The sequence below is a fragment of the Bubalus kerabau genome, chromosome 4 (assembly GCF_029407905.1).
Source record: "Bubalus kerabau isolate K-KA32 ecotype Philippines breed swamp buffalo chromosome 4, PCC_UOA_SB_1v2, whole genome shotgun sequence".
Classification (NCBI taxonomy): Eukaryota; Metazoa; Chordata; class Mammalia; order Artiodactyla; family Bovidae; genus Bubalus; species Bubalus kerabau.
This window is the reverse complement of record NC_073627.1, coordinates 24,834,321-24,891,874: the sequence shown is the minus strand read 5'-3', so window position 1 is coordinate 24,891,874 and position 57,554 is coordinate 24,834,321. Positions and strand designations below refer to the sequence as shown.

Genomic DNA, 57,554 nt, shown 5'->3' with positions numbered 1-57,554 from the left:
GTTTTTTTCCTTGTTTACTGACAGTTAAATAACTTGTCCAAGGCCACTTTGTGGCAGACCAAAGGTGTAAGCCCATGTTCCATTTGACTCCAAAGCCTAGAAACCTTTATACTCAACTCTTGGAAAACCCTTAAATATTCTTTGTTTCAGGTAGAAATTTGGCCATGTATCCATAAGTAATATCCTTACACAGTAGTGTTTCTTAATCTTGGCTACTTGTTAGTCACCTAGGGTACTTCCAAAACACAGGTATTTTGATCCCTGATTTATTTGGCCTTTTACAGGGGCCTGACACCTGTTTTTCCCAAAACTTCCCCAAATGATTCCAGCTTGCAACCTGTTGCAGATCCCCTAATAAGCAAGTAGTTCCTAAAACTCTAGCTTCCATTATAATCATCAGGAGGGCTTGATAAAGCAGTTTCTAGTCCCAAGCTGCAGAGGACCCTGAGGATTTATAAGTTCCTAGGTGTGGTCCTGGACCACACTCTTGAGAACCACTAGATTATAAGCTAAAAGTCTAGGTGGAGAACTGGAGGCATGTAGAAGTGACTTGTTAAAAGTCAACATAGCTAGTCAAGGGAGAGCTGGGACAGATGTGTGGCTTCCACCAAGTGCTGGCTCTATGCACTGGGGAAGCGTGGGCAGTTTGTCCATTCCTCTGAGAGGGCAAGGGTGAGGGTAAAGGTGGTCGACAGGTGGACCCTCCAGGGCCTGTGCCCCTGCAGATGTACATGCTAAGTTGCTTCAGTCATGTCTGACTCTGTGACCCTATGGACTGTAGCCCGCCTGGAAGCTCTGTCCATGGGATTCTCCAGGCAAGGATACTGAAGTGGTTGCCATTGCCACCTCAGGGGATCTTCCAAACCCACCTACTGAATCCATGTCTCTTAAGCACCACCTTAGTCACTGCTTATTAACAGCATTTGAAAATGAGTGACCAAAGGTCCTGACTTACTCAAACTCAAGCCCAGATTTAGCCCAAGCAGTCCCTGAAACTGAGACCAAAACCTTCTAATTAGGAAAAAGATAAAAGGATTATTTCCAAAGGACTCACATATAACAGGTGTGTACACAAAGCTTTTTTGAGTTTTATTTTTTTCCCCGGGTTGGAGATTCATCTTCTAACATGCATGCATCTTAAAACAGTAACAGGGTCTCGAATTGTTCCGAGCAGACATTAGACAAGCACAGGGGTTTGAAAATTCCTATTTAAAAAAATGGAAATTGCAGTGGGAAATTGAGAAGTCACACACGTGGTAGGGTGGTAGTTTATCCTGCTCCCCCAAAAGCTGAATCTAAACTTCACATTTTTTTTACTACAATGACCTGACCTGATGCTTGGGTGTGCTGAGTGGCACCAGGCCCTACCCCCAAAGGCTATTGGTTCCCACTTCCTCCCAAAATGGCTCTGAGCAAGGAGAAGGGACTCCTCTGGAAGTTTCCTCCCCCAGCCTCCAAAGGATTGCCAGGGACAGCCAGGTCTCCTCTTCCCTTTGGAGACACTTTTTGTAAGTGTCACATTTCAGAAGGCCAGGGCTAGATTTGGGGGCAGTTTGAATGTTTTCCCTTTGATTCCTGTGCTCAGGTTGGAGCCCCCTCCCCACATTTCTGCCAGAAAGATGTGGGGTCCCTGGAACTGGGGGAGCCACAGGTCTAAGGCCAGAGCCTTTTAAGGGTGGTTTTAAACACACCGTCCCTTCTGGCCCCTAACATTTGAGTAGCTCAAATGCTGGGTATTGCTGAAATTTTCTCTTCAACTTGATAAAAAGACAATTAGAGGAGGGTGGGATTGGCTACTGAGAAAAGTCCTGGGTCTTTGGTCCACCTCTCTGGGCAGACCCTGGCAGACTGTGAAGAGGGGAAAGTAGGGCAGGAGCATGTAGTCCCAAGCCCTGAGCACTACCAGGGAACCTGTGTGAGGCCTAAACAGGCAAGAGGAACGCAAGGAGGAAGAGGGAGCAGGGAGGATAAGCTGCCTGTAGTGGGGACCTACGGAGTGCCACTCAGCCACAGGGGCGACTTGTAGCACGTGCCACAGACCAGTAACCCCTGAGCTAAATAAGGAGACATCGAGCGCTGCCTTGGGCTGTGCCCCTGGAACTGCTGGCTTCCTAGCCTGCCCCGTAGCCCCCACGCTGGAAGGCACAGGGAAGGAGCTCGTACTGGGGGATGAAGACTCAGTGGTTCATTAACAGGAACAAGGGCCAGAGGCCGCCTTCTAGTGGTTGAGGTGGAGTTTTCAGGGGAACTCTCGCTTTGGTGGGGAGACCTGGGAGATGAGAGTTTTCTCAGCACAGACTTTCAGAAGAAGAGGGGCAGGATGGGAAGAGCTGTGACTGGTTAAGTGGTAGAGGGAGAGAATGGAGAAGAATCCTCCCTTATCCCCAACCAGGCCCCATCCAGGCAGCCGCGTCCTATTCTTATGCCTTTGTTCTTACGAGACCCCAAATTATTCTGGGATGCCATAAAACCATTCAGCTTTTCTTCTTAGCTTCAGAGTGATGGTGAGGGTAGTCACTTGCCCCTGGACACCTTCTACTGCCCAGACAAGGCATGGTAGGACTGGGAAAAAAGCAGGGACAGACAAAAATTTGGGGATCACTTCACTTTCTCTACATTCAAACTGCAAACCAAATTTAACATCTTCATCCTTAACAAAAAGAAGAGAAAAACCTTGTATAAACCAAGATAAATAGCTTTCAGATATTTGAATGCCAAAGGAATTAAAGGACCAAACCCAAGGTTTTGAAGATAGCACAGAGAATGAACTTTAAAAAAAATTTAAAATCCACCAAACCACAGCTTAAATGTTTTGACCCAGTCAACAATACTGTCAGAAAAACAAAAAGAGCATTTAAAACAGAATGCTACCTCTCAAAATGTAAACAATATACAAAAAAAAAAAAAACACACCCCACAAAAACTCAATGTTAAAGAAGTTAGATATCTGGTAGCTCACCTTTAACTGGGAACAATTGGTTACACTTTTCATACACATTATGAGGGACATGATCACCAGACCAAATGGCAGGAAGCTGGAGAGAGCCCAGGGCTGTGGAGGCCCCGAGAGGTCAGCCTGCCAAGCTCGGGAGTTGCTGGGCCCGACCAGGAGCAGATTCAAATTTTCATTCTTGATTAGAAGATGGGGAAATCAAGTCCAGACATTATTCCTACTAACCCCTCCCTAAGTGAAATCTGTTTTCTCCATGAGCCACTTGGTACAAGTTCCCCAAGTCACTTCGTGGTCTTGCTGCTGACGTCCAGAGATACCTACAGCCCCTTTCGGGGGCCAGGGCAGTTGTCTGGCCCATTTGCCTCTCCAAAAGGGTTCCGACAGCCCAGTAGAGTCCAAGAACATAGTTTCCATTCCTCCCTGACCTAAATGCTGTGCATGGGGCACAGAGATGTTGCTGGTTCCTGCTTCAGAAGCTGAGCTTGGCCAGGTTGAAGAAAGCCAAAGAAGCCAATCCATTCATTCAAAATGGTTCCACAAACTTCCCTTCCATTTGCAGAGTTATCTACAAGTTTCACCACATCTCATCCCAAGTCCCCAGTTCCTGGTAAGGAGGTGAGAAGACGCAGGAATGTACCTCCCCCAGCACAGAGTTGTTTTCTCTCCTGACAAGGCCAGACTGCTCTGATGGCCTCACAAAAGGACGCAGTTCTGAGGCCTCAGTAGCAGGCTCAGAAGGTGGTAGAGATCCTGAAGGAAGCAGCCAGATGCCACTCCTGAGGAGGCCTGTGGTGGCAGGTATGCAAAAAGTCTATGCATCAAGGAAACACAGCTCCAAGGCTAGGCCAGGTTGAACTGCACATCAGGCCTCCAAACTGTATTTCCCAGGTCAGATCCTCAAGTGACTTAGAAGCAACCTCAGGCTTGGGTGGCACACTCCAAAGGGGAGGGTGGGGTACATCATTCCTGCTGGCCACAACCATCCAGGCAACACATTACTGCATGGAAGCCTTGGGGCTTGAAGAGGTATCTCTGTAAGGAGCGCCCCAGGCCCCAGCTAAAAGCTCACCTACAAACGAGAATGCCTGGGAGATCTGAAGGAAGCAAATGGATGGAGGGCACAAGACCTCATTTGATACTCATCAGCTTTTCTAGAGTTTTCTCAAGGGGAAATAACTATGTAAGCATGAGGGTCCTGTTATATCCAGAGGTGCTTTCTAGTTCCTCTTGACTCAGTGGGAGACAGGCTTCATTCACAGAGATGATGTCTGCACTCCAGGGGCCGCAAAGAGCCCGGGGCTTGGGTGATGATCATGGGGTTCTCTGAGAACCAGCGGTCCCCCACCCCTGACCATCCCGTGAGGATGAACTCATTCCCCTCTGAGCTCTTTGATTCTGCTCCAAGATGCCTGATGCTGACCTGGAGCACGCCTTTGGGAGGGACAGCGTTTAGATGGAGGAACTATGTAACATTTCACCTGGAGCCGAGGCCAGACAGGTAGAGGAAGCTGTGCACAATACTCCATGAAACTAAAAGTCAACCAGACAAGATCAAACGCAGCAGGGCCGAGGTGTCTAACCTCTTCTCCTCTGGCACCAGAGCATTTTGCTCTGAGAGGACCCTTCGCTGGGTCTGTGGGTGCTTCTTTAATTGAGGGAACGGAGAGCAGGGCAGGGACGGGGATGGTGGATAGGGTGATGACATAAATCATAAATAGCAAATCTGGAGCAATGAAATTTCAGAAACAAAACCCAAATAAACCCAGAAAATCATCTCTAGCCCCAAGGTATCTTACGATGTTACAAGGCAACAAAAAGGAAACACCTTTTTAACCTAGGTCAAGGGGGGAATCAAGGGTAAGCAGATGAGGCTACATCCTGTGAGCACACACACGCATGGCACATCCTCTCCCCTCCTGCTGGAGTCTCTCTCAGTGTCACAGGCTGCAGTCACCTTGCTAAAGCCCTCCCCGACCCCCACTCTGCTCCCCGCCCTCCCATCTAGCCCAGATAACACCTTCTCTCTCTTCCATTCCCCGACCCCACATTCAGCACGCTGGCTCTGGCTGAAGGTAGAAGATAACTACGTCAGGATGTTGGACATGAACTCGTTGAAGCGCTTGGAGTACTGCTCAGGGTTCACAGTCGAGATCTCGGCCCCCGCCTGTAATACACAGAGGCCCGTATCAGGAGGTGGCTCTGCCCCGCCCCCAGCTGGGCGGGCCACCTGGAGAAATCGTTCCGTGTCTCAGAAGTGCCTTGGCCCTGCTTTGCTGATTCACAATCCCAGGGCTGCACCCACTGAAGCAAGAACAAGGCAGTGGGGAGGCGGCAGAGAGGCTCCAGAGCTCTGTGGGGGCCCATTTGGAGAACAGTAGCTTGAAGCCCATGGGGAAACAGGCCTCTGGGGAGCAGCATGGCATGTAAACAAAGCTATTACTGGCAGTCAACAAGATGCACGACATGCCCAGCAGCATGAGGGAAAGGAGCCAGAGAACTTGGGGAAAAACAAGTTGGGCATTTCAGCCAGCTGCAGCGTGGGGACGGGGTGTAGATGGCAAAGAGAGAACACAAGGCACCCAGGCAGGGCCAAGGGGCAGGAGAGTCTCCTTTGAGCAGGAGCCCCCTGGGGGCCTGAGGGCCTGCCACCCGGGCCTAGACGGAGACGGGGAGAACTCACCCCGTGTTTCACTGTTTTGGCAGCGTGCGCAGCTTTCTTCTTAGCATCATATGGCGTGAGGATATCAATGATGGCCATGAAATACACCTCCTTCTTGGGGGCACCTTAAGGGGGAGAAGAAGCAGGAAAGGAGGAAGAGGCAGGGACAAGGGCAGAAAGCAGCTGTGTCCTTAACCTTTCAAATACGACATCCAGATTCATCCCTGTCATTTTGAATCTGAGAAAAGAAATGACCCATGGAGTCCTTCTTAGAAGCTTTCATAGCTCTCATCTTATCTGATCTTCACAGCTACCCTGTGGGGTTGACATGACACTGTTTAGGAGGCTCTGTCCCTCCCATGAACCTGAGCCAACCAGGCCTCAGCTATCCAGGACATGCACAGAGGTGAAGAAAGGCCTGAGAGAAGGACCCCAGGGCCCCAGAAGACAGAGTTACTGGTGGTGACCCTGGATGGCAGCCGGAGGCAAAAAGAGGCCAGAGTCAGCAGTTAATAAGGTGGAGGCTCAGGCACCCACAGGGCATCTGAACAACAGGCCTGAAGCAGGGGGTGGAAGGAGGGCTGGAGGGGCCTGGCAGGCACAGGCTCCTACTTACTTTCATGGCTCTTCATGGCATAGACGTCAACAGAGGGGTCAAATTCCCCAGGTCCAAAGAACCGGGGAAAGCTGAGGAGGTTGCCCGGGCTGTCTGGAGGCGTGCCGTAGGAGCAGAGCAGGCTGCCACCCATGCCGTCGTTCTCACACTCTTCATCCTCGGCCCGCTCCTCCACCTCCATCTCCTCCTGCTCTGCCCGGTCCACGTCGTGGATGCCCACCAGCAGGCTGTAGTCCATGATCTTCAGCTGGGCCAGGAACTAGGGAGGTGGGGGAAGGAAAGGCGGAAGGCAGAGGTTAACATGGGACATCTGGCGTGGCAGATTTGCATCTGGAAAGGGGAGAAAAGGCACTCCTTCAACTTAATTCTCCCACTCTGAAACACAGCAGAGAACAAGACATCAGAGTCTCTGCCCTGGACAAGTTCGATGTCTACTGGTAAAGACAGTCACTCCACCAGGGCAAGGAGCTGTGTGAGTCCAGCAGTGGGAAGAGGGCCTCCCTGAGGAAAGGAGTCGAGGCTGATCCTAGTGAATGAAGACAAGTCAGGCAGGTACAGCCTGCAGGAGTAAAAGCAGAGGGAGCCCTGCACGAAGAGGGAAGAGGCAATTCCATCTGGGACTGAGAGGCCACGGTGAGCTGGAGGAAAGAATGGAATGCTGCACTGCGCATTCCTCATCCATACAAGCATTGGGAGCAGCACTCTACTTGAGTCTCCTGAGCTAGGACTCCATAACCTGGAGAAGAACAAAGAGCATGGAATGACAACCACAATAGGGGGTGGCTAAGATAAAGGTTGCTAACAAAGAGAAGTTTGTAAAACCCACGTTCACAGCAGCATTATTCACAACGATGAGTGAAGATTAATTTTATGTGTCAACTTGACTACACTACTGGGTGCCCAAAAATGTGGTCAAATGTTATCCTGGATGTGTCTGGGGTGGTGCTCATGGATGAGATTAACATCTGAATCGATAAACTGATAAAGCAGATTGCTCTCCCTAAGGTAGGTGGGCCTCATTCAGTCAGTTGAAGGGTGAAAAGAATAAAAAGGCTGACTCTCCTATGAGTAAAAGGGAACTCCTCCTGCCTAACTGCCTCTGAGCTGGGCCATCAGTCTTCTTCCTGCCTTCAGACACAGACTGAAAAAACATCAGTTCTTCCTGCATCTCAAGCCTGCTGGCCTCTGGACTAAAACTACACCATCAGCTCTCTTGGGTCTCCAGCTGGCCAACTGCAGACAGATCTTGGGACTTTTGTCAGCCTCCATAATCCTGTGAGCCAATTCCTTATAGTAAATATCTATCTATCTACATCCTCCTCTGCTTCTCTGGAGACGTCTAACTAGATTAACTACTTAATCTTAACTAGAGACCAAGTGTCCATCAATGGATGAATGGGTAAACAAAATGTGGTACATGCATTCAACAGAATATTATTCAGCCTCAGAAAAAAGGAAGGACATTCTGACAAAAAGCACAAAATGGATGGATGATCTTTGAAGACATTCGGTTCAGTTCAGTTCAGTTGCTCAGCCGTGTCTGACTCTTTGCGACCCCATGAATCGCAGCACGCCAGGCCTCCCTGTCCATCACCAACTCCCGGAGTTCACTGAGACTCACGTCCATCGAGTCAGTCATGCCATCCAGCCATCTCATCCTCTGTCGTCCCCTTCTCCTCCTGCCCCCAATCCCTCCCAGCATCAGAGTCTTTTCCAATAAGTCAACTCTTCACATGAGGTGGCCAAAGTACTGGAGTTTCAGCTTCAGCATCAGTCCTTCCAAAGAACAAGTGAAGTAAGCCAGACACAAAGGACAAACACAGTATGACCCACTCATAAGAGATCCCTAGAGCAGTCGACTTCGTAAACACAAAGTAGGATGGGGCTACCGGGGGCAAGGAAGAGGAGGCAACGGGTACAGACTTTTCACCTGGGAAGATGAAAGGTTCTGGAGATGGATGGTGCGGTGGCTGCACAACCATGTGAATGTGCTGAACGCCACTCGGAACCAGTCTCAGAGGGCCAATTTTATGTTACGCATATTTTACCACAATAAAAAAAAACATTTTCTAAAGTTTATACAGTTTGGTTGTAATGAACAGGCTCCCGATTTATTAAAATAGGAGGCACCAAGTTATCAAGTGGTACAGATATCACACTCATTATTTAGCACGTGTCCTCTCCAAAGAACTTCTCCACAGGAAGTCCCCTGCCAACCAGAAAGTTGCAAGGCAAGTGGAGAATCTGAGCCAGAGAAAGGCACGGTTGGTGGGTCTTAATAGTTGGTTTCCTGTCACTCTGACACCTGGATGCCTCCTCCACTATGGGGATAACACCAGAAAGGAAGCTTGCAGAGGAGTTTCAAAAGGAGGTTATAACAGACAAGAGAAGAAATGAGGGAAAGCACTTCAAACTGAGGTGCACAGGTTCGGCCAGCGCAGACTGTGTCCTCCCAAATGGAATGTGTACTTGCACTAGCTTTAGACGCAGTAACTACCCACACAGCTCAAGTCACCACCTTCCTCTTGTCCACACTCCTGGAAGTGGTGAATTCAATTTTCCTTAAGGTTAAGGAGGCTTCTGTTCTGGGGACAAGAGCTCAACCAAAGTAAAATCATGGGTAAGTACATACCTCTACGTCCCGTTTCAGTTTTTCCAGGAAGTTCTTTTTACTCTCTTCTCCTACGTGCAGCTTCTGCCCTTCGTTGAGGAAGTCATTGTCTTTGAAGGTTGGCAAGTCCTTGGCCTGAGAGAGCGATAGCAGTGTTAGGCTGGTGGCCTGCTTTGTTCACCTGCAAGGCTGTGGGTAATGATACAGGAGAGGAAAGGGTCCTTGGCACAAAGACGGCCAACCTGCTGATCAACAGCTCTGTCCAGGAGTCTCCAGTCCCAGCTTCGGACAGGCAGAATGCCAAGTATGTGGCAGGAGTCAGACAATGAGGGCTGATCAAAGGACTTCCTTCTGGGCCTGGACCACCAGGCTTGAGCTACCTCGAGCTCAGGGCTCAAGAGCCACTCACTGATTCAGGCTGGGCTGAGATGGAAGCTGCCAGCCCTTTAGGACTATGAAGAACCCAGCAAGGGCAAAGGTGAAAGGCTGGTGACCAAGGCCTAGGCCAAGGATGAGGACAGGCAGGAGCTTAGAGACACAGTACTTCACACCCACAGACTGCATGTCTAGGAACTAGGCTGGACGGCAGCGGAGGAAGGGACCGCAGGGGTGGGAGGTGTTTCTGATTCCAAGTGACCCATTCCACAAGTGATGAGCACAGACCCCACATACCTTCTCCTTGTCACTCGCTTCTCTGGCAACAGTAGAACCCTGAAAGGATAAGAGCTGTCAGGAGAAGTCCAAGCTGAGGCAGATTCCGCTGAGCGAAAAAAACATGGACCAGTCTTTAGGGCGAGGCAGCAGGTGAACTCAGGTAGACTGGTTAGACTCCTAGGGGCCAGGAGGCAGCAACTTGTTCACTTCCTCTGTCACAGACTGTGTACAGAGCTCTGACTAGAACCAGACCCGTGCTCAGGAAATAGGGCTGAACAGAGATTCAGTCCTTGCCCTTAAGGAGCTCTCCTTCTAACAGGGGAGACAGACAGTAAGCAGGAGTTACACAGTTAATTAATCCATTAATTAAAATAGTGCAAAGTGGTACAGGTGAGAAGGCAGGACGCTCTCACCTGTACAGCATGCAGTACAGGCCCGGGGTCTAGACTAGATAGGGGTTTGGCCAAAGCCTGCTTCCTGGAATTAGTGATATTTGAGCTGAGCTTGAAAGGCTAAGTAGGAAGTGATTAGGTGGAGGAAGGTGGACATGGAGAAGAGGGCAGGGAGGGAAACAATGGCAGGCAGCCTCTGTGAGATGCTGGGGGTGTGGAGAGCATGGGCACCGTGGAGCAGAAAGGAGGCCAGTGCAGCCGTGGCAGACAGAGGGAGAGGGGTCTGAGGGACCCGGGTCAGGAAGCCAGGTTCGGGAACAGCGGAGCACTGCGGTTCACAGGCACAAGTGTGTTTCTCACTGTGTCTAGAAATGTGCCTGTGCACCATCCACGAGGCCTGGACAGCCGCCAGGGTGTGTGTGCCATGGCCTGTCCCCGCCCTGCTGCCCTCGGTGTGCACATCCCCCTGACAGGAAATGAAGAACATTCACTGCACATAAATAGGGGACGTTTGGGGCTTGAATAACCTCCTGTCACTGTCACCCGGACATGAGACAGCCTTTGGCTCAAGTGGGTTAGGAGTACCAACTCTAGAGCCACTTATCCACACCAAAACCTATGCCCCGGCTTTCCCAACACGTGGAAGTTGCAGCTGCAGCCCCTCCAGGCCTCAGGGAGAGAGGGCCACAGAGCTGGGAAACACAGAGCTCTTACCTTGAGGTCGTACTTGCGATGTACAGTGAGCCGATGGCTGAAAACGTTCCTGGTGACCACCATGTAGGTTTCCACACCATCCACGGTCAGGCGGTACATGCCCAGGAACTGTGGCAAAAGGGTATTGCCGTGACACTCCACTATGAACTAGAAAGGAAGGGAGGAAAGGGACAGGTGAAGGTGCCGGGACAGACAGGGCTCTTCCCAGGCTCACATGCCCCCTGGGATTCCAGCCTCTAGACTGGTGCTGGTTTAGTAGCTAAGTCGTGTCCAAGTCTTGCGACCCCACGGACTGTAGCCTGCCAGACTCCGCCGTCCAGACTCTTGCGACCCCATGGACTGTAGCCTGCCAGGCTCCTCCGTCCATGGGATCCTCCAGGCAAGAATACTGGAGTAGGTTGCCATTTCCTTCTCCAGGGAATCTTCCCAACCCAGGAATCAAACCCAGGTCTCCTGCATCGCAGGCAGATTCTTTACTGACTGAGCTACAAGGGAAGTCCAGCCTCTAGACTGCTGCTGCTGCTAAGTCACTTCAGTTGTGTCCAACTCTGTGCAACCCCATGGACTGTAGCCTACCAGGCTCCTCTGTCCATGGGTTTTCCAGGCAAGAGTACTGGAGTAGGGTGCCATTGCCTTCTCCAGCCTCTAGACTAGTGGCTTCCAAACCAGATTCTATGAAGTCATGGGGTTCCTCAGACCTGCAAAAGGCAAGGCCACCCCTGCCCCCAATTAGAAGGCAGACTGAGAGGCTGAGCAGGCCGTGCAGAGCCCCTTTGGTTTCATACGGTTGGGATTCTGCAGGAAAATCACTGATCCCGGCCTTGCATCCTCTCTGCCAGCCCGATATGGGAAGCCAGAGGGGAGAGAGGGGGTGCAGAGGCAGGGCTGTGAGGCAGCCGTCTGGGGAAACAGAATGGATTCGCACTCACCACTCTTGCTCGTGCCAGACCCCAGAGTTTTCTGCTCTAACTCCCCAAATGCCAGAGGGCCCCTGCACCACCTCTCAGGTGCCCACAGAGAAGCCAGTTTTCCCTGAAGACCCAGGCAGGCTTCAGACAGGCACCCCCTGCTTTTCCCACAGACAGGTTCCAGAAGAGAGGCGAGAGGGAATGGGAAAAGCCGCAGCCCTGCTGAGCCGACAGGACCTCTCTCAGAAGAAATGAGGCAGGTGCCAGAGGGTGAAAACTCCCCAACTCTGAGGAGAAACAGCTGGTCAACTGGGACTGCGCCCATAACACACCATCATTTCTTTCTTCTTTTTCTCAAGGAGGCATTTCACCCCACAGAAACACAGCCCCAAGGGAGGGCAAGTGCCTGGTTATCAGGAAGCACCCGCCATTACCAGAGAGGACCCAGCCCTCCCCAGGAAGCTCTACCGGAGGCTCCTCTCCCTCTTCCAACCCATCCTCTGCTGTTGAGGTTCACGACTCACCATACCTGGTGGTATTTCTTTAAGATGTTGTGCATTTCAGCCACATCCTCACTTGAGACAGTCTTGATCACAAAGCGCCGGTCATAGGTAGTGAGGAATCGTGTGCCACACCGGCCCTGGCTGTCACTGTTGATGGGGGCGCTGCGTGTCACTGAATTCTGATGGACCAAGACAAAAGCTGGTCTTGGGAGGGGAAACAAGGACTCTGACTTTTACTCTGAGTATTCTCTTATGGGCCAGACTGCTCTGAAGCCAATAGCACTGAGGCAGATGAGACCTTACCTGCCCCCTTTCTCTTGGGAAATTCACGTCTCTCCCAAGTCTTCCTTAAGAGAGACATGAGTTGTTCCTCACCACCTGCTCCTAATCCTTGACTGTAATGAGAAGAGGACCGACTGTGAAATACTTCTTTTCATTCTGATCTTAGAGAGCTGCTCTAGAACCTAAAACTCAGCCTCGGATGTTAGGGGCCTGGGCTCTAATCCTGACGCTCACAGGTACGGTGACCGTGGGAGAACCACTGCACTTCTCTACTCCTGAGTTTCCTCACCTGGAACACAAGGGAGCAGACCGAGATGATGTCCCAGTCTCTTGGGGGTGATGAAGACAAAGCTTAGGAAATACTCAAGAAGTCAAGCATAAAGAAGGAGTGGATAGAGTTGTCTTTATTTTCTGTTATGTACCCTCATGCTAGAAATCTCTTCCTAAGGCAGGAAGCTGGTCCTCACTGCTCTGCCCAACACCTCTCCCCTCACCTCAAACTCCTGCCTGTCTGCGCAGAGCTGGGAGGCAGATCTGGGGAGCTTTTCTGGCTTTGTCCCTGCTCCTCCCAGGGCCCCACTCCTATCAGAATCTGAAGCAGGAGAACCCTCAAGCAGGGAGGGAGTAGGGGAAGGTGTGAGTCAACCAAAAGAATGTGTTCACCAACCAGATGCCTGGAAAAGACCTCTGGTAGATCAGAAGACAGAGGATGGACAAGAGCAGTTCCACCCCTGCCTCATTTCCAGGAGATGCCTCTCTCAGTCACTGGTAGTCTCAGAGCAGAGTCCCCTCCCTGAACACCATCCTCCCTGCCCCTCTTCCAGTCTTGAGCACAATTATTTGCCCACAAGACTATTAGAGAAATAAACAAGATGTGGTTAGATGGCCAAAGGGAAGGGAAAGAGCCACCGTGGAAGGAGATACCCCAACAACCTAGGGTTGCACTAATGGCAAGAAGTTTTCAGAAAACCTCGTGCTCTGATCAGGGCATGACAGTTCAGGGTTTGGTCCCAACGGGAGGGGCTGGAGGGCGGCCCACCACCTCTTGGACATGACCGTTCCTGATTGCTCAAGGCCCTGGCATCCCTTCTGCCTCTCACGTCCCCATCCCTCCTCCTCAGGAGGCCCCCTGGAGCTGGTGGAGAGGGGAGGAGACTCTGCTTCTTGTGGTCTACTCTGTGAAAGACTTTCCAGGAGCGGGGTGGGAGGAATGACAGTATTATCCAAGATGCGGGCATCCATTTTATATTTCACTAGGCTGTACATTCCTCTTTCCCCCAACAGACAACTGAAAATCAGCTATATTTTTTACTGCTACACAAGTGAAGTGGAAAATTCTCCCACCTTCATCACCAGGCTGTCTGCCAGGGGAAGAAGTCCAAGGAAGGTGCTAGGTGGAGAAGTAACAGAAGCCACAGATGGTGAGTCACACTAGAATGTCCCTGATTGGGACTGATTGGGACTGATTCCTCCCAATAGGTCAAAGGCCTCTGTGACACGATCACCCCCTAAAAGGGGCAGCTTCCTGCACTGCATGCCTAGCCCCCTTCCAAAGTCAGGACAGAGGACAAGTTTAGGAGGTGGCACTCATATCTGGCAAGAAGTTACACTACCCTTGAAGTCTTCCTTTTCTAATCTGTCTTATCTGCTTTAAGAGGCCTCATCTCCTGCTAGCAACAATTCTCTCTCTTTTAAGTCAAACTATGGAGGAGAAGGGTTCTTCAGCCTAGACTGGGAATGTCAGACTAAAATGAAGCAGCTTCCACAGACCCCTCTCCCTCCACCTGCGCTCCCTCTGAGGGAGGGGAGCCTGAACCTAGGAGGCACCATCAGAAGTACTTCTAAGGCCCTCATTCCCCCAAGAGCCCACCAGCACTGGACAAAGACTGCCTGGGTGGAGTGAGACCTGATAGGAAGACACAGCACAAGAACAGTAGCACATTTTTTTCCTCCACTTGTCCTGTGGCTTCCTGACCAGCCCCCTACCGCCCCCTGCCTCCCACTCCCTAACCCTCCTGATTTTGCAAAGACATTCCATACCTGGTAATCCTGATCGTCAATCCCAAACCTCTCCCGGAGATTTCGGAACACCATGGGGCAGTACTCCTTAAACTTGAAGCGGCTGGGGAGGTTCTCTCTGGGGAAAAGCAGAGACATGTTTCTGTGAACTCCTTGCTCCTCTAATTCATACATCAGGGCTTCTCAAGCTGTGGTCCACACGTCACCTGGATCGGAACAATCTGCAGTGCTTAAAATGTAGCCCCCAACATTCTGGAGGTAAGTCTGGAAAGTTGCATTTTTAACACACACTCCAGGTGATTCTGAGCATGTTAAGGTTAAAAACTTCACATTCCTTGTGCACATTCCTTAATTCCTTGTAAAAAATTACTCTAGCTGTATATTTATGACTTGTGTACTTTTGCTGAGTATATGCTATCTTTCCATAAAACTTACACTGAAGTGGAAAAAAAACCTTCGTGGAAAAAAAACCTTCCCTGCAGAGAAGTGAGACTGCGTGTGCGCCCTCCTTCATAAGTGCTGAACTTGCTACAGAAAGGTGGCTGCATGTGAACAGCTGCTGTGAGGTAAATGTCAGTTTGATTGCTAAAGGGAAAGCCTTTTCTCATCAAAGGACCCCTCTCCTCTGCGGAGGCTCTTATCAACACATCCTGAAAATGGTTACACCCAGGACGTCCTGCCCTTGGCTTCCACTGGGATGGAAGGGGTGGGTGCTTTCCTAAGTCTACTGACCGGGATCCTATCTTTTTACGAAGCCTTGTTTGCTGGCTGCTGGCACCAATCTACGTCCTCCCCACTCCTCAGTCAATGCATAGACGTCCAGGAGGGAAGAGAATTACCTGAAGGGATGCCTCCTCCAAACCCTCCATCTTGACAAGAGCCACCTGCTTGGGAACTCCCTTTCAGAAATGCGTCCCTCTATTCTCATCACAAGGAAAAAATTTTTTTCTTTTTTTTAATTCTATATCTATATGAGATGATGGATATTCACTAAATTTACTGTGACAATCACTTCATGAATTATATAAGTCAAATTATCATGCTGGACACCTCAAACTTAAGACAGTGCTGTATATCAAATATATCTCAATAAAACTGAGGTGGGAAAAAAAAAGAAATATGTCCCTCTGATTACTCCAGGATGAGAGACTTCAAGGAAATAAAAAGTAGAGGCTTCTCATGAAGGCAGGTCCTTGTCTCATAGTAAACAGCACTGCAGTCTAATAACTAGCACATAAACAGTTGTTGAAAAGACAAAAGGAATCAGTGAAAAGAAAGAAAAAAAAGAAAAAAACAAAGATATTGGAAGTTCACTTTAGGCCAAAATGTCAATGCGGTGGTGGACACCACGGACCCCTGGTACAATGTGGTACACAGTCGACTCCTGAGCCCTGACCTCTGGCACAGAACCCCTTTTCCTGTCCCAGAGGTTAGGGCTGCCTCTCCTTCCTTAAGTGGTGTGATATTGAACGTAATAACAAATACATATTTAGTCTTTGTCCCTGTTTCTCGCACAGAGTCCCTAAAATCTTTGGAATTTGCTAAGTGGTAAGCAATAAAGGTGTATTTTGTTCTTTGTAACAAACCCCCTTCAATCACACCTGAATTTATGTTGATGAGGTGACTTCTGTTACACCTCTAAGGATGGGTGCTCATGGCCAGGGGAACCAACCAGGACTAGAGGGCTGGAACTTCCAGTCCCAGGCCCCTGACTTCTAGGAAGGGGAGAGGCGCTGCAGTCAGAACCAACTGCCAATGGCCAATGACTTCCTCAATCATGCTGTTATAAAAGTCTCCACAAAAATCCAAAAGGACAGCGTTGGGGAGCTTCCAGGTTGGTGAACACATCGAGGTCTGGGGCAGGTGGTGCACCTGGAGAGGGCCTGGAAGCTCCCTGCCCCTTCCCACATACCTTGCCCCATGCCTCTCTTCCCCCGACTGTTCCAGAGTTGCATCCTTTTATGACACGCCAGTAACCTAGCATGTAAACTGTTTTCTCGAGTTCTGTGAGCCACTCAAGCAAAGTAATCCAACCCAATGGGGAGGGTCGTGGGAACTTCCAACCTATACAGCAAATAGGTCAGAGCACAAGTGACAACCTGGACTCGAGACTGGCATCTGAAGGGGGTCGGGGGGTAGTTTGCAGGACTCAGTCCTTAATCTTTGAGACCTGATGCTAACTTCAGGTTGCTAAGAGTCAGAACTGAACTGAATTGCAGGACACCTTGTTAGTGTCCTACAGAATTGCTTGATGTGGGGGGGAACCCACATATCTGGTGTTAGAAATAAGCAGTTGTGTGAGAATAGAGGAGAAACAGTTTTTTCTTCTATACAGGTGGCCACTTAGCAAGTAACAGCTATGAAGACAGACAGCTTCTAGAATACGATGTTATTACTCACTATGCCAGAGAGAGGCCACTAATAGATGTTTTCAAATCAAGCTTCTCTTCCGGGCTAACAGTCTGGGAATGGTGGGGTGACAGAAGTCAGCTGGTGAGGTGGTGGGTACTGTGGGACAATGGAGAGTGGAACCAAGATTCAAATGCAGAAAGGAAGAGAGTGTGAACAACACATATTTCTTGGGTGACCCACAGAAGGATGAAAGAGCCTCTACAAGGCTTAGAGGAGGTTCCAAACTGTGCCAAGGGAAATGGCTGCTCCATCAAAGTCTGAGACACCAGTTTTAATCCAAGAAGCCACAATGAGCAAAATTGGGAAAAAAAATTGAGATTTTAGATAGCACCCCTGAGCACCATGCTCAGTCTGTGGTTCACACACTAGTTGGAAAGAAAGGAGCTTGGCTGCATCCCAGGTCAGGAACATGCCTGGCAGTTCTTTCCTCAGACTAAGATCAAGATAGGGCCACTGCTGTCAGCCTCGTGCTAGACGCCTCAGCTCCTGGGCAGCTCACTATTACCTAAACTGGCCCTAGATGAATCACCCTGTGCGAGCCACAAGTCCTGAGGGACACTGAAGGTAGGCTGATGGAGGACCGAGATGACAGGACAGCACAAGCGGGAGAGGCACATAATGAACACGTTTTCCAGCCAGTCTTCCAGCTCTGTGATCCAGGTGTTGCTTTCACACCATGCTAGGTGCTTGCTTGCCCCCTGACGGTGAGGTTTTGGGAGGCTCTCTGCCTTGAGGGAAAGAACTGCCTACAAGACCCACTCAGCTGGCCACTTACTTATTGAAGAGATGATTGTCCACCTTGATCTTGCTGTAGGCTTTGAAGTCATCTGGCATTAGCATGACAGGGACAGGGACATTGCTCAGCTCATTGATCTGCAAAGCAAGGGGAAAATGAGGTTCTCAGCCAGGCCACCTGCCTCAAGAGATAACATGCTACACCATAGATGCCACCATCTCACCAAAGACATGTCTGCGGATTCCCTTCTTGTCTTTATTTCTGTTCTTCTCTTCAAATATTTAATATGTTCCCAACTTCATCTCTACCTATTGTAACTCTCCCCGCCTGATAAGGCCCACCTCCTCTGTGAAGCTTTTCATGATTCTCCAGACTATAAATGTTCTTTCCCATCTCGGAATTCCTGAAGCTTTGTTTGTATCCCTCTTCTGGCCATCTCATAGCCTCCCTCACATTGTATTTAATGCTCATAAACCTCATAAGCCTGCTTGACTATAAGTAGGCAAGATCATATCACTGATCTTTTTAAGCAAAGATCATCCACCTGACTCTTGGAGGCTCCACACAAGCTACCTGGCACCATGATTTGCATATGGTGGATACTATGTAAGTGTATTTATCAAATGCAAAAATAAATGGATCAGTGAATAAATATCACCCAATATACATTGAGTATTCACTGAGGCCTTTGAACATCTTCATACAAATTAAAGGTCACTCCAGAAAGCAGCCTGGGGCAAGAAAAAATCGGGGTGGATTTATGTGGGTGTATAACTCTTACCTCCAAAGAATTAAATTTAAAGTGAGCAGAAGAGGTAGACCTCTGGCTACTGACTTACTCTCCCTCTCCTGATTAACTGCTTTCATCAAGCCAGTTCCTAAAGCCACGTCCTGCCTTGGTCTGAACTGGGGGAGACGTGGGAGGGGTGCCTTGCCCCACTGCAAACAAACCTTCTCATTGTCTTTCATCCCCTTCAAGGAGCTGGAGGCTGCACAGGGAACTGGCCTCCCACTGGTGCAGAGCTGAGAAGGCAGCTCCTGCCCTTCCCCATCCGAGTTTAGCCAATTAGTGGCCTAATTAGCCACAGATGTCCTCTTCCATCACAGCAGAGTATTTGACATTTGACCCTCAACCCAGTTGCCACTAATGCATTCAGGATTTAGAGAGGAAACCTTAGTCCTGACTTAATGGATAGGGGGCAGGGGGAGTACAGTCTTGGGTCTCCCGGATACTTTCCTTGCAAATCCTATTATCTCAATGAGGCCCCATGCGGCAGTGAGGGAATAACCTAGTCATTAGGACTCCTCCAGGACCATAAATGGGGGGAAATACCATTTAATTTGCTGCCCCTTTCATGTTCCAAAGCTTTTTTATTTAGAAATGTCAGAGGATGGAGGAAGTTCACATTAATGCAGTAACTGGGCGGGGGAAACCATTCCTTCCTAGAGCTGGTGAAAAACCCAATTTACTCTTGGGGAAACGAAGGATATGTGTACGGGGAGGGGCCGTAGGGTAGTAGTGTTAAGTTGGCAGTGGTGCAAGAGCCTCAATAAACTGCTGGCAAAACTGACTGGCACAGATATAAAAGTACATCTTATATGATTCCATTTATATGAAATTCTAGAATCTATAGTGAGAGAATCCAGTAAGACGTAGCCTGGGTCGGGCAGTCGTGTGGTTGACTGTAAAGGTACATGAGGTGCCAATGCTAGGGTATTAGAAATGTTCTACGTGCTGTTTAGGGTGATGACTCCATGGGTATGTACATTTGTCAAAATTGATCAAATTGTAGGCTTAAAATTTCCAGCATCCAGGTCTGAGACGTCCACCACTGGCTAAACCACCACGGACACACACAAAATCACCCTGCAGTTATCTTTCCGGGGAGTGCTCACAAGACAACCTGATTATTAAGTGTATGCCTATGGAGGAAACCACTCCACTTCTTGTCTCCCTGCCAACAGAAACAATTCATGGTAGCTGTGCCACTTCCTTTTTCCTGGCATATTAAGTCTGGCTCTGAGATTTAAAGAAGTTCATGGCTCTTATGCAATTCTTCCTTTTCTAGCTTATACCTCCATCCTAGAAAGAACTTACCACTGGCCCAAAGAGTATGATTTTATACTAGAAGGTTCTGGTATCTGCTACTGATTGAATCTGTGTTAGGCTAAAATCAAGACTCTATGCCATGGTCAGGGCTTGTTACTGGGAGAACTAGGAAAGACTAAAACACCCACTTGCGAGGGGTCAACTGCCTCTTAGCCAGGATGAATTATTCTAACAAGAGTTGTTCATTATTAATTTTCTGTGTAACTCAAAAGTGTGGCATAGTTTGAACAGTTGTAAGTTGGTCAGTTTTTAGTTCTCATCTCTATTCTCAACTATACAACCCAACAGCAGGAAACTTCTAACAGACAATATATTGCTGAATAATCCATACAGCTGAACTGTGTAGACTCACCCTCATTTCCATTGGGCCACATGTAGATGATTCACTCTAGGGATTAGCTGTACTATTTTTTTTTAGTTGTGCTAAATTTTATATCCCCAGAGAGTTCTATTCAATTTCAATTGAACCAGCACTTGCCGAAATACCTACTACATGCTTCATTTCATGTTAGGGAGAAGAGTGTGTGCAGCAAGGGAGCGCTGTGTGCGCTGCGCACAGAAAAGTGGGAGGCTTATCCTCTTACTGGGGAGATGAGACAAACCCACGATGCGGTGAAACTTGAAGTCAAGGGGCACTTAAGTAAGTCAGAACACAGGGGCGGCAAACGGAACAGCAGAGTTTCAGAGGAGTCAGTCCCAGCGCTCACACATCAGGCTAGAACGGAACCTAATGCCCCGCCTGGTGTTGCCAAGAGCACTTGACGCTGGAAGAACCTACAACGAGGTCACGTTACACCCTGCTTAAAAACCTTCCACGGCTCCTCACCAGCCTCAGGGTAAAGTTTTAACTCCCCAGCCTGGCATCTAAGGTCTTTCCAGATCTGAGACTCGGCTAAACTTGTATTCAGTTCACTTCTCTCAGTGTAGCCTTACTATGTGCCCTTACTGTCCCAGAAGCCGCAGATACAAAAATGAAAAGATATGGTCTCTGTTTAGCTGGGAAGGCAGACAACAAATAACAAATAGAATGTGATGAGTGCTACAGAGTTATGAATAAAGGGAGACGAAACAGCAGACTAAGAAAAGACTGATCTGGGAGTTCCCTGGTGGCCCAGTGGTTGGAATTCCAGGCTTTCACTGCCATGGCCCAGGGTCCATTCCGGGTCAGGGAACTGAGATCCTGAAAGCAGTGCAGCATGGCCAATAAATAAATAAAATTAAAAAAAACAGACTGAGTCTGCCTGGGAGTGGGAGAGCTGGTTGCTAGAAGAAGCTATAGAGAAATACAAGTGAGAAAGGCCTAAGAGGTAGTTCGCCAAAAAAAAAGAACAAAACACAAAACCCAAGGAAGGGAATCCCAGCTGTGGGAACTATAAGCCTCAGAGGTAAAAAGTACATTGCCCATTTTTGGTAAGGGGGAAGGGCAGGGGGAAGGGCGGCAGGATAGAACAGAGGTACGAAGAAGTGGAGGGAAATAGTACAGGAAAGACAGGTGAACGGCCTTGGACATTATCAATATTAGTAAATAACAGTTGCTTCTATTCATGGCATGCCTATGAGTGGTCAATTCTCTATATTATTATGTATCATATATCTCACATATATATATATATTTTATTCTGTATTTCTAATACTTAATAGTCACATGAAATAGTATTAATCTGATTTTGCCTTTTGCAAAAGATTCAAGGTACTTCGCTCAAGGTCACACAGACAATATGTGCAGAGTCAGGATTTGCTCCTAGGTCTGCTGGTGCCAAAACCTGGGCTGCTGACACTGTGCTGTGCAATCCTTGCTATGGGCAGCTACCTGGACTAAGGTAGTGTTTTCCATTCCTTCCCTCTGTCCTAATAATCTTCAAGGTAAGTGTTATGCTCATTTTATAGAAAAGGAAAATGAGGCTCAGAGAGAAAATTACTACTCCAAAGCTATACTAAGGCACACAGCCTGCATTTGAACTTAATTTGTCCACTATATAATAACTTGAACTTATCTGTGTAGGCAATGGGAAGACTTCTCAGGTTTAAGTCCAGGAATTCACATGATCAGATGGATGATATAGAAAGTTAATTCTGGAATCAAGTGAGGTTTAGAAAAGGCAAAGATAAGAGACAGCAAGACCATTTATAAGGCTATTAGAATAGTTCCCAGGTGGCGCTAGTGAATCTCTGCAAACGCAGGAAACACAAGAGACACAGGCTTGATCCCTGGGAAGAGAAGATCCCCTGGAATAGGAAATGGCAACCCACTCCGGTAATCTTGCCTGGAAAATCCCACGGACGGCTGGTGGGCTACAATCCATAGGGTTGCAGAGTTGGACACGACTGAACACATATATACACACACATAATAGTTCAGGTAATAGACTATAGCAGCAAAAACAGAAGAAGGAATAAAGCCAAGGGAATCATCTAAGATATGGCTAAATAACACTTCTTCTGTGAAAGCTTCCCTGTCTTTCCCAGGATGAACTACTCACTTGTTCCTCTGTTCATCTTTATATCCTAACTATCACATTCACTGGGGTAATTACTTGTTTGCACGTTTGATTTCTCCACTAGACTCTGAGCCCTGAGAAAGAAGAGACTATCTTACCCATTTTTATGTCCCTAGCACAATGGCTGGCACATAGCAGTTACACAATAAATGCTGGATGGAAGGACAGATGGCCAGAAAAAAGGGGACTGAAAGATGACTAACACTAGGAAAAAGAGATGGCAAAGCTGGTGTGACCATGCCAAAGATTCATGGTCTGGAGGATGGAAAAGAAGATTAAGGTTTGAGGCTATGACCAGACTGTAAAGAGTCTTAAAAGCCCAGCAGAGAAGAATAAACTTCACTTGGTAGACAAAAGAGAATGACAAAAAGCTTTGAAGTGCGAAAGGCTATGACTAAAGCAATGTTTCAGGAAGATCTGCCTTTCTTTACTACCTAGCACACTTCTGGGCCAACCTCCTTCACTTTCAGCAGAAGTGCACTTGCAGAATGCAACTCATTTGAGTAGTATGACAAACAGAACATATTAGAGTGGTAAGTCTGTTGTATCTCACACCATGTAAGTGGTTCCGGGATTATCCACATGATCAACTCTATGAGCCATCAGCATAAATAATGAGGAGGCTAAAACAAGCTGTATGAGAACTTAGGAGCAGTGAGTTCACGCTATGCTGATCTGATTGGACATGAAAATTCAGTTGCCGGTTCTAATCTGGTGAACTTCTTTCTGATTCCAGAAGCCTCCAACTTCCCTGTGTGACGTTCATTGGAATTGCTACCCAGGAAGCTTCCCAACACGTGCCAGGGTTCTGTGGGTGGCTCAGCAATGGGCTGGCCACCACTGGCAATCATTTGTTACCTGCCACCATCAGAAAACCTGACAAGTTAGGAAATGCATTCCCGAGACCAAGGAGGTCCAAGTGAGATCAAAACTCCAGAAAAAAAAGAGAAGAACAGAGAGCCACAAGGGCCAACAAATCCACCCCTGGGTTTATTCCTCCTTTTTACACCTTGGTTTTTCTGCTCCTGTTTTTGAGTCTCAGTGTTCTCTGTGAGGTGAGAAGGTGTGCTGAAGGACAAATTCATCCAAAGGCTTCATAGGGCAGAAATATTTACTGAAGATTTTTAAAGTAGCAGGAGAAAAGGAAAAGGCAAGGAAAGGAGGTTCTGGGTCTGCATTAAGCAAAGAAAATGTGTGGACAGAATGGGGGAAGAATGTGGGGGAGAACTGAGCAGACTTAAGAATAAATCTGTTCCTCACACCATTCACAAAAAATTAACTTAAAATGGATTAGAGATCTAAATGTAAGAGTTAGATCTAAAAGAGTTTTTCTTAGAAGACTGAGTTTTTCTCAGAAAAAAATATAGGAGTAAATGTTCATGATCTTGGGTTTGGCAAAGCATTCTTAGATATGACACCAAAAGTACAAGTAACCAAAGAAAAATAAACTGGACTTCATCAAAACCAAAGAAAAATAGATAAATTGGACTTCATCAAAATTAAAAACTTGAGCTTCAAAAGATACCATCAAGAAAGTAAAAAAAGATAACCCAAAGCATGGGATAAAACATTTGCAAATCATGTATCTGATAAGGAACTTGAATCTATAATATATAAAGAACTCTTACAAGTTAATTATAAAAAAATAAATAGCCCAATTTTAAAATGAGCAAAAAAGTAATTGGCAAGGGATCTTAATATGTCTCCAGTGAAAATATACAACTGGCCAATAAACACATGAAAAGATATTCAGCATCATTAACTATCTAGGAAAGGAAAACAAAATCACAATGAGATACCACTTCAAATCTAAGGTGGCTGAAATAAAAAAGACAATAACAAGGGTTGACAGGATTTGGAGAAATTAGAACCCACATACACTACTGGCAGAAATGTAAAATAGTACAGTCATTTTGAAGAATCAGTCTGGCAGCTTCCCAAATGGTTAAACATAATTACCACCAACCTCTCCTATTCCTTCTGATCACTGGGGTGAGGCTTCAAACATACCCAGTTCCTGAAATGGCCAAAAGGTTATCAAGCCACGTCTGCCTCCTCTGATCTCTACATACTTCTCCCAGGCCATCTCGTCCCTAACTCCAGGCCCCCTGAACTGTATTTCATCCACGAAAACACTAGTTTCTCTCTACTAGTTCTCCTCTAACAGATTCAAAGTCTTCTGAGCTTTTCTTCCTGTTTCCTCCATAAAGTCTAGGGGCTGCATCTCTTGTCCATGACAGGAGGTCCTGTTTCAATACTGAGTTCAAAGGCCTCTTTTTCCACCCAGAAGTAAATCAACCACCTCATGGGAGAATATGTAACTGACTTGTGCTATAGATAAAGATGTATCCATCCCTCATCTACCATACACCATCAGCCAGAGACCATCAATGTCTAAATGCTTAAATAGGTGAGAAACTAAAGAAACAAACAAAAGGTGATATTTTTTTTCTATAAACTTAGATTGCAAAAAGTTGCAGCAGTGGGCTCTGAAGGAAGGTAACCTCTAAGAAAGGTTATCAATCCACCAAAACAAAGTGGTTCGGACTCCCTTGAGAACTGCAAGATTTTATAGTCTTCTGAGGAGATGCTCCATTTCACACAGGGACCCACAAAATCCTAGACCTTATTGCAGGTCAAGAGGAAGCAATAAAACTCTTGACTAACTGATCTTCAAAGCTGGGCCTGTCAAGGACAGCGGTGTCCAGTACCTTTCCCCTGAGGCGCTTGCTCAGTATATCCAGAGGCTTGGGTCTTGCTTAAAGTCAATACCTTCCCAGATAGCTCTCAAACAAACTTTCTTAAAAGTTAGCAAAGAAAGAGGGTGACTGCCTAGTCAAAGAGAATCTTAGATACCTCATTAGCAGAGTTTCACTGCCTGCCTATGGGAAACCAAGTACCACACACACCAAGGAACTGGCAGGCACAGGCACAGACACCTGAGCATACATTCAGGTTCTCTAAGAAGACCATGATTCCCATCTGTCCTGGAACCTGGCTGAGAGGCAGGACAAGGAACAGGAGGCAAATAAAACAAGACCTCTCATTCAAGCACATCATCAGCCAATGTAGCCCATGGTGCGGACAATGAGCTGCATTTTTTGCTCTGCAAAAGACCACAGGTGAACTAATTCTCCACTCAGGGCTTTCATTTCTTCATGTATAAAATAAGGGACTCAAGGTCGCTTCCAACTAGCAGTAATAGTCCTGACTTTCAGACCACTACCAGTTCTCCACAGAGACAGGATGCCTTCTAGTGAGAAGCAAGCTCCACAACAAAATCAAGGATTGATTTCCAGGCAAGGACATAGGGTTCACATTTTAATGACCCAGTTTCCCTTGCAGTATTGTCAGATGACCCCTGAGGCAGCAGGAAGCAGAGAGAACAAACTCTGCTGGACTGTTGGATCAAAGCAGCTCCCAGAGAAGATCAAATAGGTCAATTCTAAAAGAAATCAACCCTGAATATTCATTGGAAGGACTGATGCTGAAGCTCCATGTGAAGAGTTGACTCACTCGAAAAGACCTTGATGCTAGGAAAGGTTGAAGGCAAAAGGAGAAGGGGGCAGCAGAGGATAAGGTGATTAGATAGCATCACTGACTCAATGGACATGAACCTGAGCAAACTCTGGGAGATAGTGGAGGACAGAGGAGCCTGGCGGGCTACAGTCTGTGAGATCGCAGAGTTGGACACCACTTAGTGACTGAACAACAACAGCTCCCAGAGGTCTAGGCATAAAGCCAGACCACAGAGAACCAGTGGTTCTCCCCACCCTAGCCAGGACCTTCACCTCAGTGAGGTCTTTGAAAACAGTAACTCGGCCAAGACCAGGAAAACTTGTTGGTTGTCTTCATTAGACCTCACCATACTCATGCATTTCCATATTAGAGGTAAAACCCTGGCTGGGACTATGGTTCATCAATCTTCAACCAGAGGCTCTTCCAGTAAAGCAAAGCAAAAAGTCCTGCTAGCCCTGCATCCCTTTGGCATCACTTGGTCTTGTGGGCAATTTCAAGTGCTCCGAGAAGTCAGGGAGCCTACAGAACTGATTGATATCCACAGAAAACTCAAGCCATCAGCTTCATTTTCCTCATTCCAAACTTTTGGCTGGTGAAGTGGCATTTCAAGTCTTCATACTTCCTCTCCTCATTTCTGGTGTAGGGACTCAGTGAAATGGTCAGAATGCAAGAAGCACGTAGTTGGAAGAGAAAGAAGACCCCAAACAAACAGGACACAAAGTCTTCCAGCTCAAACACTGTGCAGCGTTCCAACTTCCTAACAGGAGCTATTGGACAATCCCAAAGCTACCCAAGGATCCAGGGAACCTCTTATCCTAATCATCATTACATACAATAGAAAGCACAACACCTGAGAAGCCAACACCTTTGACATGAACCCCACAGAGTTCAGGTCCTCTGCTATGAATGGTCCTCATAAGCAGGCCTCACCTCCTCTCAATGGTTACACTCTCCCTTCCCCCTAACCCAGGAATACCCCAGTGAAGTGTCCATGGTCCAAGGAAGCCTGTGCTTCTTCAGTGGATACATCTTCAAGAAGAAAAAGAGGAAACCCAGAGAAGATTTCCAGTTGGTGGTAAGGAGGTCTGGACGATGGGGAAACTCAGAGCAGCCACATCAACCAAGCGACCACAAACAGAGGAATACTCAGGCAGACTAATGCCACTTGCCTCTCAATTGGACAGTGAGCTAGGCAGCCCATTACAAGGAACAAGGAGGAAAACAAATGCAACTAACGGGAACGAGGTGAGAAGAGAGGAAGAGGGGATGAAAGCCCTTTCATCCCACCCAGGCCTTCTCTCTGCGCTCCGGGGGTTGCCCTAAGCCAGACGCATGAACCTTGAGGGGCTGGAGGGAAGGGGAGGACGCGACGGCACGCCACCGTCGGTGACACCAGGCCTCGCGTGGCGCGCGGGGAGGCACACCAGGCTGGGACAGCGTGCAAGGGTGGGGTAGGCGTGCAACTGGCTTGGCTAGGGGTTGCAGGCGTCACTGGCTGGGCCTGCCGAGCGAGGGCCCTGGGGCTGCGGGGGGCGTGAGCACGCGCGGGGCCGCGCTCGGAGGGGCTGGTTACCGTGTGGTTCACCCCCCACATCAGGACGCTGAGGATCGGCTCGCTGGCCCGGAATAGCTTCACTTTCTGGCACACGAAATGCTTCTTCTTGGTCTTGGTCTTGCTGGCGCTGAGTGGCGCCACCGCCACCGCCGTGGTGCTGGTGCAGTTGGACGACATGCCCGGGGCGGCGGCGGCGGCGGCAGCGAAAGGGGGGGCGGCCGAGACGGCGCACGAGCCAGCGGTCCCAGGCCTCCCCCGGACCGATCCCCACCCCCCGCTCCCTCACCGCGCCATGGTCGCGCCCGTCCCGTTACCTCCCCACCCCGCCCCGGTGGTTCCGTCCGCCCCACGCTCCGCCCTCCCCGCCCCGCCCCGCCCCGCCCCGCCCCAGGGAGCCGGCCGGCCCGCTCTGCACCCCGCCCCGGGCAGTGCCGCAGCCCCGCCGTCACCAGGCCCTTTCCTCCCTGCCTGGGTGGTACCGCCCGTCCCGGGGAGGTAGCGGGCCGCCCAGCCTGCTCCTCCTCCCCGGGCCCGACAGGAGCCAAGCCGGCCTCCGCGCGCCTCAGAGCCCCGCGCCCTAGCAGGGAGGGGAGGAGGGCTGGGGGAGTCTCGCAGACTGCTGCGGGAGCATCTCCCTGACCGGGCCCCCAAAGCTAGGGTTTGGGTCTTTCCTCAACCTGACGTGCCAAGATGGCGGCGGCACCTCGGGTCCGGAGGGGAGGAGGGGCGGGAATGCGAGGAGGGTGGGACGTACCATCCCCACCCCGGGGGAGAGAGGAGGAACACAGCGAGGGCAAAAGGAAGTCCTGCCGGGAAAAGCAAGAAGCGCCCCCTCGCTCCACCCATGCGTGGATCTTTCCCACTCCCCTGGGACCGTGGGCGCGCTCCCCCCGCGGGACACGCCCTCTCCCCCCAGGGCCAATGAGACTAGCCAGCTGGAAGCCTTGGGTTTTATGAATGAGTCCCGCTCTCACCCACCGGTGGCCGGCCTCCGGCCAAAGCGTTCAGTTCAGGGGCAGGCCGGCACCTTAAGACACGTATCATACGGCAGGGAATTATAATCTTACTCTCTGGCTCACTCGGTGAAATCTTTCAGTAAACTGCCCACGCTTTCTTCATAATTCCTCTCGGAATTATGTTTTATGTTGAACACAAATCGTGGATCAACATTGTTGTTGATATAGGAATTCGGTACTCAGCACAGGTGGCTCTTTACACAGTTACAAAAATAAATGTAGTTTTTATTACCAAGTAATAAAATAAAAGACATAATTAACCTTAGTATAGGGAAGCAGGATAAGGTGTTAAATTGAATAACAAGTGTATGTTACTTTCTCTCTGGGGAAAGACTGGGTTTTAAGCATAACAGTGTCTGGCAGCATAAGTGCTAAAAAAATATAAATCCAAATTCGTTTAAGAATTAGGAATTAGCAGAACAAGGAACTAGCCCAGCTAATGTGTGGATCAAGAGTGCCTAGGACTCCTGAGTCAAATGAGAACTTCTGGTAGGAGACAGGAAAGGGATGAAGACAGGAGATTGATCCTATGAGTTTGGATTTTTTTGTTTTTGTTTTTTAATACCTGACTAAAAAATAATACCAAACAACTCCTGAAAACCTAGACTTGTAATAAGATTACTACATGATAAAAGGGAAGGCATGAAATAAACAGCTTCCACTATACTTTCTTTTAAGAGCCAGGGTGCATACTGATAGTTTGGTCCTGACTCCTAAAATGATTTGACTTCATTTCTGCACTGCCCACACATCAGAGACTATAAACAGTGTAAAAAGGACAGATACCCTAGATCCTATCAATAAACCCTGGGCCCCTCCAAAATCTGCCAGATTTGCAGAGGAAAGAAAAGCTAATCTGCCTTACTGTGTTACTGGATAACAAGATTCAATGAGGTTCTATTACATAGTAAAGTCACTTATCAAACAAGATATTCTCACAAAGCTAACTTCTTTTTTTCCAAAAGCATGTAAAAATGATAATTTATACACACACTATATTTTACAGTTTGATAGTTCAAATAGTTAAACAGTTCATTTAGGGTTGTTTTTTGGTTTTTTTTTTGCATTGTTTTCCCTTCCAGATTCTCTGTCACTGCCTTGGCTCTGTCCTAATCTGACATCATTCTGTCACATCATCTACTAAATCAAGTTAAGTATTCATTTACCTTGGTAAGAACAATTTTTCTGGGTGATTCAGAGGGGAGAGGTTTCTGAAAGGTCCAGTCTATTCTGAGGTGGTAGAGTAAGTCTGTTCACACAGGTGGAGGGAAGAGGCATAGGGAGGCTCCCTCCAGAGCAAGATGAGTGCTCACACCTAGATGTTCCAGTGCCTACCCACTGAAAAACTACTCTGCACCCAGCAAAAGTTACCGAGGGTCCCATAGAGCAAGTCACACTGGTTCTCAAAAGAACTGAGCTGTTTCTGGAATCCATGAAGGAAAGTCACTTTGAACAGTGGTGGTTTGACATCTGTGAAAGAAGCCATTTGAACTCTTATAAAGAGAATTTTTAAGGGATCAGCAGCCTCCCTGGAAATTTCAGGAAAACCAGCAAGAGAGGGGATGGCTTTCATCTTTTCATAAAGTTCTTCTCCAGAGCTACTGAGGTTCTCTGGAGAGAGTAAATATTCCGCTTCACCCGATCTTCCAGAGAGGAGGTAGATGCGCTCTCTAGCTTCATGCGGCTGGAAAGAGAAGACGGGAAAGTTAAAACATGTTGTTAGCCATAAAGCGGCTGTAGAAACACAAGCTCTCTTTAAGTCCACATAGATAACTTTTGAGTAACTCCATCTAGAACTCAATTTTTTACAAATTTGTAAGGGAAAATTTATCTGTTCTGGAAAATAAGTCCAAGCCTCATTTGAAAAAGGCTTCCTGAGCCATGAATTCTTAGATGGAGAAGAGGATTCAGTAAAATACCAATTCATTTCTCCTCCCCTCAAATCAAAAACATCTCACGGTCTGGCCAGAAGTTGAGAAGAGCAACAGAGGTGTCTGGGGGCTGAGCTCCGCAAGACACAGAAACACTGGGAACACAGTGAATGAACCAGTTTTTCTGACTGCCTCCTTGGGACCACTGCCATGAAAGCTGTTAGGCAGGGAAAAGATGCACTCACTGGATAAACTTCCCATCCCGGGAGTCTAGCTTCTCCAGCCTCTGCTCCCGCTCGTCATCCTTGGCATGCCTCTTGAGGATGTTCAGCCTCTCTTCCTCCCGCCACTTGGCGTTTTCCATCATCTCTTGCCTTTTTCGCTCTAGCTCCTCTGATGAGAGCTTTCTGTTGAACACAAAAATTAGCCTAAGGCCTACTTCTCTCCCAGCCAAAAAATAGAAATATCACAGGAAGAGAAACCAGGTAGGACCCAGGTTCTCCAGCCCATAGCTCTCTTCTCTTGGAAATGCCCAGCCCAGTGCCATACTCAGCAAGAGTTTCCTTCCTTCCTAACAACTTGATCAGGTGGTTTCACTCAAATTTCAACGACTTTTAGTGAAGGAATCCATACTCTCATTCAACAATCTCTAGAGTAATTATTCTGAAACAATAAATACATAATAAGAACTAATCAGGAGCCTCCATCTATGGCAATTATATTCCAATTGTTTGTTTAACAACTTATAGAAGAACAGGGAACCAAGTTTATCCATGTGATGGTTGACATCTACCACCTACCCACTGGAGATGCTTAGAAATTCATGGACATAGCTCATGAGTATACCACTCAGGACTAAGCTAGAAGCAAGTTGCCTGAAGAATTTAACTCAGCCTCAGTCAGTAACAGGTCTTCTTTCCTAGCACTCACTGCAAATGAAGAGCAAGAAGAGGAGATGAACCAGCTCGATCACTATTTACTAATGTAAGACATCCAAATCCATTGTTTCTCAAATTGGTGTGATATACAGATCCCCCTTTAAAAGGAAAAATAGTTATCGGAGTCCCATAAGGGAGTGGGAGCCCAATTTTAAGAAATAAACTTGATACTAAAAATCTGACATTTAGTTATCTATAGCGAAATGAAGGCTCCCCTTCAAAAACCCTACTAACTAAAAAGAAAATGGAAGAGGAAATAACTCTAAATAAGACATATGTGAACAAACTGTCAGAAGATACAAGAGGATGAAGGACTGGTAACCACTTTAACAGATTAGAGAAAACTGAATCCTAAGTGCCTGATACTGATCAGAAGCAATCACACTGTAAAACCCAGGGGAGCTTCAGGTACTGGAGGCTGTAATACTTTGGAGTGTGGTGCACAAGGATGAAAACAAAGGGACTAATTAAAGTCTGTATAAGGAACAATTAAGACATCCTGGGATCCTCATGCCTGACTCGGGGGAAGTCAGTGACTGCTCTCCCAAACATCTACAGGAGACCCTCTAGAGGGTAGACTCTGGTAGTTTCTAGAGAAACTGAACCACACAGGAGAACCACACCAGACAGCTACATGTAAAAGAATAAAATCAGAACATTTTCTCACACCATGTACAAAAATAAACTCAAAATGGATTAAAGACCCAAATACAAAACCAGAAACCATAAAACTCCTAGAAGAAACAGGCAGAACATTCTTTGCCATAAGTCACAGCAATTTTTTTTTTTTTAATCTGTCTGCTCAGGCAAAGGAAACAAAAGCAAAAATAAACAAATGGGACCAGATTAAACTTGAAAGCTTTTGAACAGCAAAAGAAACTATCAACAAAACAAAAAAAAATACTGAATGGGAAAAAATATATTTACAAATAACATGACTGACAAAGAGTTAATATCCAAATTATATAAACAGCTCAAACAACTCAATAGCAGAACACACAACCCAACTGAAAAATGAGTAGACGACCTGAAGAGACATTTTTCCAGAGAAGATGCACAGATGGTTAACATGCACATGAAAAGATGCTCAACACTGCTAAACATCAGAGAAAAACAGATCAAAACCACAATGTGGTATCATCTCACACCTGAAGAATGGCTGGCATCAAAAAGACCACAAATAACAGGTTGGTGAAGATGTGGAGAAGCAGGAGGAGCTTCATCTTTTCAACTGACAAGAAAGATGTTTCAGATCACTAATTAAAACATTCAAAAGAGAACTCAAAAAATTTTAAAATCTTGCCGAACTCTCAGACCCTTGAGGAAATATTCAATGACTCTCAATCTGAGAAACAATATAAATAGTGCTAAGAAAGGTTTTACAGCCGTAATCTTTCTTTCTTTTTTCAGTACCCAAATCTTGGTTACATCTTTAGTGTTCAACTACCTGGAACACCAAACCAAAACAAAGAGATCACAAAATCCATCCTTTCAAGTTTCTGTGTTTCCATTCCTGGAAGACTGAGATCTTGAGGGCTCTAACTCACTTTTTAAAAAAAGTTTTATTGAAATATCGGTCTATTGGTCCTAAACAATAGGAACCTGTTTATTTTAACTTTCTAAATCACAAAATTCAACAAAAATTCTAACAGCACTAAGAAAAGGTTGACAAAGTAAGACAAATTCAAGTGATGGCAGATGGCAAAAGAGACAGAAAAACAAAGCAGGATCTGAAAAAGCAGGCCTTGCACTGACCAAGAGTCTTAAAATATATTAAAAAAAAAAAATACAGATAGTCATGAGCATTCATCCCTAAGAAGAGCATGGATTACAGCATAGCTGAAGAACTGACCCAGCGACACCAACAGGAGATTAAATAACATGCAGTATACCCTCCCCCTCCGGAAGGCAGGGAGATATGTAATATTTTGGAAAGTTGCGATCAAAATTAAACCTTAAACTTAGGGAATCAGGCAATTAAGAGTTAAAAGGGACCTTAGGGTCTGCATCTCTTCTAACACCATAGTGATTGAAAGAGGTTATTATGAACTCAGTGATTTTTCAGTGCTGGTTGTGTACTGGAATTACTGAGGTAATTCATGTTCATTGAGTCGCTGATCCTAGCTACCCAACTCATCCTCCCAGAAATTATGTCATAGGAGCTGCCAGGGAATGGGATTTCGGGTTTTCTTTAAGCTTTTCAGGTGATTCTAACATGCAGCCAATGGGGGAGGCAGTTAAAGGGAAGTACACAAAAGTTGCCCAACTCTTTTTTTTTTTTTTTTTTGCCAAATCTTAGTTCCTCCACCAGGAATTGAACCCAAGCCCTCAGCAAGGAAAGTGCTGAGTCCTAACCACTGGACCACTAGGGAATTCCCTCATCTAATAACTTCTAAGAGCAATTGAGACCCTTTGGGACAGCCTCTCTAGGGCACAGCCAACTCCACTCAGGTCCCAAGGCTGTACATCTATGTTCTGTCAGATCCAAGCCATACCTAACTCAAACGCAGTTGATCTTAGGACATTTGCCCTCAAAGAGACCACCCTGCTTCCCTTTCAGCTGATGCCTCAAGAAAGGAGCACTCTTTCTTCCTGTGGAAATCTCTGTGAGAATAACCGTGGTTTACAGATGTTGACAGAGAGTCACTCAGTGAATTGGTCATTAGTTCAGTAGTTCAAAACTATTTACTTTGTCCTTTCAATGTGACTGACATGCAGTAGGGGGTAGGGTGGATGGTTAAAAGTTAACAAGTGGAGTAAGAAAGGGGTAAACAAAAAAGGTGATACAGATTATCCTCTTGCCCTGGTCTGAGCCACGCCTAGACTCAGGCCTGGGAGTCTGAAGTGAACCTCCTGGGCTCTGGACTCACCTGGTGTACCCAGGAGCATGCCGCCTTTGGTAAACCTCCTTTTTAGGAGACGGGCTCTTACTTCGGCCTCTGTCTTTCCTATTTCCCTTAGAGTTGTGCCTGTAACCGATACAGAGGGCAGAGAGGAGAAAAGCTTTTTCAATATAGGAGCTTCTACCATGTCCTTCAAAAGATGGAAGAAAAGCTAACAGCTTCAGAATCATAACCCAATTGAAGAAAATACAGGAAGGAACTGGAAGAAAAATAAAGGCATAAGGATACAAAAGATTGGATATTACTCTCACTCCAGAGATTCCACACATACAAATATGTAGTTCTAGAAATTTGAGCTTTACATTAAAAAAAAAAAAAAAAAAGGTAACAATAATAACAAAGCAAAGACATTTCGAAGAGTTGATGAACAGATATGGCCAAAAGCAAACCCCAGCTGTGACCAGGCCCCCACATTCACAGGTTATTGCCCACTGAATTCCCACACTCACGGTTTGCTTGGCCTTGGGGACCGAGACCTTCTGCCAGGGGATCGGGACCTCCTATCCCGGGACCCTGCTTCCCTGGTGCTCTTCTTGCTGGCATGTCTGGGAGGTGAGGAAGAGGAGCTCCTGGACCTGGAATAATTTTTCAACCCATGCGCTCCCTTTCGTTCAGCCATCAGAGAACCCTGCATGCCCTGGCTGTGGTCGGAGTTCCTGACCTGTATCATCAAGGAAAGGAAGGAAAGCTGTATGTAGGAAGATCCAGCGGCTCAGAAGATGCAGTGAAACAAGAAAATGAATAAACACTGAGGTCCTATAAGGGGCCAACTGGGTATTTCAATCCCATCATACGGTTATCACTGAGAGCCACATACACTAAGGAAAGTCATCCTCTGCTGCTGCTGCGTCGCTTCAGTCGTGTCCGACTCTTCACGACCCCATGGACTGCAGCCTACCAGGCTCCTCCGTCCATGGGATTTTCCAGGCAAGAGTACTGGAGTGGGGTGCCATCGCCTTCTCCGAAAGTCATCCTCAGAATGCCCTAAAAGGATATATCACCCAAGCACTTAAACTGGCCTGGCTCTTCTCTACAGCCTGAGGGGGAGTAGGAGGCAGAACATGGAGGAAAGGACCTGAGGGGAAACAAAGAGTCCAGAGGGATGTACATTTATCAAAAAGTCATCAACCTGTACACTTAAAATGTATGCATTTCATGTAAATTACCCACAGAAGGAAGGGGGGTGATGCCTAAATGCCCAGTGATGGTTTAGCTCCTCTACTCAGAGGGACTTCAGCTTAGTGAGAGGCTCAGGAGTAAGGAAGGGGCCTGTTCGCCAGCAATCCCAGCCTCTGCCACCCAAACTCCCTTCTTTCTGTGTGTCTGACTGGCTGCTAAAAATGCTCTATGTCCATGCAGCAACATGGATGGACTCAGAGACTGTCATACTGAGGGAAATAAAAGTCAGACAAAGAAGGAGAAATATCGTATGACATCCCTGATATGCAGAATCTAAAAATGATAGAAATGAAACTGTTTACAAAATAGAAAAAGACTCACAGACTTAGAGAACAAACTTATGGTTGCCAGGGGGAAAGGTTGGGGGAAGGAATAGTTAGGGAGTTTGGAATGGACAGGTACACACTGCTATATTTAAAATGGATAACCAATAAGGGTGTACTGTATATAGCACTGGGAACTCTGCTCAATGTTATGTGGCAGCTTGGATGGGAGGGGAGTTTGGAGGAGAGTGGACACATGTATATATATGGCTGAGTCCCTCTGCTGTACACCTGAAGCTACCATAACATCAGCTATACTCCAAAATGAAATAAAAAGTTAAAAAAAAATGCTCTATATCCAAAAAGGCTGCCACGTTGGCATGTTCCATGGCCCCACAGTCACTCCCTTTGAGAAGCCATATCCTTACCTGTAAGCCATATCCAGGGACTTTGGACAAAACAGGGGGAGAATTTGCCATCTTCTTTTGAGATCTAAGAGATTAAACACATACTCATTGAAAAAGAAGACACCTTAAGGTCCAGTTTACAGCTCTGTGCTGAAATGTGCTTCCTGTTTCAAATGTGACCTCTCCCACCTCCTGCCTCTCACGTGGGAGTGTGTTTCTCTATCTTTGCTGGAAGAGGCATCAGCACAGTCATGTTTTTCCTGTGAAAAACCGTGGGCCTCACTTTTCAGCCCCAGAGCCCGAGCACATTCTCCTCTCACCTCGTGCTGCTATTCTAGGGACTCTGAGTCAGCAACGACAGCGCTGGCGGCTCCCGCAGAGAAGACACAGAACAGGCCCAGATGGGCCCATTAATGCATTAAAAAAAAAAAAAAAAAAAGCCTCCATAAAACCCACTTCAGTCTTGGTGGAATCAAGAGCTGAAATGAGGGACTGCCCTGGCAATCCAGCGGTTAAGATTCCGAGCTTACAATGCAAGAAGCGCAGGTCCCATCCCTCATCGAGGAATTAAGATCCCACATGTCATGCAGTGCGGCCAAAAAGTACATAAATAAATAAAATAAAAAAGAGCTGAAAGTCGCATCCAGGACGTCTGATTTAGGACCGACACGGCTGCAGCCAGCCCTGCTGGGGATCTTGCCAGCACCTCTAGGAACTCTAATGCTAGCTGGCAACACCATGGGCAGAGAGCCAGAGTGTGCAAGTGCCCTCCACTGAGCCCCCAGAACCTAGCAGTTCTCGGTCCAGAGCAGGCGCTCGTCCACTTCTGTGGAATGAATGAGAGTGAGTGAATCAATGGTGCAGGAGGCCGCTCTGCGCTCACCTCCCCCTGCTGCGCTCATCCTCGCTGCTGCAACGATCGCTGCCTGAGCTTCTGTGCTTATGTTTCTTGTGCTTCTTTTTCTTCTCCTTCTTTTTCTTCTTCTCCTTTTTTTCCAGACTCATTTGCAACTAGAAAATACCCAGAACATAACCACGTAAGATTATCCAGACCTGTCAGCCTCTCTGAGGGGTCATGTGCAAACTGCCTGATTTCAGGTCTCTGGGTCTACTGGGGTTCAGGGACATGATCAATCAGCCGCCCCCTGTTGACAACAGTGGAGGGTCTTGACTCTGGTTGTGCAGAAACACCCACTAGACTACTAAATGGACTTTCTGGTGGGTGGGGCTGGGAATCTGTGTTTTGAAACAGTCCCCAGAACCACTGCCTAGGAATTTCTATTCTGTCAAAAGAATCCAACTCCACTGAAAGTAATCAGGGGCTGCAAGATCAATTTTTAAACTTTTCTTACCAACTGATCCAAGAAACATGCACATAAAGGGAGTTTAGGGGAGAATGGATACATGTGCATGTAAAGCTGAGTCCTCTGCGGTCAACCTGACACTATCACAACAATCGGCTACACTCCAATATAAAATAAAAGGTTAAAAAAAAAAAGAAACAGCCACATAATACGTGAATGATGAATGGGCCCTAATAGTGAATGGGATACCACCTGATCTCCTGAACAGTGTACACTCGTGCTTTCCACAGGCATATCCCAATACCCCTCTTTTTCTGGAAGAATGACATCACATGCTGCATTTCCAACCAAAAAACATAAAAGAGAAAATCAAGCATAACTAAGCTTGATATAAGATTGCATAAAATCATCAGGAGACAGTCTCTAAAAGACAAAGACATTTAAAGCCATTCTGTTTTCCCTCTCATAAGAATAAATGGAGAGAAGGAAAAAAAAAGAATAAATGGAGAGGAGTTCTTAATGCTTAATGTTAAGTAGTTCTTAATGCTTACATAATGCACTACTTACCAATTCTTTGATTTTCTTCATTTTCACAGGATTATTCAATACTTCTCTTTTTTTCTCCTCCTCTTTCTTCCTAAAGAGAAGAAGTTATAAAAATTATAATCATTTCTTCAGAAAGGGAATTAAGTCATTCATTCTACTCTCCATAACTCTATGCAGCAATCTTTTTTCTAAATGCAGGCAGACAAGCCCTATGCTGCAATCTGCATGATGGTGTGAAAGCAGAAATCTTCCCCAAGTCTGCATGAGGGATTGCGTATTGTGGGTAAAGTCCACACTGGCTCCCTGTTGTGCAACAAAGTGAGTTTGGTCTGTTGCTTGTTAAGCTTCATGCTCAGGGCTTCCCAACTGGTCAAGTAAATGTATGTCATCTTGTGTATCAAACATATGCAGCATTTCAATACTACCTCCACCGTTTAGCATCATAACACATTGAAAAGTAAAGAGAATGGATTCCTCTTTAAAGAAGTCTTATTCTCATATATTCATAGGAGGATAAACAGGTCAATTTTCCTGGAGGACAATTTGGCAACATTTATCACAGCCTGTATATACTCATAAACTCTTTAATCTTACAAATGCTTCCTCAAGAATTTATTTTTGAAGGGATATAATCAAGGAAGGTCATTAAAAAGTTGTTCATATTAGAACAACGAAAGCCTGGAAACAAGTTAGGGATTCAATAGGAGAATATTAATAAAATAAATTATGGTATATCCATACAATACAGATATTAAAAATGATGTTATAGAAGCGTGGTCAGCAATAAAAAAAAGATGCCCCATATATATGATTAGGTGGGAAAAAGGAGTTTATGCATATTTATAATATGCATATTTATATACCAATGTTCATAGAAGTATTATTCATAATAGCTAAAAGGGGGAAATAATCCCAATGGGCATGAGAGATGAATGAATTAAAAAATGTGGTATAAACATGCAACTGACTGTCATTCAGCCTTAGAAAAGAAGGAAATTCTGATACAACCTGGGTGAACCTTGGAGACATTATACAAAGTGAAATAAGCCACTCACAAAAAAGCAAATACTGAAGGATTTCACTTCCGTGAGGCTCAGAATAGGCCAACAATAGGAATGGAAAGTACAATAGTGGTTCCCAGGGACCGCAGGGGAGGGGAAATGGAGAGTTGTTTAATGGGTATAGATTTTCAGTTTTGTAAGATGAGGACCTTCCTGGTGGCCTAGAGATTAGGATTCCAGGCTTTCACTTCGGTGGCCTGGGCTCAACCCCTGGTCGGGGAAGATCCAGTAAGCCTTCCAAAAAAAAAAAAAAACAAAGAGATGAAAAACTTCTGGATTGACTACACAATAATTCAAATGCCCTACTACTGAACTGTATATATAAAATGGTTTAAATGGGAAATTGTACATCATGTGCATTTTACCACAATTTTTAAAACAGAAATTCTGACACATGCTATATAATATAGATAAACCTTGATGACATAATGCTGAGTGAAATAGGCCAGTCACAAAAAAAAATAAATACCATATGATTCCACTTATATGAGTAATTAGAGTATACTCATAGAAACAAAGTAGAAGTGGTTGCCAGGAACTGGGAAGAGGAGGGAATGGGGACTTATTGTTTAATGAGTATAAGGTTTCAGCTGCAAAGATGAAAAAGCTCTGGAGAAGGATGGGTGGGGTGATGGTGGCGCAACAGTGTGAGTGTGCCTACTGCCGCTGACTTGTACACTTTACAACAGTTAAGATGGTAAATTTTGTTATTCATATTTTATACAAAATGGGAGAAAATATGTACATATAAAGATATATAAATAAGAAACATTTTTCAATGTTCTATCTTACATCCTTGAAATAAAATTATCCAAATTAAAACACACACACACACTACATGATTTTATTTAACACCCAAAATGCAGCTTTACTTTGATCTGTTCTGTATTAAGATTTCAAGTAAGATTCTAAAGCTTCTTTTTAAAGGGTTCTGCTATGAAAACAAACAAAGGGAGGGAGAGAGGGGAGAGGAAAAGAACTCTATCAGTTCAGTTCAGTTCAGTTGCTCAGTCGTGTCCGACTCTTTGTGACCCCATGAATTGCAGCACATGAGGCCTCCCTGTCCATCACCAACTCCCGAAGTTCACTGAGACTCCTGTCCATTGAGTCGGTGATGCCATCCAGCCATCTCATCCTCTGTCATCCCCTTCTCCTCATGCCCCCAATTGCTCCCAGCATCAGAGTCTTTTCCAAAGAGTCAACTCTTCACATGAGGTGGCCAAAGTACTGGAGTTTCTGCTTTAGCATCATTCCTTCCAATGAACACCCAAGACTGATATCCTTTAGAATGGACTGGTTGGATCTCCTTGCAGTCCAAGGGACTCTCAAGAGTCTTCTCCAACACCACAGTTCAAAAGCATCAATTCTTCGGCACTCAGCTTTCTTCACAGTCCAACTCTCACATCCTTACGTGACCACTGGAAAAACCATAGCCTTGACTAGACGGACCTTTGTTGGCAAAGTAATGTCTCTGCTTTTCAATATGCTATCTAGGTTGGTCATAACTTTTCTTCCAAGGAGTAAGCGTCTTTTAATTTCATGGCTGCAATCACCATCTGCAGTGATTTTGGGGCCCCAAAAAATAAAGTCTGACACTGTTTCCACTGTTTCCCCATCTATTTCCCATGAAGTGATGGGACCAGATGCCATGATCTTCGTTTTCTGAATGCTGAGCTTTAAGCCAACTTTTTCACTCTCCTCTTTCACTTTCATCAAGAGGCTTTTGAGTTCCTCTTCACTTTCTGCCATAAGGGTGGTGCCATCTGCATATCTGAGGTTATTGATACTTCTCCCGGCAATCTTGACTCCAGCTTGTGCTTCTTCCAGCCCAGTGTTTCTCATGATGTAGTCTGCATATAAGTTAAATAAGCAGGGTGACAATATACAGCTTTGACGTACTCCTTTTCCTATTTGGAACCAGTCTGTTGTTCCATGTCCAGTTCTAACTGTTGCTTCCTGACCTGCATATAGGTTTCTCAAGAGGCAGGTCATACATATCCCCAGGTTTCTAAGAAGCTGCCAGTCTTTCTCACCTTGCTTCTACCTCTTGCTATTTAATGGCTAAGGGTAAATGGATAAATCTGATCTGGTCTGGTACATTTACCAGTCTCTTCCCAACTGTAAAGCAAGAGGCAAGATAACATCTCGGCCGAGCGTCTCTAACAAAACCCCCTTCCCAGACCCTCATCAGTACCTGATGATGAAAAGCGGGTCCTCTCGGATTTTGCTGGCCATGTCCAGAAGGGAATTGGCACCTGATGGGGCAAAGATAGAGCCTGGGAGGAGTCCTGTCTCCGAAGAACAGCCTGCCTCCTTCTCCTCCATCTTTTCAAAAACGTATTTGTCAATAGGACGCCCCAGCAAGTACTCATCACGGTTCACCATCCCACCAGGACCCTGGTACATCCAGTCCAATTTTTCCTCCTTTTTCCTAGTTGAAGGGGAAAAAAAAAAGAAATAGTCAAAGAAAATGTAGACTCCTGCAAACCTAATCACAAAACCTGAACACAAGCAACAGATAATAAGCACAGCTAGGGGAATTCCCTGGTGGTCCAGTGGTTAGGACTCCATGCTCTTGCTGTCAAGGTTGTAGGTTCGATCCCTAGTCAGGGAATTAGGATCCCACAGGTTGTAAGGCACGGCCAAACATTAAAGAAAAAAAAAGTGTGGCTGGTCAGACTAGGGCTCATTTCTCAGGCTCTTTAGCAAAGGCTAAACACCACACTCCACGAGGCACTTGGGAAGAAATGGTTCTTGGTGTCATGGAGTTTACATTTTAGCAGAGAGATTATTTCCACACAACTAAAGTAACTTGTGAGGAAAGAATGTTCCTCAGCCTGGGGCGTGGATCTTTGCTCAGGGCTTCTCAAGTCTCCTTTACGAAGTTTTGTGCTGTGCCTTCATGTCGAGGATAACCTGAAACAGCTAATGTGCACATTTTGGATCAGCTCATCACCAAGAACAATGCCAGTGACCACATATGCAGTGGTGTTTATCATGTGTTTTGGAAATTACTGGCATATTGGTACCAGTGGTAATACCACATTCAAGGGGATAATGAGAAAAACCAGCCATAACAAGTTATGTTTTCAAGCCAAAAGAGCGAAGCCAAATTATGTCACAGTATCATGCCAAATATTTCCCTGTGGTTCTAAGAGAAAAAGTGGTGAGCAAATCGGGTCTCCGTGCAACAAACAATGAAGGTGTGCTGAACTCATACGAGTATGTCCTGGGGCAACCAATGTCACATTCACATTGCAAGCAGCAAAGCAGTCTCATCAAAACAGTACTATCTATAACATTAGTTCCACTGATTTTTGAGTATGACATTTTTTGTATATTGATTTTTAAGATTACATAACTATGAGCATAAATAATATCTTTCTAGTTATATCTTTGCACATTTTTAAAAAATGTTTTGAATATTTATTTTTATTTATTTCGCTGTGCCAGGTCTTAGTTGCTCCCTGACCAGGGAATGAACCTGGGTCCCCTGCATCGAGAGTTTGGAATCTTAGCCACTGAACCACCAGGGAAGTCTCATGTTTGCATATTTTAATAAAAATAATTTAAACCAATAAGAGAGTCTAACCCTTTAGATACCTCTTTTCTTATTAAAATGATTGGTTTGATGGACTTCCCTGGTGGTCCAGTGGTTAAGAATCCCCTATGCAATGCAGGGGGGATGCAGATTTGATCCCTGGTCAGGGAACTAAGATCCCACATCAGAGCAACGAAGCCCTTGTGCCACAACTACTGAGCCCATGAGCTCTGGAGCGCCTTACAGCATGACTCGAGAGAAGCCTGTATACCCGCAGCAAAAGATCCCATGTGCCACAACTAAGACCTGATGCGACCAAATGAAACAAATAAACATATCTTAAAATAAATAAATAAAATGAAAGGACATGTCTAAGATGACTCAAAGGATCATGCCTATACATGCCTGACGTGAACATGGACTAGGAAGCGGGGACTAAAGATTCATTTGTATTCATTTGTAAACACTGACAGCATTCTTCCTGTGTGCCAGGCAGAGAGGAGTAACATGGGAAAGATGACAAAGATTCAGGCAGCTGAGCTGCTCACAGGCTACCCGATAAGGCACAGAGGTCACAAATTACCAAATGGTGCTGAGAGCTAAGAATGTGAAGAGGTGACTGTGGGGCACTTGAAGCAGAGACACACGTGGGAGTCATCAGCATGAAGCTGACACTGGTACCAGAGGATGAAGGCACTCTTTAAAAAAAAAACAATTTTATTTTATGTATTTACTTATTGGCTGTGCTGAGTCTTCATGGTGGCTTGATGGCTTCTCTACTTGTGGCGCACAGGCTTAGTGGCCCAGTGGCATGTGTGATCTTAGTGCCCTGACCAGGGCTCGAACCCACGTCCCCCACAGTGGAAGGCAGGTTCTCCACCACTGGACCACCCGGGAAGTCCCTGAAGGCACCCTTGGAGAATAAAGGGAGAAGAGCAGTGAGCCTTGGGGAGCAGGAGCAGATATGAGATGAGGGAAAAGAAACTAAGCGAAAGAAAGAGAAGAGATGACATGAAAAGGTAGGTGGGCTGGGAGCCTGAAGGCAGAACAGCAAAACCTGTCCAGAAGAAAGAAGGAAAAATGAAGACGGACACTTCTATGAAGTAGTATTTTCAGGGCTCCAGCTTGTCTCCAGAGGACTCAACTAGGGCTTCCCTGGCTGGCTCAGTGGTAAAGAGTCCTCCTGCCAATGCAGGGGGCATAGGTTCAATCCCTGATCTGGGAAGATTCCACATGCCACAGAACCACTAAGCCCATGTGCCACAGCTGCTGAATCTGTGCTCTAGAGCCAGGGAGCGGTAATTACTGAGCCCTCGCGCTGCAACTACTGAAGCCTGAGCTCTAGAGACTGTGCTCAGCACTGAGAAGCCCAAGCACCACAACTAGAGAAAAGTCCACGGAGCAACAATGACCCAGCACAGCCAACAATAAATCAATTAATTAATTAATTTTTTTTTTTTTAAAAAAAAGGACTCAACTAATATGAGTCCTCCTCAGGCCCTCTGGTAAGAAACCATGTTGTAATCACAGAGATCCAGTGCCACTGGACTTGGCCTGCTTCCACCACTAACCAGCCTGGTAACCATGCAAGTTATTTCTTCACACTTCCACATCCTCACGTCTAAAATGGAACTAGTTTCCCAATACAGGGGACATGAGTTAGATCCCTCGTCCAGACACTGAGACCCCACACGTCACGGGGCAAGTAGCCCGTGTACCACTCCTACTGAGCCCACGTGCCTAGAGCCTGTGCTCCCCAACAAGAGAAGCCACTGCAATGGGAAGCCCATGCATGGCAATGACAGAAAGCCCTTGGGCAGCGATGAAGACCTAACCAAAAATACACAGATAAATAACATTTTTAAATAAAATGGAGCTAGTAACTGCCAACTCCCATTGTTTTTAAATGAGATCCTCTCTCTGAGTTTTTAAATGAGAAAATATATAGGGTAAAAGTCATATAAAAATTAAATAATCTACAGATTTTTGCTGTTGCTATCACTAAGGATATAGAACAGGTTCTTGAGGCTGCCCATGAGGCTCACCCAGGGAGATTTTTGTTTTTGCCACGCAAGTGGCTTGTGAGATTTTAGTTCCCTAACCAGAGACCAAACCCGAGCCCTCGGCAGTGAAAGCTGAGAAGTGAGAGGTGTCCTACCCACTGGGTGGCCAGGGAATTCCCAGGGAGCTGTTAAAGTCTATAGATGCCCTTGCCCCAGACAACCCCTGCTAGTCTTAGGAAGTTGGCCTGTGTGGGAATCACTGCCATCTTCATCTATCTAATCTCCCAAGGGTGCAAGGGTTGAGAAATGGTGGTATAGACCCCGTGCATGGAAAACACAATTTTCTAATAATATCAGAGAATACTAAAGCAACACTCTACTACAAAGAGGAATTTGGATGAAGATCAAGGATAATGTAGATATTAAGGTTTCTTTCTCTGTTCTAGGAGAGAAGCATAATAAACATAGAAAAGATCATCTGAACCATAGAAGTGAGCAGTTAAGCAGTAAAGGGTTTTTACTGCATCCATGAAAAGCACGACACTGTGCAAAGAACTACACAGGCCAGTCCGCTGGACAAGCAGATCGTCTAACTACACCTGCAAGTAAAGACCGAGAAAAGGGACCTACATGTTGACCTTTGAGTTGCACGATATTGGAGGATATGGGTGAGGGGGCTGGGGCAAACAATCAGAAGAATATAAAATCACCTTCCTCCCATTCACAGCAGACAAGAGGGCGTGAGGGTGAGCAACATGATAACCACTGGACTCCCAGCTCTGAAGCTGCTCATCTATACTCTGACCTCATTAGACTCTGCAAAGCCCCAAATTTCTGACATATCAGGTGCATAATCTGTAACACTTGTCTGAATAAAAATTTCAAAATAATTTTTTACTTTTGGTTGGGAAGTAAGCTCTTCTAACAGATATTCTGTCTAAAGTTGACGTTTGTTTTAAAATCAAGGGTTCACAAAATCTAAAAGGTCACATGTAAGAATGTCTTATAAGCTTCCCAGGAATTAGTCCAAATGTGTGAAACTGATTTACTTTCAATTATAAAGGATATAATTTATACAAAGTGTGAAAAGTAAAATAACTTAATGTGTGCCTATGGTTAAAAAAAAAAGTACAGAATTTAATTCTCTTAGCTCATTTTATATATTAATGCCTTAAATATATTGTGTTGTACTTGAAAAATTCTAAAACTCCTTTTATTTTTTTTTTAATTTGTACTCTTTATTTTTATTTTTTTCATATTTTCTTGGCCATGCCACGTGGCATGTGGGATCATAGTTCCCTGACCAGGGATCAAACCCGTGCCCCTTGCCTTGGAAGCCCAGAGTGTTAAGCCCAGCGTGTTAACTGGAGTGTCAGGGAAGTCCCTCCTTTTATTTTAAAATATTCCAAATATTTTAAACTCATACTTAAGTCAGAATGGCGTTCTCCCAATCCATTTTCCTGAAAGAATGTAATTGTTATCCTGCCTAAATTCCGTAATACCATTTCCATGAACTGAAACTAAGTCTCTCTCTCTCTCTTGGTCTGTATCTCTTCTCTCTCTCTCTCTCTCTCTCTCTCTCACACACACACACACACACACACAAATGTCACTAATCCCCCTGTCATGAAATTACTAAGGGGAAGCCCTATATATCCAATACAGGGGAAAGTATGTCACCTGTCACCCTGGAGACTTGGCCACAAGCATACGCACAAGGAACAGTACAGACACTCAATTTTAGTCTAGAGTTTTTACTCAATTCTGATTTAGGAATGCACTGCATGTTTTATGCTTTTTATTTTTCTCAAAACACATTTACTCCTATCCCCTTTTATGGAGGCTGGTAGGGTATATCATCTGTTACTTCTACCCGATATTATACAAGAGGAAACTGAATGGGACTGTCCACAGTCACAAAGCTTTCACTGACAGACACAGCATCTATCTCCTTCCATGGGACCTCACTGCCTCCCTAAAATGAGCCTGCAGTACATACAGTAACAAAAGCAGGAATGCGGCCTCCACACAGTAAGAGCAGGGTAGAGGCAGTCATCCTCAGTCACAGTTACTTGTCAATTGTCTACCATGAACTTGGCCTACACTAGGGCCTTTATATGTCATCTCATCTGATCCTCTAAAAGCCTTAGGAGTTGGGTACTCTCAGCGCCCCCTGGTTCTTCTGAGGTCACTGAGGCTCCTAAACTTGCTCCCAGTTACATAGCTGGGCTAGTTCATACAAAGTCAGCCTTAGAACCCAGTTCAGGCTGACTCCAAACTCATTCTCTTATCCAGCTATTATGCAACAACTGGACAATGCACCCACAGGCCTGCACTACCGCACACACCAAGACACCCCCAGCCCAAACGGCCCCAGCGCCTTGCTTACTTGACAGCCCCGACATCCTCCGCGTAGCGCTGCATCTCCTCCCGGGCCCTCTCCTCCCGCAGCTCACGCTGAAGCTCCTCAATCTTCTTCCGCTCGGCCTCATGCTTCTGCTCAGCCTTCCACACTTTCTCCACATTGCGGAGGGTCTGCGGGTGCCAGCTCTTCTTCAGATTCTGTGGCAAATGAAAGGAGGGAGAAAACAAGGCAGGAGTAGGTGTGTGGTGAGCGTAACTGGCCCTGCCTCACCCCACCCCGTTCACGCCAAGGCAGCCATGTAAGGGCAAGATGTCTCTAACAATGGCAAGGTTGGCACCCAACAATCTCTCACACGTGGGGGGCCGAGGAGAGGTTGTTCAAGTACATAAAATTTCAGGATAGAACAGGCCCCTCCGAAATTCCCTTCAACTACTTCTATCCTGAAGTAGGCCATGCCTGAAGTGAGGGCTGGTGATAACAATACAAAAATGAGGCAGAGAGGTGGGAAGGTATAGACTCTGAAAGGTGAAAGAACTCAAGTGCCTTTGGCACTGGACACATTCTTAAGAATACAACCTTCTTTCCTCGAGTCCACTGAACTTGCCTTGAACTTGCATGGTTTACAACCACACCTGGTAGCTCTTTCAACCTTCCTTCCCAAGAATCCCCCCCCGACTCTGATCTTCCCTTTCACCCTCAAGGAGTGCTTCACTTCTCCCTTTCTCCCCATGAATCACTGCATTGGTTCAGTTTCCCAACCAGGGAAGGTTTTCTGGAGGAAGTGACATCTAAGGACAAGTATAAATTATCCCAGTGATGTGGGAAGCAGGGACGAGTGGATTAGATTTCCAAAGAGAGGTAACAGCACACACAACTGCAAGCCCAGTGGTGAGAAAGAACAGAATACAAATAATTCAGCATGGCTGAAGATAGGCGAGCAACCTGATGGGAAGGGGACTCAAGATGAAGCCAATAAAGAAAGCAACAGGTTAAGGGCTTATAAGCCATGTTAAGGGACTGAATTATCCCGTTGGCAGTAGAAAATATTAAACATTCATATGCAGCTGAAATGCATGACCAGCTTAGCACGTAAAGAATGAATTGGAGAGGATCAGGATTGGAAAAGCCTGGTGAAATTCCCTCAATCTTGAGGTATCTCTCTTATCTGATTAAAAGCTAACAGACATAAAACACCTTGCTAAAAACTACCAAGGGGGCACTCTGTCCCCTTCAGATGTCTATGTCAGAAGCTTTCCCTATCTCTGTTATACTTTAATAAAATTTTGGTACACAAAAAGCTCCAAGTACTCAAGCCTCATCTCTGACCCCAGTTCGAAATCCTCTCCTCCGAGGTCACCAATCCCAGCATAACACATGGCTCACAGCAGTAACCTTTTACTTTCCCCTCATCAGGTTTTCAACCCTTCCTCCCCCACCCTCCACCTTGTCCTAATGGTGCTTCTCGCTTGCCTTCAATACAGGAGATTTTGCATCTCAGGGAACACTTGGGAATGTCTGTAGACACTTTTGGTTGTCACAACTCGGGGAGAAAGGTGCTACTAGCCAGAGGCCAGGGATGTTGCTAAACATCCTACATGCACAGGACTACACACACAACAAAGAATTATCCAGCCCAAAATCTCAATAGTGGCGAAGCTGAGAAACTTTGGATTCGAGCTTTCCTGTCCCTAAATGCAGCTTCTTGAAGACACTAAAGGGGACTAACCTTGATGGTACCTTGGAAGTCATTCTAACTGATAACATCTGACAAACTCTAATATAGCTACTAGACAAATGGCTAAATCGATCTATTTTGTGAAATTAGCTACACTTTCAGAAGATTAGCATTTTTCTGATCTTGCACCACATTCTTATGGGTACATTTTCCCATTTGGTGGCTATACAGGTTTTGAGAACTAGCCACATAACTTATAATCACTGCGGACAGTGACTGCAGCCATGAAATTAAAAGACACTTGCCCTTTGGAAGAAAAGCCATGACAAACCTAGACAGCATATTAAAAAGCAGAGACATCACTTTGCTGACAAAGGTCCATATAGTCAAAGCTATGGTTTTTCCAGTAGTCATGTATGGATGTGCGAGTTGAAGTATAAAGAAGGTTGAACACCAAAGAACTGATGCTTTTGAACTGTGGTGTTGGAGAAGACTCTTGAGAGTCACTTGGACTGCAAAGAGATCAAACCAGTCAATCCTAAAGGAAATCAATCCTGAATATTCATTGGAAGGATTGATGTTGAAGCTGAAGCTCCAATACTTTGGCCACCTGATGCAAAGAGCCAACTCACTGGGAAAGACCCTGATGCTGGGAAAGACTGAAGGCAGGAGAAGAGGATTACAGAGGATGAGATGGTTGGATGTTATCACTGACTCAATGGACATGAGTTTGAGCAAATTCCAGAGACAGTGAGTGACAGCAAGCCTGGCGTGCTGCAGTCCATAGGGTCACAAAGAATTGGACACGACTGAGCGACTGAACAACAATGAATTCAGAAGAAAGCTCTGCCACTACATATCAGAATGCTGCACTAAAGGAGTGAAAGTCAGAAAGGCGAACATGAGGAGATCTTCTGTGATCCTGGAACACGGCTCAGGGATGAGGAGAATGGGGCACAAATCACAATTACAGCGCAGGACAAGACTGAATTCCTAGTTGAGGAAAATGTGAGGTACCCCAAGACAAAATATACAAAACAAAATCTGCGTGACACGTCCTCCATACCGGCCTCCTTTCCTAGCCACGGTTCCAACCGTCCCCAGAATTTCCAGCCAGAAGGGTTTCCTGCCAACAAACACCACCTGCCATCCTTGGCGACCCACCTCACACGCCTTTCCAAGTCTCCGCCCCGTCCCTCCACGGCCGCAGTGATCCGCCCCCTGTCCAAGGCTACAGCTTCTTCTCCCCGAAAGCACAGCTGTGTTATAAGAATACTCACTGCCACACCCGTCGCCAGCCCCAGTTGGCCTCTCAGTCCTCCCCCAGCCCTGGGCTCCCTCACTTACCAGGTCTCCGCCTCCCATAATGGTGGAGACGTTGCCTCACTCCGCGGAGCCAGAAGACGCAGGCAGGATAGGACAGAAACTTGGAGAAATAGTTCAACAACGACCTCCCGAGATCTGGTCCCGGGGGCAACCGGCTACCACTTTCACTGCCCGATCTAGAGCCCACTTCCGGGAGGGCGTCCTATTACAGAGACAGCGTCGCAGGACAGTGACGTTTAATACTAGCTGTCGCGTTGCGTGGCGGTAGCTTCGCGAGCAGTCTCACGGGGTACGGCCCATGATATCGCGGGATTTGTGGTTTCCTTTTGGTCACCTCGAGTTGGCTCTTCCCCGCTGGCTTTCCAAATGGTGTGGTAATAAGCTGAAGATCTGTGGGGTTGTGCTTCCAAGGTGGCGCTAGTGGTAAAGAACCCAACTGGCCAGTGAAGGAGACATGGAGACGCGGATTCCATCTCTGAGTCGGGAAGATTCCCCTGGAAGAGGGCATGGCAACCCACTCCAGTATTCTTTCCTGTAGAATCCCATAGGCAGAGGAGCCCCGGCTACTGAAGCGACTTAGCAAGCACGCGCTGTTCCGGGGTTCTAATCGAGCCTGGGCCTCACCTGGCGTTTCTGTTGCCATGGCAGTGCACTGTGGCGTCCTTGGGAGCTCCCCTCCGGATCTCACTCCCGAGCCCCAGCGTGGACCAGCCTAGGCCACCTAGAGTTTGTAAAACGGCTTTTCAAATCAGCATTCTCCTCAAACCTCGGCTCACAGCCACCTCCCTTTCCCCAGGCTTATTTTACAGAGTTAAACAGAAACCAGCCAACCGAAATTCCATCAGCTTCCCGGCATCAAACCTTGAGAATCTGCCAGCTTCTCCCTTTCCTTTCCCTTCGTTTATGGTGGAAGAGGCATCCCTCCTAATCTAAGGCATGGAGGTTCATCAGTTGGGATCCCACCCCTCACATCTGGTATTGATAAAGTAGTTGATTAAATAGTTAATGCCACTAGGGGATTGTTAAGTAGAAAAAAATGGGAGACCCTTCTAAGTTAATGATTATTGGAGAAAGCAGGCTTCCCTTGTGGCCCAGCTGCAATGCGGGAGACCTGGGTTCGATCCCTGGGTTGGGAAGAATCCCTGGAGATGGGAAAGGCTACCCACTCCAGTATTCTGGCCTGGAGAATTCCATGGAATGTATAGTTCATGGGGGTCGCAAAGAGTCAGAGATGACTGAGCGACTTGAAGAAACCAGACTTGCTTAGCAATAAACCATGCAACAGAAGCAGGAGACATGCCCCCCAATGAATGATGCCATGCGATCCACATCCTGCCCAGTGAGCTGAATAAGCTAATGATCGCTAGGTCACAACTCTCTGCTCAGGTAAAAAACAATAATTTGTGGACCTAGCTTGATCGTATAGAAACAAGAAAACTCACCTGCCCACCCTGGAGTAGGAACTGATGGTAGAAGCATGATGTCTACTGAAGAAAGACAAAGAAGGTCTTCTCCCCTTCCCTACTTTTCCTTTGTTTATAAAACTGTAGCCTGGACACAGCACTACCTTGCCCTCCTGCTTGTAAGCCTCACAAGCATTCTATTCTAATAAATCACTTCTTGTGTATCAGTTTGCCTCTGGCTGAATTCTTTCTGTGCCGAGACATAAAGGACTATGGTTACGAGCTGTTTGGAGCCCCTGGAAGCGACACCAAACAGTTTAAGTATTACTCAATTTCTCACTCTCTAACTCCCTAAGTATTGGCTTGTTATCATCATTTTAGATATACTTAGTTGATCCTTTAAAAAGAAGTCTTTCCCTCAGCTGCTGCAATCTCCTCTCTGTCTTTAGCAAACTTAAAACAAGTTACCTCCGCTGTGGAGGCAAGATGCTTCCGCTTCAACTTTGGCTTAACCTGAACTCTCCACTCAGCTGTTCTCCCCATGACCTTCAATAATACGCCCCTCCTTGTATTTAAATCGAAAACCACATTTCACCCTCATCTGGACTACCTCTAACCTTTGGTATTTAGGATTACTTTCTCCTTACTGATATGCTTTTTACTTAATTTCTTCCCATCACTGTCCAAATTTTCATTCTCTAGATCCTTCTCAGGGAACGTTTTTTTTTCTTCCTCATTCTGCCTCTTAAGTTCTGTCTTAGGCCTTTTCACAGTGTTCTCCTTTTGTGATCTCATCTAGTCACAGGGCTTCAGTTACCATCTATTAAAATATGTTAATGATCCCAAATTCATTATCTCCAGTCATAGCTCCCTTTCAAGCTCCAGGGTTTTAAGCCTGGCTATTAGGTATTTCCAACTGGACATGTCAAGATTTAGAGATATCTTGCTATCTATGTGGGTGCAGGCTATGTCTCTCTCAAACATATGATTTTATCAACCCACTGCTTTAAAAATTTTCACAGCTCCCCGTTATTCATACTATAAAACCCACATTTTAAAAATGTCAAGTCCTGGGAATTCCCTGGTGGTCTGGTAGTTAGGACTCCACTTTCACTGCCAAGAGCCTAGGTTCAGTCCCTGATTGGGGAGCTAAGATCTCACAAGCCACAATGCGCAGTTCTTTCATGACTTGGCTCTTCTGACTCCTCCAGCCTCACAAGACTTCCTACCTCTCACTCACTACGCTACAGCTAAACTTTTATTTCTCTAGCCAAATACTCTTAACAAAAACATTTTTTAACGGGTAATGCATTGTAAATATGTTTAGTTTTTTTTTTAAGATTTATTTGCTTACTTTTGGCTGTGCTGGGTCTTCGTTTGCTGTGTGGGCTACTCTCTAATTGTGGTGTGTGCACTTTTCATTACAATAGCTTCTCTTGTTGTGGAGCATGGGCTCTAAAGTGTATGGGCTTCAATAGTTGTGGCACATAGGCTCAGTAGTTGCGACTCCAGGCTCTAGAGCAGAGTAGTTGTGGCCCATGGGCTTAGTTGCTCCAAGGCATGTGGGATCTTCTTGGCCCAGGGATCGAACCCATGTCTCCTGCATTGGTTGGAAGAGTCTTTACCACTGAGCCACCAAGAAGGCCCTGTAAATATGTTTTAAAAGATATAAAAGTCAACATGATACAGACTTCCCTGGTGGTCCAGTGGCTAAGAATCTGTGCCCCATTCCAGGGGCATGGGTTCTATCCCTTTTGAGGAAACTAAGATACCACATACCATATGGTGCTGTCAAAAAAAAAAAAGTCAATGCAATAAAAGTCTTCCACCACCCTTATATCCTCCTCAATCAGCATTTCATTTATCTCAAGTTTACTTTATATATCATTATAGTTTTGTATTAAATGTTTTAGTCTTTGACCCATTTGGAATTTTTTAAATTGTCTTTCTGGTTGGCTACACATTCATCTCAACATCTCTATAGAATAATCTTATATTTTCTCCACTGGTGTGAAATACATGCATATACACATATACTATATTCCCATTTGTATCTGAGTCTGTTTCTGAATTCTCTATTCCACTCCATTAATCCACCTATTCATGTGTTCTTATCAAGCTGCCCCGATAGCTTTGTTTTAATGATATAGGCCCACCGTACCCTCGCTACTCTTCTTTTCCTAGAGTTTCATGGTTTTATTTTACAATTTTATTTTTCTAAATTAACTTTCAAGTCAACTTGTCCAGTTCCAGAAATGATGTTTTTAATATTATTATTGAGAAATATATTAAATTTATAGATCACTTACTCTGTATTAAAATTGCCTATATATATGTCTGCATCCATGCAAGTTCCATAATGCTAAAGACCTTCACCTTTGTATCCCTTATGCATGACACATTTTCTGGCACATAGTAGTTGCATGTGTGTGTGTGTGTGTGTGCCCAGTCATGTCCAACTCTTTGCACATCCCTGGACTGTAGCCCAACAGGCTCCTCTGTCCATGGAATTTTCCAGGCAAGAATAATGAAGTGGGTTGCCATTTCCTGCTCTGGGGGATCTTCTCAACTCAGGGATCGAACCCAAGTCTCTTGCATCTTCTACATTGACAGGCAGATTCTTTAGACTGCACCACCTGGGAAGTCCTGCTTAATATTGTTAAATGAGTACATGAATGGATGGATGATCCTTAAAGGTCCTGTGTTCTGAAATCACAATAGACTAAGGTGTTTTGCATAGGGCATGAATTCATAGAAATAATTGTTAATATTAACAATTTCATGTAATAATAAGGGAGTTATATGCTTTAAAAGTTAAAAAATAATGGGGTTATATGTTTACCTCCCTCCTGAGAAACCTGTATGCAGGTCAAGAAGCAACAATTAGAACCCAACATGGAACAACACACTGGTTCCAAATTGGGAAAAGAGTATATCAAGGCTGTATATTGTCAACCTGCTTATTTTACTTATAGGCAGAGTACATCATGCGAAATGCTGGGCTGGATGAGTGGGGAGAAAAATTAATAACCTCAGATATGCAGATGACACCACGCTAATGGCAGAAAGCGAAGAAAAGCTAAAGAGCCTCTTGATAAAAGTGAAAGAAGAGAGTGAAAAAACTGCCTTAAAACTCAACATTTAAAAAACTAAGATCATGGCATCCGGTCCCATCACTTCATGGCAAATAGATGGGGAAACAATGGAAACAGTGACAGACTTTATTTTCTTGGGCTCCAAAAATCACTGTGGACAGTGACTGCAGCCATTTAAAAGACTGCATTTAAGTAACTGCAGCTCCTTGGAAGAAAAGCTGTGATCAACCTAGACAGCATATTAAGGCAGAGACATTACTTTGCCAACAAAATTCTGTCTAGTCAAAGCTATGGTTTTTCCATAGTCATGTATAGTTCTGAGAGTTGGACCATAAAGAAGGCTGAGTGCTGAAGAATTGATGCTTTTCAACTGTGGTGTTGGAGAAGACTCTTGAGAGTCCCTTGGGCTGCAAGGAGATCAAACCAGTCAATCCTGAATATTCATTGGAGGGGCTGATGCTGAAACTGAACCTCCAACACTTTGGCCACCTGATGCGAAGAGCTGACTCACTGGAAAAGACCCTGATGCTGGGAAAGATAGAAGGCATGAGAAGGGTACGACAGAGGATGAGATGGTTGGATGGCATCACCAACTCAATGGACATGAGTTTGAGCACACCCGGGAGTTGGTGAAGAACAGGGAAGCCTGGTGTGCTGCATGGGGTCGCCAAGAGTTGGACATGACTGAGCAACTGAACAACAACATGCTTTAAAAGCTATGGCTTTGACTTGAACTTCAATCTCAAGTCTATCAGGTATGTTACATAACCTTGGACAAGTTACACAACCTCTCTGAGGATTTTTCCTCATCTGTAAAATAAGAGCAATACCACCTACCCTGCAAAGTTGTAAGAATTAGAAGCAATAAAATTTGTAAAACATTTTACATGGTATCTGTTGGGTAGTAGGTGTTTAATAAATAACAATTCTACCAACAAAGTTACCAATATCCATAGTAACTTATCTTCTAGGGGGCTTATCTTCCAGGGCTGATTGATAGCAAAACTTAGCAGGAAGAAAATGATTTTAACAACAACAGTGCCACAGTTTTGTGGTGGAAAGGACTTGAAAACAAGACAGGGCTATTTTTGAGGCAGAAATAACTGAAATTGCAGCAACTACATAAGCTAATTTCTTTTCACCAGTGTTTCTCAAAGTGTGACCTGAGACTATCTATAATAGAATATATAGAAGGTCTCCTTAAACATGACAGATTCCTGGACTTTACCTTTGAACCACTGAATCAGACTTTTCAGGGGTGAGATCCTCAGATTCTAGAAAGTTCTTCGTGTGATTCATGTGCACACTAGAGTTAGAAAACCACTGCTTTAGAATAAAGTTATTTTTCAAAGATAAATAAATAAATGAAGTGGTCTTGTTTTAAGCCAAGAAACATAAAGGTTATGTACAAATGCTGTAATACAGCTGTTTTCTCAGTGAGCAGAGGGGAGATATCAGAGGTGAATTAAGAAATTAATTGCTGCAACTGAGCTGTGTTGCCTTTCATCTAGCTACTCATTATTTATGAATTCGTTCATTTTTCCATTCAGTGGATGTCGGACACTGGACAAATTGTACTATAGCCATAGTCTGTAAACTGATAAATGCTCTTACCAAGGTAGAGTCAGATCTTTGCTACTCCTCAGCTACTCCAGAGATGAATGCCCAAATGATGCTCCTTTGGGTCTTGTGCCAGTCCTACAGTCAAATAACCACAAATAGCCCCACAGCTACTAAATCAGGTTAACAAGTATAAGTATGGGCCCTGATCAAATGGTCTGCTTAGACATGAATTCTTGCAGAAAGTGGTGGAAGAGGGATCTATTGAGGTGGGATTAAGTTAAAAAGCTTCATCCAAATTAGGAAACATTCCTTTCTTCCTTCCTTCCTTCCTCCATTCAGCAACTTAAGGGAAGATTATTATGGGCTAGTTCAGTTCAGTTCAGTCGCTTAGTCATGTCCGACTCTTTGCAGCTCCATGGACTACAGCACGCCAGGCTTCCTTGTCCATCACCAGCTCCCAGAGCTTACTCAAACTCATGTCCATCAAGTCAGTGATGCCATCCAACCATCTCATCCTCTGTCATCTCCTTCTCCTCCCACCTACAATTTTTCCCAGCATCAGGGTCTTTCCCAATGAGTCAGTTCTTCGCATCATGTGGCCAAAGTATTGGAGTTTCAGCTTCAACATCCGTCCTTCCAATGAATATTCAGGACTGATCTCCTTTAGGATGGACTGGTTGGATCTCCTTGCAGTCCGAGGGGCTCTCAAGAGTCTTCTCTGGCACCACAGTTCATAAGCATCAATTCTTCGGCTCTCAGCTTTCTTTATAGTCCAACTCTCACATCCATACGTGACAACTGGAAAAACCATAGCCTTGACTAGACAGACCTCTGTTGGCAAAGTAATGTCTATGATTTTGAATATGCTGTCTAGGTTGATCACAGCTTTTCTTCCAAGGAGCAAGTGTCTTTTAATTTCATGGCTGCAGTCACCATCTACAGTGATTTTGAAGCCCAAGAAAATAAAGTCTGTCACTGTTTCCATTGTTTCCCCATCTATTTGCCATGAAGTGATGGAACCAGATGCCATGATCTTAGTTTTCTGAGTGTTGAGTGTTAAGCCAACTTTTTCACTCTCCTCTTTCACTTTCATCAAGAGGCTCTTTGGTTTTTCTTTGCTTTCTGCCATTAGTGTGGTGTCTTCTGTATATCTGAGGTTATTGATATTTTTCCCCACGATCTTGATTTCAGCTTGTGCTTCATCCAGCCTGGCATTTCGCTTGATGTATTCTGCTTATAAGTTAAATAAGCAAGGTGACAATATACAGCCTTGATGTATTCCTTTCCCGATTTGGAAACAATCTGTTGTTCCACGTCCAGTTCTAACTGTTGCTTCTTGATCTGTATACAGATTTCTCAGGAGGCAGGTCAGGTGGTCTGGTATTCCCATCTCTTTAAGAACTTTCCACAGTTTGTTGTGATCCACACATTGATTATTAATAAACTTATTTATATTTGGCTGCACTGGGTCTTTGCTGCTGTGCTCTAGTTGCAGGACTTTCTAGGGCTTTCTCTAGTTGTGGTAAGTGGGGTCTACTCTTTAGCTGTGATGTGCAGGCTTCTCACTGCAGTGGCTTCTCATTGCAGAGCACAGGCTATCAGGCATGCCAGCTTCAGTAGTTATGTTGCACAGTCTTAGGTGCCCCACAGCACGTGGAATCTTCCTGGAGCAGGGATTCAATCTGTGTCCCCTGCATTGGCAGGTAGGTTCTTAACCACTGGACCACTAGAGAAGTCCTGAATTTTGTTTTTTAACAGGAATCACAGAGCATAAAGGCCTTCACTGATGGCTCAGCAGGTAAAGAATCTGCCTGTAATGCAGGAGACACAGAAGATGTGGATTCTATTTCTGAGTTGGGAAGATCCCCTGGAGTAGGAAATGGTAGCCCGGTCCAGTATTCTTGCCTGGAAAATTCCATTCCATGGATAGAGGGGCCTGACAGACTACAGTCCA

At 45.7% G+C, this 57,554-nt stretch overlaps 2 protein-coding genes and 2 long non-coding RNA genes across 5 annotated transcripts; 1 reads left to right on the top strand and 3 right to left on the bottom strand.

Annotated features, from left to right (window-relative positions):
* Positions 1-1,064: 1,064 nt before the first annotated feature.
* Positions 1,065-27,448, bottom strand: PIP4K2B (phosphatidylinositol-5-phosphate 4-kinase type 2 beta). Of its 2 annotated transcripts, none has more exons than XM_055576031.1 (10): positions 27,160-27,448; positions 17,499-17,596; positions 14,333-14,429; positions 12,037-12,189; positions 10,600-10,746; positions 9,512-9,550; positions 8,861-8,974; positions 6,229-6,487; positions 5,634-5,737; positions 1,065-5,117 (listed from the first exon to the last, which is right to left on the bottom strand). In XM_055576031.1, exons 1-10 carry the CDS (start codon positions 27,316-27,318, stop codon positions 5,037-5,039), a joined length of 1,251 nt encoding a protein of 416 aa, XP_055432006.1. In that variant the 5' UTR covers positions 27,319-27,448; the 3' UTR covers positions 1,065-5,036. The 2 variants fall into 2 exon arrangements, with proteins under 2 accessions (XP_055432006.1, XP_055432007.1); XM_055576032.1 differs by lacking the exon at positions 27,160-27,448 and adding an exon at positions 18,411-18,610.
* On the top strand, positions 12,218-15,514 carry LOC129649059 (uncharacterized). The gene is made up of 5 exons (XR_008712949.1): positions 12,218-12,528; positions 13,577-13,713; positions 14,489-14,569; positions 14,754-14,877; positions 15,067-15,514. It is a non-coding gene; the product is annotated as an uncharacterized LOC129649059 (long non-coding RNA).
* Positions 27,449-28,361: 913 nt separating the features above from the next.
* On the bottom strand, positions 28,362-50,063 carry CWC25 (CWC25 spliceosome associated protein homolog). Its single transcript, XM_055576030.1, has 10 exons — positions 49,561-50,063; positions 46,563-46,735; positions 40,824-41,060; positions 37,590-37,659; positions 36,602-36,729; positions 35,740-35,803; positions 34,319-34,530; positions 33,837-33,935; positions 30,274-30,435; positions 28,362-29,841 (listed from the first exon to the last, which is right to left on the bottom strand). Exons 1-10 carry the CDS (start codon positions 49,576-49,578, stop codon positions 29,727-29,729), a joined length of 1,278 nt encoding a protein of 425 aa, XP_055432005.1. The 5' UTR covers positions 49,579-50,063; the 3' UTR covers positions 28,362-29,726.
* A 99-nt stretch (positions 50,064-50,162) lies between these two features.
* Positions 50,163-52,248, bottom strand: LOC129649056 (uncharacterized). The gene is made up of 2 exons (XR_008712947.1): positions 50,982-52,248; positions 50,163-50,260 (listed from the first exon to the last, which is right to left on the bottom strand). It is a non-coding gene; the product is annotated as an uncharacterized LOC129649056 (long non-coding RNA).
* Positions 52,249-57,554: the final 5,306 nt, after the last annotated feature.

Excerpts from the sequence above, each read along its gene's own strand:
- PIP4K2B (XM_055576031.1), bottom strand. The coding sequence starts at position 27,318 with ATGTCGTCCAACTGCACCAGCACCACGGCGGTGGCGGTGGCGCCACTC. Across the intron at positions 17,597-27,159 it reads TGTGGGGGGTGAACCACACG|ATCAATGAGCTGAGCAATGT; the intron begins GTAACCAGCCCC and ends CTTGCTTTGCAG. Across the intron at positions 12,190-14,332 it reads TTGACGATCAGGATTACCAG|AATTCAGTGACACGCAGCGC; the intron begins GTATGGAATGTC and ends TTGGTCCATCAG.
- CWC25 (XM_055576030.1), bottom strand. Across the intron at positions 36,730-37,589 it reads TGAAGAAAATCAAAGAATTG|TTGCAAATGAGTCTGGAAAA; the intron begins GTAAGTAGTGCA and ends GGTATTTTCTAG. Across the intron at positions 35,804-36,601 it reads GATGAGCGCAGCAGGGGGAG|ATCTCAAAAGAAGATGGCAA; the intron begins GTGAGCGCAGAG and ends TTAATCTCTTAG.